This window comes from Pinus tabuliformis, chromosome 5_1 (assembly GCF_031772625.1).
Source record: "Pinus tabuliformis cultivar Carrire ecotype Pingquan chromosome 5_1, CPIR1, whole genome shotgun sequence".
Classification (NCBI taxonomy): domain Eukaryota; kingdom Viridiplantae; phylum Streptophyta; class Pinopsida; order Pinales; family Pinaceae; genus Pinus; species Pinus tabuliformis.
In genome coordinates this window covers 907,471,134-907,543,222 of record NC_142305.1, presented here as the reverse complement: position 1 = coordinate 907,543,222, position 72,089 = coordinate 907,471,134, and positions in this window count along the sequence as shown.

Here is a 72,089-nt window from a genome sequence, read left to right as displayed (position 1 = left end):
CGATGCGTCGCTTCTGGGTAGCCGCTGAAGGATCTGGGCAAAGCTGTCCATCATCACGTTCCGTTGTCGCTTGAGGGCTTCTTCGAGCAAGATTTTGATGGGATCTCCTGCCCCCTCGTCTTTCTTCTCATCCGCCATGGGAGGCCGTCGGGATTTGCGAGGCTGGTCTTGCAAAGGTTCAACCAGTTCAAGCCCTAACTCCTTATATCCCGACCTTGTTGGGGACATGCAAAGAAAAACAGAGAAAAAGCAGACCGCTCTGATACCACTGATCTGGATTTAAACAGGAACGCAACAAATTACAGAGATAACCATATACACAAATATGCAGCGGAAATAATACTTCATTTCATTAATGGAAAATACTGAAATATGCTTACAACCAGAAATGGAAATAAACCAGCTAGGGTGATGGTAGCTTATCTCTGAGAAGAGATGTGGTGGCTACATGCCTCTGAACTGTGTTACAATGAGGCTCGAAGGCCTATTTATTGTTGAGAAACAATGGAAAACCCTTCACATTCCAAAACCTAACCCTAGGAGATGAAACGCCAAACTGTGGGCCCCGTTTGGGTAAATTGGCACATCAACTTCCCGGGGTCGTAACTTTGGCATACGATCTCCGTTTGACACGTACAATAGCTCGTTAGAAAGATCTATCTAAGCACTACCACTTTGGGAAGGGCAACATGGGTCCCCAGATTTCCCAAAAAACGCCGTTTAGGGCCTCAAAACGGCTCCAGAAGTCCAGGACCTGAAAAACTACTAAAAATAGTAAGTTGTGCTATAATTAAGGAAACTGAAAATGCTGAGAGAAACAATGGTGTGGGTCCAGGTGGACTTGGCAGGTGGCCACCAATATCCACCTGGATCACACAATCACAAAGGTATTGTTATTGGCTTTGTATGAATGGAAGTGTGTCAAGATATGTAAGAGGATGTTCCATGTGTGTTACTAGTAAGCCTAACAATAGAAAGTTGGGTTTGTATACTCCACTTCATATTCCTTCTCAACCTTGGGAAAGTATTTATATGGATTTTGTAGGAGGAATACCAATGTCAAAGGAAGGTCATGATTATCTTTGTGTTCTTGTGGATAATTTCAGAAAAATGTGTGTGTTGATGCTATGTAAGAAACAAGTTACAGCTGGAAAAAACACAAATATGTTCTTCCAAAATGTATGGGTACACTTTGGGTTTCCCACTTCTATTATTTCTGATCAATATTCTCGATTTTTCAGGAAATTTTGGTCAAGTTTATGGGAACTCATGGACACCAAGTTAAATAAGAGCACAACATTTCATCCAAAAACTGATGGCCAGACTGAAGTGGTGAATAAAATAGTGGCACATATGCTTTGTGGATATTGCAACAAGCATCCTAAGCTTTGGGATGAACACTTACATTACATCCAACATGCCTACAACAGAGCCAAGCATTCATTAACTCATACATCTCCATTCGAAGCATGTTTGGGATATTTACCAAAATCTCCCTTAGATTTTATCTTTGGGAATGATGTTGCGGCGGATGGACACAATGCTATATATAAGGCTAAGAACTTCATTGAACATGTTTGGTTCATGCATCAAATGGTACAGTAACAGTTGGAGAAGAGTCAAGCCAAGTACAAGGCGAGACATGATACACATTGTGTTGACCACGACTTCCAGGTGGGAGATAAAGTTTGGATTTATATCAACAAGAAAAGGCTCCAAGATGAAGGTAAAAATTTAAAGACAATCAAATATGGTCCTTTTAAAATCTTAGAGAAGATTGGTAAAAATGCCTTCCCATTAGATTTACCACCATATATGAAAATTTATGTTGTTGTAAATGTGGAAAACTTAAGGTTATATGAGCCTCCTGTGATTGAATATCAAGGAGAGAATGTTTGGATTCCAACAATAGAAGATTTATCTCCTGAATACTTAGAAGAACTGCAACAAGATACCATTCTTGACAGGAGGATAAGGACTTCACACACATGCAATATGGAGTACCTTTGTGTGTGGCTCAAGGGAAATAATTCAAGTAAGTCCAGGTGCATTGAGATCAGAAGGGTGAGGGTGTTATACCCTCACCTACTTTCTAAATGAAAACAACCTTTTGGTGGTCCAAAAGTTTCCAGTAGGGAGGAATGATCTAGGGGGTCAAGTAAATGCTCAAAAATGCTTGAAACTAGTGCCAGATCATAGTGCTTATCATCCTGAATCCAATGCTACTTGAATCGCCTCAAACCAACATTGTATGCTCAATATATCACGTTCTAAAGTTTTGGCCAAACATCGAAAAGTTCAAACAACAGGGTTGACTGGGCATACTGTACAATTGACGTCATACTGGCTATGTGTACAACAGACAAGAGGACCAATCCGGACTCACCACATGTCAACACCTATAGGACCAACTGGCGTAGTTTTATTGGTTGAGGGTACAGGTGCAAGCTAATCCCAAGGATCCATGTGGCACTCCGGGAGAGGACAAAAATTTGTTATGGAGATTGTTTGACCCCTCAAGAGTCAAACCCATGATATGCTGAACAAAAATCAACCACATTACCTACAAACCACATATATGTTTTTAATATATTATGCGCCATTTATATTTAAAGAATAGTGGTTTGTATGGTGGCAGGGGGGACGGGGCACTAGGTGCCAACCCTTGGTTACACAACGCCATAAGATCGTAGGCATCGGTGGAGGGCGCGACGCTGTTAAGCCCTAGCCCCAGTTCTATCAATAACCATACGACCAACACCTGTGGTGGAGGGGGTGAACCAGGTGGCACCTAGCCCACACTGACCCTCGGTCCTGTTAGTGTCGGTCTTGAAAGCCCTCCATCAGTGATCAAAGCTCTTTGCATTTGCATTAGTAGGTGTCTCATCAGTGTCAAAGTTTGCATCCCGTTAGGCATGCCATAACCCTGATGGAGGAGTTGGTCTATTCATACCCCTCTTGGCTTTGCTGGATCAGGTCATATCAGTCATTGAGTTTTTCAAGCTTGTCTTGATGTGTCTTAATGTCAAAATTCTAGGTCTAGGGTTTTGGTCATTTGTCTCTGCAAGGTCATGTCTCTGAAAGTCCTTGAGTGATCAGCAAGCTAGAGGGAGGATGGTAAACTTGTTTCTTTGATATTTTCATCATGTACAGTTCATTTCTAACCTTGGATTTAAAAACTCTGTTTTTAAAGCCAAGGTCATGATAAATTTTGTAAAAAGAATAAATTTCCAAAAAGTCTTCAAAAGGCAGCAACAACCCTGGTCCCCTTGCCACAGTTCTTCACATGATCTACCTGCAAAAAGAATCAGGTCAAAGCACTCAAAAAGTCAACTTCAGGATAAAGGAAACCAAGAAAATCAGTGTTTTAAAAAGTGTCAAAATAGACTTTATAAAGTGGGTTTATGGATGAAATTTTTTCAAATGAAGATTATAAAAGGTAATATTCCCTCCTTTCACTCTCATTGTGCATTTCAAGCTTGCAAGAGAGATTGTGAGAGAGTGATAGGTGAAAGAGGCAAAAACACAGTGATTTCGGGCAGTTAGCAGGTGCGCGACCCATTCAAGCCTGTGCGCGACCTGTTGGGTGGTGCGCGACCCGTCCAGGGCACTCCAGCAGTGTAAATTTAATACGGGCGCGACCCGTTGGGCTGTGCGCGACCCGTTGGGGAGCCTGCGCGACCCGTTCAGCTGTCTGCAATCAAACTTCAACCAAATTCCTTCATCTCCCTTCAAATCTTCTCAAACGCTCGAGGTAGGGTCTTTACTCATTGTTTTGGAGATGGATGATGAAAATAAGCTTGTATGCTATGATTCTAACCTCACATCAAGCTAATGAAAAGACTTATATGGCTGCTTGTTAATGTTTGTAAAATGCTAGGGTTTTGTGACTGTTTCAAGTGATTTTGTCCCATTTGGTCCCTTCCCTCTTTTTCCCTTTCATTCACAGTCATGCTTTCATCTCTGTCCCATATTATTTGTACATAAAATGTATACTTTTTCCCCATCCCTAAACTATAAACCCTACCCCTCTCACAAGCACACAAAACCCTAATTCCCTCTACCATACACATGCAAAAATAGAACAAAAAGAAAAGATGCATTTGCAAATAAAGAAAAGAGTCATGTGAAAATAAATGTTGCTGTATATCTAGAGTCATGTACATAACCCCTACATACCCTTGACATCCCCTTGTACATGAAAACTTTCCCTCTATGTTAAAACAATGTACATGTACTCCTTTTAAAAACAAAATCTGCCTTATGACACACATGAACTCCTATAAGTAAATTTGGTGTATGGTGTCCCTATGTCTCTATTGATACATGTATGCCCCTTCCATGTTCACTATCATACATGTTTTTGTCCCATATGAGATGTTCTTTACAAATGATTTCCCAATGTTAAAATGTGTTCCTATATGCATGACAATTTGTAAAGTTTCCCTTGAAATTCCCTGTTATTTTCATATATTCCCATTCCTTGTTAAGAAGTTCCCTCCCCTAACATTCCCCTCATGTTTTTTCCCCTTGAAACAACATAGAATTCAGTACTTTTGCAGGCAGAGGCAACTGTTCAATTTGTCCTTCAGTTTGTCCACTTTGCTCCAAAACCATGTCAGATACCGAAACTTATGAGCAAAGTGATGACCATTCATCATCTACAGAGATTGAGGAACAGAGGAGGCCTCGTAGAGGGGGTAAGGGAGGACATCATAAGTGGGAAGAACCTACTTCTTTGGCAGAATTACAGGCTTGTCCTTTGGTAGTGAATTGCTTCCAGTACATGTCTTGCTATCAGTTTTGTGAGAGGATCTCTCAGATTCAGCATCATAGAGAGTTGGCCTGCTTGTTTGTCTTACACCTCCATGATGGACATGTCACTCTTGCAGGGGTGAATTTCATATTGACACCCGAGGTGATCTCAGAGGCTACAGGGATACCAAATGTGGGTGAGGTGTGGCCTAAGCGCAGATTACTTGATTTTGTTCACTTTGAGCCTTATGTCCGGCCATCATTTGTGAGACTATTGACGGGTGTTTTCCCATTCAGATTTCTTCGGAGCGAGTATGCTCCCCTCATGAGACTTATCATGCATTATTTTACATGTGAGGGCAGATTTTCGCAGGTGTATTCATATCACATTCGCCTGTTGATGCATTTCACCCGAGTGAGGATGATGAACCTCCCGGTCTTCCTGTTTCATAACATTCAGAGGATGGTGCCCATGTTGCAGAGGAAGACCCCGGCTCAGCAGTACAGGAGCCTTTGTCACTATGGTTTGATCCAGCTTATAGTCTCTCATCAGTTGACTCAGCAGGGCATCTCATGGGAGGAGTTCATCTCCCATGAGTTTTTCACAGTGCCACCTCAGCCACATCAGGAGGCCATTCATGAGGAGGGAGGACCATCTCAACAGCCTGATGTTCCCATCACCCGACATGTCAGCTCCACTCCTTTGGTCACCTATCAGAAAGGCCCAAGGGCCTTGTTTGCAGCAGCTAGGCGAGTACTATCTCCACAGCAGGTGGAAGGGGTCTCGCCTTCATCATCAGCTCAGCGAGTGTTATCTCCACATCAGGTGGAAGGGGCCTCGCTTTCTTCGCCAGCACAGGTACTGCAGAGGGGCAAAGAGCCCATGATTCATGAGGATCCAGTGATTGATCTCGAGGTCAGTTCTCCTAACCAAGAGGCAAAGGAGATCATTCAGCAGCTCAGGGCCGAGAATGATGTTTTGCAGCGAAGACTTAAGGGTGCCCAATGGACCATCACTTATCTAGAGCAGCGGAACACACAACTTGAAGAGGAGAAGGCGCTTGATGAGCTTTGGAGGATTCGTAGTGATCGAGTCCTAAACCGTAGGAGGCCCGGTGATCCATTGCCTGCTGACCGGGAGTCATTGCTCATTCAGGAGAATGCCCACTTGGAGAGGCTGTTGGCTAAGGCCAACCAAGAGAAAAGGCTGCTAAGGAACATGAAGAATCACTATTGGGCAAGGATGCATGTATGCAAGGCCAAAATGAAAATGTTCCAAAGGAGGTTGTCCGAGGCTCTTAGGCGGAGGAAGAAGACCAATCCACTCCGTATCTTGGCTGAGGCATCCCTCAAGGATCATGACACCCACTAGCCTCTTCACAGCACCAAGCACAATTTTTTTTGGAAGTTTTGGCTCATTTTTGGCATTTTTGGGAAATTTACAGGTTTTGGCTTCTCAATGGGTCTCACCCCCGGTCAGACCCTTTGTCATCGCAGCTCCGTTTCACAAAAACTCAACATTGCTAGATTTTTCATGCAAAGTTACACATGCCTATGTATGGACTTGAGTTTTCATGGAGTTTTGGGCCTCCAAAAGGTCAAAATACAGCCAAATTTTGACTTTCTGCCCCTTTTTTGAGCTGCAGAAGTAGTCTTGGGAGAATTGACTTTTGACTAGGAAAATGACATCAAAATCCAAAAATTCTAGTTTGGTTGGAAGGTAGACTCAGAGACCTTTCCAACGAGCTATCCTGTACCTCATTCTGACACCGGGAAGTCCTCCAAACAGAGCTCCAAAGTGCAGGACCCGTTGAGGAAATGTGCGCGACCCGTTGAGGAAATTGTGCTAGATTTGACCAGTTCAGCCCAGAAAACGCAGTTTGGCTCCAGTTTGACTTTTTGAGGTGGATGGTGGTCCTCTTGGATGTAATTGTGACACTCTTTGGATATTTTTACTCTTGTTTAACTCTTCTAGAAGATTCTTGCATGTAAAGGGTAAAAATTGAATGTATGAACTGGTTTCCAAGTTTATAGAGGCAAGTTGTTTTGACTGCCTATTTTGTAGTGCTTAGTTTAGAAGTGGTTCAAACAACTCCTAGAAGGATGAAATCGACCCCTAGAGGCAAGGGAAGAGGTTGGCTTGCCTATATCATGTATTTTCTTAGTCATTTTCAAGGGTTGGAAGGTTGGACTCTTGAGGGAGAAGCTATCATTGTATATTTTCACTGTATCTCTGCAATTTTTGGCTAAGGAAGACCAGGGTTTTGCAGTCATCTTTTGGATTCTTGTGGACTCATGTGTTGATGGTGTGTTTCTTCATGTTCTTGTAAGCTTTGTATGTGATTCATTTCCTTTCTTTACTACTGCACATTAAACAAATGAAGTGATAAAGTGTGAATTCATGCTAGCCATGCTCTGCTTTTAAATTTGTTTAATTTCAATGTTTTATTCTGTCTAAAGAGAATTCAAAGTGATTGTTTGCTCTCTTTAGATCCTCATCTTTCATTCCTGACCATTCATTTCAGTTAAAGGCATCAATACAGGCTCCTACCTCGCCCCAAAGACCCCCCTGCAGAAACTGTGTCCAATCCCCGCACCCAAAATTGCAGCTCCTCAATTTGCCACCAAAAAACCCCAAAAACCCCCAAATCAACCTTCATAACCAGTTTACTAGCCTAATATCAGTGTTACTTTGTTGGTCATCTCATCCTATTGAAAATCTACCGAGATTGGCCGGAGAGAGCCTTCTCCTGCCCCGTAGGGCTAGCTACGAGGCTGAATGGTTTGATGTAGCTTTGAGATTTGCCTTTTCAGCCTGAGGTGAAATTTCAAGTGCTAACATACTGGCGACCATACTGGGGAGAACAACCTAATCGTTTGCTCATTGACGTGTTATTTCATAAGTCTTAGACGCAGCCTGAAGTTACGCCAGGTAGCCTTCGAAACGCTTTTGCTTTGCATAAGCGGAAGTAGATAAACGCTGCTTCAGTCAATCTCCGTGAGCTTGTGAATACAACACTTCATTTGCATTTTACCCCAGTACATGTATCAAGTTTAGATCTGATTGTTGATGGTGAACAATGATCAGACACTTGCAAGGCTGAAATCATTCACTGGCGACTCCTTCACTGAAAACTCCAAAGATCAATGCTTCATGGTGACTTCACTGCAAAGAGATCAGTAGCTGTGAGATTTTCAAGATGGATCGGATTGCAAGAAGATATGCTCCCTTGAGTCGAGATCACATCCCTGGTTTTCCAAATAAAATTCCGAAGGTAGATTGGTCAAAGAATCTGCCTACATTTAAAGATGATGGTAGGAAGGACGCTGCTCTACATCTGGTTAGATTTCACATGCATATTCGCAAATTCAAGGTCGATTTTCCTGAAGATTGCTTGATGAAGATATTCTTGGCCACTCTGGAAGGTGAAGCCCAATCATGGTATGAAAGTTTGCCGCCTGCTTGTATTTATTGTTTAAAGGATTTTCATGCTATGTTCATTGAACAATATAAGGACTCTTATCCATCATTAAATCTAGTTCAAGACTGTTGCCAGCATGCATATAGTTTTATTGAAAGCCTTGAGACGTATTATGAAGATGATAATTTCATGGATGAAGAGATCATGGAAGCCCTGTATGAAAATTCGTTTCAGCAGCATAAAGAAAACTTAGAGGATACTTGTCCAGATGATCAGGATATTTTGCAGCAGAATCAAGATCAGCAGGTTGAAGATGGTCATATGGCTGTAATTGATGAAAGAGAAGAGCTTGTTTCAGATCTGCCCACAGAAGAAGACCAGATTGCAGAATGTGATAATGTTAGGACAGCTATTTCAGATCAAAATTTAGATCATGGTGACCAAGAATACCTTGTGCTGAAGCCCATGAAAGAGAGCTCTATTGTTGAGATCACAGACAGAGTCTTGGATTCAGATGTTCATGAACAGCAAGGTGAGATCTTTGTGCAAGTAAGTGATGAATCTCCTTTCAATAACTCAGTAATAAATGATAGTTTGAATGCCTTGTCATATGAAGATAATTATTGTTTAAGCAGAAGAAAACAAAAGGCATTGTCTCCTTTGTTTGAAGAGGAGATAGATCAGCTTTTGAAAGGTCTTGTTACATCCCAAGCTACAACGGATTTGCGATGCATACATAGTCAGGAAAGTGTTGGGGAAACTTCTTCCTCTGTTGAAGAAGATGATTGTCTTGTAGATCAGCAAATAGATAATGTTTTCCTTCACAAAGATGATAATCCGGCTGTCATATCATTTGAAGATGACCTACCATATTGTCAAACTACCGAAGATCATAGCATTCAGGATTCCATTTCAGATTCTTCCTCATATGTCTCATGTTTTGAAATGTTATTTCAAGAGGAGATCTGCTCATCTACTTGTTCAGAATTTTTTGAGGACCAGGAACATACTCTTTCTGAAGCACATGATGAAGGCAGATCAGAATTTGAAACAAAGGAAACCTTGTTCTTTCAGCAAGAGGTGGTAATGTCAAGTCTTCATGTTTTCCAGGATCCAATGGCAGATTTGTTACAGTCAGCAGTGATAGTGTTTATTGCAGTGTTCAGTGATGAAGGAGATCATGGTCAGCTATATTTTTGGATGCCCAGTTACCAGTATCTATTGTTGATCATGAGATCTGATTGGGAGAATCAGTCAAGAAGGCATCTGCTTGATTGGTTGCATTGGCATTTTGATATAGTTTGATGTATATTGTCTTGTAAGAAACACAGGTGGTTGTCATCATGATTTCAAATCTTGATGGACTGCTGCCCTTCAATAAGCTTTGTAAGTTCTTGTTTTAGTTAAGTCAGTCATGAGTCATTTGTGTTTGGTCTGTTGAGTGAGTTTTTCAAGTTCTTTCAGTTTGCCATCGAGTCGGTTTGAGTCAAGTTCCAGTTAAGTTTCAGTCAGTTTTCAGTCAAGTTTTCAGTCAATAAATGAGTCAAAGTCTTGTGTTGTTTGCCGAAATAATGACTCCATTGCCCAATGACTATAAGGCACTGGTCTGCTCTCCCAGAGGTCTGCGGTTCTTGGCACCTCCAAGGAGCTACCATCCCCATTAGAGCCAATGTTAGTGTCGGTCTTGAAAGCCCTCCATCAGTGATCAAAGCTCTTTGCATTTGCATTAGTAGGTGTCTCATCAGTGTCAAAGTTTGCATCCCGTTAGGCATGCCATAACCCTGATGGAGGAGCTGGTCTATTCATACCCCTCTTGGCTTTGCTGGATCAGGTCATATCAGTCATTGAGTTTTTCAAGCTTGTCTTGATGTGTCTTAATGTCAAAATTCTAGGTCTAGGGTTTTGGTCATTTGTCTCTGCAAGGTCATGTCTCTGAAAGTCCTTGAGTGACCAGCAAGCCAGAGGGAGGATGGTAAACATGTTTCTTTGATATTTTCATCATGTACAGTTCATTTCTAACCTTGGATTTAAAAACTCTGTTTTTAAAGCCAAGGTCATGATAAATTTTGTAAAAAGAATAAATTTCCAAAAAGTCTTCAAAAGGCAGCAACAACCCTGGTCCCCTTGCCATAGTTCTTCAGATGATCTACCTGCAAAAAGAATCAGGTCAAAGCACTCAAAAAGTCAACTTCATGATAAAGGAAACCAAGAAAATCAGTGTTTTAAAAAGTGTCAAAATAGACTTTATAAAGTGGGTTTATGGATGAAATTTTTTCAAATGAAGATTATAAAAGGTAATATTCCCTCCTTTCACTCTCATTGTGCATTTCAAGCTTGCAAGCGAGAGTGTGAGAGAGTGATAGGCGAAAGAGGCAAAAACACAGTGATTTCGGGCAGTTAGCAGGTGCGCGACCCGTTCAAGCCTGTGCGCGACCTGTTGGGCGGTGCGCGACCCGTCCAGGGCACTCCAGCAGTGTAAATTTAATACGGGCGCGACCCGTTGGGGAGCCTGCGCGACCCGTTCAGCTGTCTGCAATCAAACTTCAACCAAATTCCTTCATCTCCCTTCAAATCTTCTCAAACGCTCGAGGTAGGGTCTTTACTCATTGTTTTGGAGATGGATGATGAAAATAAGCTTGTATGCTATGATTCTAACCTCACATCAAGCTAATGAAAAGACTTATATGGCTTCTTGTTAATGTTTGTAAAATGCTAGGGTTTTGTGACTGTTTCAAGTGATTTTGTCCCATTTGGTCCCTTCCCTCTTTTCCCCTTTCATTCACAGTCATGATTTCATCTCTGTCCCATATTATTTGTACATAAAATGTATACTTTTTCCCCATCCCTAAACTATAAACCCTACCCCTCTCACAAGCACACAAAACCCTAATTCCCTCTACCATACACATGCAAAAATAGAACAAAAAGAAAAGATGCATTTGCAAATAAAGAAAAGAGTCATGTGAAAATAAATGTTGCTGTATATCTAGAGTCATGTACATAACCCCTACATACCCTTGGCATCCCCTTGTACATGAAAACTTTCCCTCTATGTTAAAAAAATTTACCTGTACTCCTTTTAAAAACAAAATCTGCCTTATGACACACATGAACTCCTATAAGTAAATTTGGTGTATGGTGTCCCTATGTCTCTATTGATACATGTATGCCCCTTCCATGTTCACTATCATACATGTTTTTGTCCCATATGAGATGTTCTTTGCAAATGATTTCCCAATGTTAAAATGTGTTCATATATGCATGACAATTTGTAAAGTTTCCCTTGAAATTCCTTGTTATTTTCATATATTCCCATTCCTTGTTAAGAAGTTCCCTCCCCTAACATTCTCCTCATGTTTTTTCCCCTTGAAACAACATAGAATTCAGTACTTTTGCAGGCAGAGGCAGCAGTTCAATTTGTCCTTCAGTTTGTCCACTTTGCTCCAAAACCATGTCAGATACCAAAACTTATGAGCAAAGTGATGACCATTCATCATCTACAGAGATTGAGGAACAGAGGAGGCCTCATAGAGGGGGTAAGGGAGGACATCATAAGCGGGAAGAACCTACTTCTTTGGCAGAATTACAGGCTTGTCCTTTGGCAGTGAATTGCTTCCAGTACATGTCTTGCTATCAGTTTTGTGAGAGGATCTCTCAGATTCAGCATCATAGAGAGTTGGCCTGCTTGTTTGTCTTACACCTCCATGATGGACATGTCACTCTTGCAGGGGTGAATTTCATATTGACACCCGAGGTGATCTCAAAGGCTACAGGGATACCAAATGTGGGTGAGGTGTGGCCTAAGCGCAGATTACTTGATTTTGTTCACTTTGAGCCTTATGTCCGGCCATCATTTGTGAGACTATTGACGGGTGTTTTCCCATTCAGATTTCTCCAGAGCGAGTATGCTCCCCTCATGAGACTTATCATGCATTATTTTACATGTGAGGGCTGATTTTCACAGGTGTATTCATATCACATTCGCCTATTGATGCATTTCACCCGAGTGAGGATGATGAACCTCCCGATCTTCCTGTTTCATAACGTTCAGAGGATGGTGCCCATGTTGCAGAGGAAGACCCCGGCTCAGCAGTACAGGAGCCTTTGTCACTATGGTTTGATCCAGCTTATAGTCTCTCATCAGTTGACTCAGTAGGGCATCTCATGGGAGGAGTTCATCTCCTGTGAGTTTTTCACAATGCCACCTTAGCCACATCAGGAGGCCATTCATGAGGAGGGAGGACCATCTCAGCAGCCTGATGTTCCCATCACCCGACATGTCAGCTCCACTCCTTTGGTCACCTATCAGAAAGGCCCAAGGGCCTTGTTTGCAACAGCTAGGCGAGTAATATCTCCACAGCAGGTGGAAGGGGTCTCGCCTTCATCATCAGCTCAGCCAGTGTTATCTCCACATCAGGTGGAAGGGGCCTCGCTTTCTTCGCCAGCACAAGTACTGCAGAGGGGCAAAGAGCCCATGATTCATGAGGATCCAGTGATTGATCTCGAGGTCAGTTCTCCTAGCCAAGAGGCAAAGGAGATCATTCAGCAGCTCAGGGCCGAGAATGATGTTTTGCAGCGGAGACTTGAGGGTGCCCAATGGACCATCACTTATCTAGAGCAGCGAAACACACAGCTTGAGGAGGAGAAGGCGCTTGATGAGCTTTGGAGGATTCGTAGTGATCGAGTCCTAAACCGTAGGAGGCCCGGTGATCCATTGCCTGCTGACTGGGAGTCATTGCTCATTTAGGAGAATGCCCACTTGGAGAGGCTGTTGGCTAAGGCCAACCAAGAGAAAAGGCTGCTAAGGAACATGAAGAATCACTATTGGGCAAGGATGCATGTATGCAAGGCCAAAATGAAAATGTTCCAAAGGATGTTGTCCGAGGCTCTTAGGCGGAGGAAGAAGACCAATCCACTCCGTATCTTGGATGAGGCATCCCTCAAGGATCATGACACCCACTAGCCTCTTCACAGCACCAAGCACAACATTTTTTGGAAGTTTTGGCTCATTTTTGGCATTTTTTGGGAAATTTACAGGTTTTGGCTTCTCAACGGGTCTCACCCCCGGTGAGACCCTTTGTCATCGCAGCTCCGTTTCATGAAAACTCAACATTGCTAGATTTTTCATGCAAAGTTACACATGCCTATGGATGGACTTGAGTTTTCATGGAGTTTTGGGCCTCCAAAAGGTCAAAATACAGCCAAATTTTGACTTTCTGCCCCTTTTTTGAGCTGCAGAAGTAGTCTTGGGAGAATTGACTTTTGACTAGGAAAATGACATCCAAATCAAAAAATTATAGTTGGGTTGGAAAGTAGACTCAGATACCTTTCCAACGAGCTATCCTTCACCTCATTTTGACACCGGGAAGGCCTCCAAACAGAGCTCCAAAGTGCGCGACCCGTTGAGGAAATGTGCGCGACCCGTTGAGGAAATTGTGCCAGATTTGACCAGTTCAGCCCAGAAAACGCAGTTTGGCTCCAGTTTGACTTTTTGAGGTGGATGGTGGTCCTCTTGGATGTAATTGTGACACTCTTTGGATATTTTTACTCTTGTTTAACTCTTCTAGAAGATTCTTACATGTAAAGGGTAAAAATTGAATGTATGAACTGGTTTCCAAGTTTATAGAGGCAAGTTGTTTTGACTGCCTATTTTGTAGTGCTTAGTTTAGAAGTGGTTCAAACAGCTCCTAGAAGGATGATCTCGACCCCTAGAGGCAAGGGAGGAGGTTGTCTTGCCTATATCATGTATTTTCTTAGTCATTTTCAAGGGTTGGAAGGTTGGACTCTTGAGGGAGAAGCTATCATTGTATATTTTCACTGTATCTCTGCAATTTTTGGCTAAGGAAGACCAGGGTTTTGCAGTCATCTTTGGGATTCTTGTGGACTCATGTGTTGATGGTGTGTTTCTTCATGTTCTTGTAAGTTTTGTATGTGATTCATTTCCTTTCTTTACTGCTGCACATTAAACAAATGAAGTGATAAAGTGTGAATTCATGCTAGCCATGCTCTGCTTTTAAATTTGTTTAATTTCAATGTTTTCTTCTGTCTAAAAAGAATTCAAAGTGATTGTTTGCTCTCTTTAGCTCCTCATCTTTCATTCCTGACCATTCATTTCAGTTAAAGGCATCAATACAGGCTCCTACCTCGCCCCAAAGACCCCCCTGCAGAAACTGTGTCCAATCCCCGCACCCTAAATTGCAGCTCCTCAATTTGCCACCAAAAAACCCCAAAAACCCCCAAATCAACCTTCATAACCAGTTTACTAGCCTAATATCAGTGTTACTTTGTTGTTCATCTCATCCTATTGAAAATCTACCGAGATTGGCCGGAGAGAGCCTTCTCCTGCCCCGTAGGGCTAGCTACGAGGCTGAATGGTTTGATGTAGCTTTGAGATTTGCCTTTTCAGCCTGAGGTGAAATTTCAAGTGCTAACAGGTCCCATGATACATAGTGTAGCCAATGGCCGAGACAGGAGGAGCTGGAGCAACGGGGGCAGGCAATTAGACTCGACCCCCGACCACATGACACTCAATGTGACCCTGACTCGACGCTTAAGGGTTATTGGCGAAATTAAAAAGGGGACAAATTGCAAAATTTTTGGCAAGAATCCCACTGACACTAAGAAAAATTGTCATTCGACAGTTGGAAAAAAGGCAAAATTTGTAGGATGATTAGCCAAAATTGCAGATTTGCAGAATAGTTAGCAGAATTTGTTCAAGGAGGCATATCTTGCTCATTTTTCAACCTTTTTTAGCTCAAGAAGAGCCTAGATAAGGGTTTTTGAGCATTCTGAATCCATTGGCAACACTTTTTTTGCAATTTGAGCATTGTAAACTAATGTAATTTCATATTTGAGCATATAATTGAAGAGGCCCAACATTGGAAGTTGGACCTAGAGACGTAGCCTAGGAGGGGTGAACTCCATTATCAAATTGTTGTTTTGTGTTGTTGTTTATGGTTCATTTTTCTCTATTTTATTTTTGCAAACTGAGTTTTAAAACACTAAGTTTATGTGCTTTTGCAACTTGATCCATTGCCCACAAGACATAAACTTGCTTGCAAATTTTTAAGAAACCTTCAAGTTTTTAATTTCAGATCAGCGCCTGTTTAGGAACATGGAGTGAATATTGAAGAAATTTAATGATCTGACAGAAGAAGATGATGATGCTAATAATATATTTGAATAAGAGGGGACAAATTTATTTATCCATGAGACATTTAATAATGTTGGAATGGAAGATGATGACGACCAAGTAGATGGTGTTTTTTATAAACATCTAATTGAGAAGGCAATATAAACTCTTTATGAAGGCTCCAAAACAACCATTCTCTCTATTATATTGCTATTAGTGAACATAAAAGTTATGAATGGTTTGTTAGACACTTGTGTCACACAACTCTTAAGATATGTAATATATTTTTTGACATTTAGTACTTCATGATAAAGGTTTTTGTTTTTCATCTATTTTTTTTGTTAGTTGATGATCTATAAAATTTGGATGCAATATGTATGATTAATATTCTTTATATTAAGTAGTACTATTTTTTAAATTATGTTGTAGAATGTTAGGTGAATTTCTGTTACCATCATCAAATGCTTTACTTTGCACATACCGAGATTTACTTGCCATTATGAAATATATTGGAATGGAGTATCAAGTTATTCATGCATGTCCCAATGATCATATTTTGTATTATGCAGAAAAATCGTTGAAAGAAAAATGCCAAAAATGTCAAATTTGTAGATATTAAATCGATCAAGCAACAAAAAATGTGCCTCGCAAGGTGGAATTATGCTTTAATGAATTGACCCTGGACAGAGGGGGTTGTGAATGGGGCCAACATTGAAATTTTTTGAATTGGTGCTTGTAAGTACTAAAATTTTACATGGTTATAGTAGATGCATGTGTTGATAGTATGGGAGGGTTCCAAGACTCAAATATGACTCACATAAAGAATTCGACAAAATTATAACATAAATGTTGAGGAGATGAAATTATGTGGGTAGCAAGATGTGATCATAGAAGCAACAATCCTAGAAAGTACTATCAGGAACAACATACCAATGATCATCACATGGATGCCTTGAATCCTAAATTTATCCATTCTCATAATAGCGAAACACCAACACAAGATTGAAGTGGAATTAAAGACTAGTGTGTATGACGAGATTTAACAACAAGAATTTTGTTATCCCTCTTATCCTAATCTTGTCTCCTCCTAATTGAAAATATGCCTTTGGTTTATGGCTTAATTGATCAACCTAAATTTTGGGGGATAATCCTTAAGTCTAATATCCACTCCCTCTTGTAATTTGTAATCCCTACTTCCCCTTGAATGCTTTAACCATATACTACATTTGTAACATATGGTCTCTAAAACTTAATAAATCCCCACGCCACTAACTCACGTAATCCATACAACCCTGATAACTCTTGAACCCATAAGCCCCAAACTCTTTATAGGCTAATATAAATCTACAACCCTTAATATTGAAATTTTAACCTTTGAAGTGCTTATCTCATAATACTATATTTAATGCACATAGTTATAATCACTCGCCACAATAACACCTAACCATTAAACCATATAACTTATGTCACATACAAAAATCACCTCCTAGTCCTTAAAATATAAGCGCAATACAAAACTTTAATCAATATTTAAACTCACATCCATATATCTCTTTATTAGTAATCAATAACGCTAATAATCTAGAAATTTTATTACCCTTATCCCTATATAAATCCAGAAATATAACAAAAAATATGTATATCGTATTATCATTATAATCCATACCACATATAATGCTTGAGATCGCTAACACTTATAATGAGTAATCCTATATTCCTTATAATCCTTTTAAAATATTTCAATTTTAATCCTTATACTTAAAACTTGAAACTAAACATTATATCCCTTAACATTTATATGTCTAATATAATCCCTAACTTGGACGACATAATCATAAGCATAAAACCTAACCAATATAAATCAAACCCTATCACCTAAAATATGAACAATTATCTAACAAGAAATATAAATCCTAATCCTTATAGCATATAACTTAGAATTTCCATAACCCATATAATCCCATCCTTACAATTTTTATAACCTTTAAACCTTATATACCATATCAATATAACCACTAGAAATAACCTCGAAGTCTAATAATAATTACCTTATAAACCTTGTAATCCATATAAGATCTATAACCCCTTAACACTATAGTCCCTACCCCCTCCCCCTTTCCCCCTCATTCCTAACCATTGTATCTCCTAATAATATCCATTTAAGGATAACTTATAATTATAAAAATAAAATGAGAAATTATTTAAAACAAAAATTATAGTATTTATTTAAATTTCAAATATATTTGGCATAACATGCGGGAGAGTTTCCAGGCATAACATAGAAACGAGCAGGGGAATTTGGTGTTTTTTAGGCACAACACAGGAAGGAAAAAATTGGTTTTTCCAGGTATGCATAGCATAGGAACGAAAAGTTATTAGGTAACCTTCTTAACAAGCACGAGCTATGAGCAATCAGACATTGCATGGGGACCTTAGGGAATGAATCTCCCTTACTAGCTGGAAACATGAGCAAAAGTAGCTTGAACCTTAGCTACTAAGCCTTCTCATTGATGAAGACCTTCAGGCACGTTGATTCCCTAAGTTATCCCTTGGGAATATGATGAAGGAAACAAAGGCATGGGAATTTGGGTCTTTTTCTCGACGAAGGTGTTAGCATTTGGGGTTTTGTTCACGATTAACGCATGAACATTGGGGTTTTTTCATTAATGAAGGCGTGAGCATTTGGGGTTTTGTTAAATGAAAAGGGCATGAACATTTGGGGTTTTTTTCTCAATGAAGGCATTAATACAGGCTTAAAAACCTTTGTGGCAAAGAGGCTATTTGGTAAATCAACCTAGTTGTGCATCTAGTGGTGAAAGTGTAAGCGATCATGGCGGTAATTTTTTCGATTTCTCCAACCTCAATTTAAGTAATTTTAGTAATGTTTGAGTAATAAGGTTCCTCCAGCTGCAATTTGACTAATTTGAGGATTCAAACCCTCGTAACTCCATAGCATTGATTGCATTCACCATTCAAAATTACCTTTCATATTTAATAATAAGAATATTCATAGTAATTCCACAAAGTCACAAACCATAGGTCCTAAGGACAGCATCGAGCCATGGTTTGTGAAATGAGTTGTAAGTGATAGGTGTGGTGTAGAATGTTGGACATGGCCACGATGCTATGAATCATCAAGCATAAGAATCATCAATGGTGGGAAGCCCATATAAGATGTAGAGATGCAAGTGGGTTAACAACGATTGAACGGTCATATGGGAGGGGTTGGCCCCATGCATGGTCCATGTGGCATCATGCTATTGGGTATCAGGCCCATAACAATGCCAAAAAAACCACCCCTCGATCGGTTGGATACTGCCTATCGAAATCGGGGTATATCTCGCTCATTTTTTGTTGACTTTTTGTATATGCATGTGGATTTTTTGAGTTTTATTTCTCCAAATCATGTGCAATTGTAACAATAAATTTGATATTCATCACATTCTGCGAATATATTTCAAGAAATCATCATATCACATACTCATTGATTCCTTATAACTAGAAGAAACAACTTGAATGTGCATTAAAAGAGGGCGTAAAAGAAAAAGGACAAAATAGGTGGAAAGGACAACGCACACAATTAAATCTTAGATATGATTTAATTTGGTGGCCATGGCTTGCTAATAAATAAGCATTAAATTAATTTAAGATCTCAGCGAGGAGAGTGGGAAGGAAGTCTTCCATTTGAACAAATCACAAATAAAAAAAGAACAACGAAGTTTGAGGGAAGCAAGAATAGTGGAGCACAAGAAACCTCGAAGCAGGAAGAGGTGGAAAAGATAGTTTTATAGGGTTGTTGGAACTCTAATTGCAATTGTTCTCAATAATAAATCCTGGGAAATATTTGAAATTTCAGGCCTGGTTCCACTCAACTTGAAAAATCATTATGTTGAATTGAAAGGTGTGCAGGTGAAGATTGTGTCCTTCTTAACATATTTATTGAGGAGCTTTGATTATTCTATCTGATCACATGATGAAGACAACAAGTTGATAGGAGGCTTTCAATCAAATGTTAAATTTGACCACTACCAATTATCAATTCATTTGCAATAGGTTTTAATAGTCGACAATAACTACTTAATATGTCTAGTATTAGTGCAAAATCCCCACCAGATTACAGGCAATTGGAACTCAAAAAAGTTACCCCTTGTTGATTTTTGTGTAGCAAAGAAAGCAGTTAGAGATGTCAAAGGGACAAAAGGTGTTGGTTGCATTACTATGTTGCATTGAAACATTGTTAATGCATAATGCTATATCTTGAAATTTCACCTAAACGACAAAGTGTAAACCAATTTCTAGTAGGAAATCTAAACGTTTCCAATAGCCATTAATTCGTTGTTTTATTAAATGCATTATTCGATCACCATTGATTTTTCAACATATAGAATCCAATCGGGTTTGATTGAGATGGGGCAATGATAGTAGGTTTTTCCCATTAAACAAAGAATTTGAGCACTATACACTAGAATTTAAACTTTTTGAGCTAATAGTAGGTTGTTTTTTTCCTACAAAAAGAAACCTATATTTTAATCTACATAAGTAAAGAAAAATACATTTTGTAGATACACATCACATGTGTGTATTCTTCAAGGATCTACCCTGATCATTGTATGGAAACAACTATCAAAAATATGAGTTATATGTATACATGATACTTACATTCTAAATCATCAGATCAAGTATCATACATGAAAGTTATGATCATATTTAAATAAAAAAATGTATGAGAAAGTTCATACAAAGTTTAGATATAATAAATACATACAAAAAAATGCAGTGCAACAATGATAAACACCATATAACAGATAAATTAGGAAATATCAGCTATAACATGTCCATCCATATACGTCTTGTGAGAAAACTAGAAGTGTTCATCTCCCAGATACTCATTTATCAACCATAGTCTCAGATCCAAGTGCAGACTTGCCTTAGAATGATTGTCAATGACCTTGATCCTCTTCCTGTATACATGGAAACATGTGAAAGAAGTGTATAATTTTTCTATTCTCTAAATATCCTCTACAATATGAACAAGCATGACATTCCTATAATGTTGATCCATATTAACCCAGTTGATAACTAACAAGGAGTCACCAAAGCACTACAAATGAGAACATCTTTTTTCAACAATAAAATAAATAAGATATTTTTAAGCATTGACTTCTGCCCAATTATTTGACTCCCTTCCCAAACCCATTTTTACATGAAAGAAATGATTTTCAGTTAAGTGAAGAAAAAAACACCCTCGTAATCAGGCACTTCCCCCTGAGAAGCACCGGCAAAATAGCCCCAAGGTTTGGAAACATCCACACTAATAATAGGTTGTTAGCTAGGTTGTTTTGAGTTGATATAGATTATCACCATGAGGGTATATTTATCTTAGCATTGTTTGACTATTTTGATTTTTTCTATGCACCTTGCATAAGATAATCAAGCTTCTTTTGTTGCATATCATTTTTTTCATTTTCTTTGCATATTGTTGTTAACGATTTAAGATTTCAAGTATGTTTCAAGAAATCGACTGGATTATGATTTTGTAATGGGTTAGAGAAGTTGGGAATTGTAACAACTATTTGTAAAAGAAAATACAATTTCTACAACTCATTTATTTCTTGTTTGAGGTTTTTGTTGTGAATTTCATCTTTGGGTATGAATTCAATGCATTAAATGAATATAATGTTGTAATACTAAAACATTGTAATGATTTGAAGGAGAATTTGGTTTATTCTCATGCTAGACAAAATGCCTTTAGGTAGGGCTCTTACTATAACACCCATGGAATTCCCCAAGGGAAAGAAACCTATAGAACAAATGAATCATTCACAATAGACACCTATTATGGTAGAAATATCTTCAAAAGAATAAATTTTTGATATCTAGACACCTCAATCAAAGGTGGAACAACCAAGACCTATTTTCAAAGACATTGAAGCCATCAAAAGGGCTCAAAACCCTTTTCCATGATGAGGGGAGGTGTATCAAAGATTTCACATATAAGAGTGTCTTGAAATAGTACCTCATATTCACCTTTTTTTTTTGTAATTAAAATATTTATATTATATATGATAAAAAATTACATTCATGAGAGCTCTATGTCTCTGGAAAATTTAGTTATGATCATGTTCTATATTCTGAAAACCAAAGAAAATGATAGAAGTAGGAGGAGGTCTTTACCCATTGAGGAGAAACTAAAGGTCCTCCTAAAGACTAAAAAACTGCAAAACCACATTACAGAGGGGAATGAGAGTGAGGTTACGAAAGGAAACATAAGAAAAAAGTAGAAAGAGGCAGAAGCATATGAGCATCATGTCCATGAGGAGGGCTACCTTGGAAGTTGCATGAGGCCTAATTAGCACCTGGGAGGAACTTACTTGACAATGAGATAGGGCCTGTAGTAATCAACGTCATTGGGAAGAGGGTGTGCCATTGGAGCCGACTGGCTAGAAGACATTGGCTATGCTGAGAGTTGATGGAGAGATGAGAACCCTGGACAGTACTCTAGTGACCACTTCTACTGCTAGAGGGACCCATTCCAACCTAAGCTACGTTAGGATCACTATGATTCTTGTGATGCTTCAGTGAGGGACTTCGTTTCTAGTCATGTGGTGTTTCTATATGAGTTGGGGAGGGCTAGGGAGAATCTGCAATTGTGTCTGTCGAGGGTGACAATAAGCCTTGAAGTTGCATTCCAAGAAGCCCAACAATATGTTGGTAGGTTTCCTTGGCATGGTGTAGGTGGAATTCCATGTCCAAGATGTTTCCTTCCAACATAACATTCATGTCCTCCCTGTCATTGAAGTGATGGCTAAGGATGTTTCTTAGATCCCAAATATTCTCTCTCGTCACCCTGAATTCTTGAGCCGCTGTGTCTACAACCATTTGAGGGAAATGGTGGGGGATGCTACAATAAAAATGTCCAACTCCCTTCCCATGCTTATTTTATATGGGAGATATCCTTTTGCCATTGAATCCTCTATGTGGGGGACCCGACTCATGCACCATGGTTGTTCTTGAACTGACCTTTGAACTTCTCACTAGAGCTTAGCTTCTAACTCCTTAACAAAATTTTGAACTCCCGCCTACTTTGGAAATTAATAATATACTATTGCAATGATGAATTGTGTATGTTTCGAGGGAATTTCAATATAATATGGAGGTTCTCTCACCAAGTGGATAGATGAGTGTACCAACTTTAATTGTGGTCCACCATAAATGTCGGGAGATGGTGGGTTTCTCACCGCCTTCATTTCCCAATCCTAGAGTGAACTAGAAGATGATCCCATGGCATCAACAAAGGCCTACTATGTGAGATTTGGGGAGAATATTCATGAAGTTAGTTAATGTTAATGATTTGATGTCCATACACCCATCACCTAGATATAGGAATGTTAAAAATATCCAACTACGGTAAAATTACACTTGGGATAGTTCATTTTATGGAGATGATGATGGCATTGAATTCTTGTTTTCAAGAGGACCAAAATCGTCCTAAATATCACTCAAATCGGATAAGGGAAAGTATACTTATGAAGGAAAGCCCACATATGCACATTTGAGCAAGGTCAGCCCTAAAGTAAATTGGACACCTATGGGAACCTATAAATACAAGTAAACTCAAGCTCATTTGGACATCACCAAGCATATTATTCTTCTCTTATTCATTGATCGACTCACACAGGTTTGAGGTAGGGACGACAAAATAAGTTTGCAAAGGTCCTAAATTACAGGGACCGAGACTCACATCTATTTTAGGGTTTTGGGTTACAACCATTGGCTTGCCATAGGGAAAATTTGACCACAGTCACAGGCATCATAGGCTCAAGGGATCAATTGGAAGCCTTTAATCACATGCACATCTCCTCATCCATGTGACCAGGAAGTTTGAATTAAATTTGACCGAGGATGGAAGTTGACTTTAGAAGGGAAAAGTTGTCTCTGCTATATTTTATTTCTGGAAACATATTTATGAATGTTTTTGGGTTGTTTTTCTGGATGATGTTGTATTGGGCTCATTGTACTCTCTACTGAACATTTTATGACAATCTAATAAAAGAATATTTTTCAAAGGGGTTTCCCCTTGTCTTTGACCAAATTTGGTGTCTCTTGTTGATGTGTTGATTGTCTCCTTTGTCATTGCATTTATTGTTCTACCTTCAATTACTGTTGATGAATGGAAAGACTAATTTTATTTTGAAAGACTGCTAATTAAAGTATTGAATTGGGCTAAAGTAATTGATACAACATGGAAAAATTTGAAAAATTAACATGGTATCGGAGCTAAGGTGAAGGAAAATCCCAAAAAGGAGACAAGAATTGAAGAAATCATCTTTGGAAAGTTGAAGGATCTAATCTAGCCAAGTAAAGGCATCTTCCTTCTTCAAGGAAAATGAAAAATTGGGTGACTCATCTAATTTGGCTACATGGAAAGTCAGGTTGGAGATCATATCTAATAGAAATGATGTTCTGGATTACATTTAAGGAAAAGTACCTAAGCCTCCAGAGAATTCTTTCGTTGCTGCCAAAAACAAGCACAAAAAAGGTGAGTTAAAATAAAAGCAAATTATAGCTAATGGTTTACAAGATAATCTACTTGCATATGTTGGAAATTTGAGAAGGTCTGAAGACATGTATGATAATATATTTGGCATTGTGAAGTCAAAAATTTGAATGAAATCATCTCCTTGAAAGATCAACTCAAAGACACAAAAATGAACAAGGGAGAGTATGTACAATCCTACATTACGAAGATATCTTGCCTTACAGATCAATTGCAAAGAGTTGGGGAAACTATGTTTGACAAGGAATTGGTGATTGTAACTCTAAGAGGTATCCCTCCTGTTTGGGAAACCTTCATCACTACCATAAGAAACAACAATGTCCTCCTGTCATTTGATGAAATTGTTGGAAAGCTTACTCAAGAAGAATCAAGGATGATATCAAGAGGAAGGATTCAAAAGCATGAAGAAGGAGAACCCGCTGCATTCATCACACAACATAAAAAGAAGAAAGGAAAAGGAGGTCCATCAAGAAAGCTTCCACCTCGAGACAAAAAAAGAAAGAATGATTCATCTCACATTGAATGCTACAATTTTCACAAGAAGGGTTATTATGCTTGAGATTTCCTTGAGAAGAACAATGTTCCATGCTACAACACTAGAAGCGACAACAAGTTTGATGATTGAAGAAGAAGACATGACCAAAGGAATGATCACAATGGAAGAGATGAAAGAAGAAGAAGAGATGCTCCAAGTGACCATGAAGAAGATCGTCATCCTCAAAATAAGTCAAGATATTCTAGGTATGAAAGTAATGTTGGAAAACAATTCAAATATATACTTATTTCTACTATTACTAGTTCCTATCCTCCAGATTCATGGGATAGTTGGTTGGTTGATATTGGGGCTACTCCTTACTTCTCTAGTTATAAGGAAGTTATCTCTAATTTGGTGGAGAGGGAGTCAAATTTGAAAATATTCTTGGAGACAACTCCACTCATCCTGTTAAAGTTTTTGGGTCCGTCAAATTTCATTTGAATTCAAGAGAATCTATTTTTCTCCATGATGTGATGTATGTGCCAGGGTTAAAGAATAATTTGGTATGAATATCCACTTTGGAAGACAAAGGGATGAAGGTTTCCTTCATCAGGGGAAATTTTCATACTTGGCCTATTAGATCACCTATGAGAGATGCATTCACATTTGGATCAAGATATGAAGGACTTTACAAGGTTACTGGAAGACCGCTTCTAACATTGGTCCATGATATTAATCATTTGAGTGAGCTATGGCACCAAAGATTGGACCATCTAAATTATGACCCTCTTCCGAAATTATAGAAATTGGTCTAGGGGATTCCCAAGGTTCAAGTCCAACATGATGGAGTATGTACAAGATGTGCCAGTGAGAAGAAGATAAGGGCACCATTCCCCTCCAATGAGAACAATACAAATGACATCCTCCATCTCATTCATTTCAACTTGGGTGGTCCAATTCCTATACACTATATTGGTGGCCATCTCTATTATATAACCTTAATTGATGACTTTTCAAGAAATACGTGGATATATTATTTGAAGCACAAGGGTGAATCCTTAGAAATGTTCAAAGGGTTCAAAGATTTGATCGAAAATCAGAAAGGAAAGAAAATCAATATATTCAGGATTGACAATGGAGGAGAGTACACTTATAATGAATCCATTGATTTTTGCAAGAAGGAAGGTATCAAGAAGGAAACGATTGTGCCCTATAATCCCAAACAAAATGGAGGAGCTAAAAGGAAGAACAAGTCTATTGTAGAAGTCGCTTGTGCCATGCTCCATGATCAAAAGTTGCCGAAGTTCCTTTGGTGAGAAGCAATAAATGATGTCGTATATGTTCAAAAAAGGGTGCCTCATAAAGTGTTGGACAACAAGAACCCCGAGAAGTGTTCACAGGTGTCAAGCCTGATGTTAGCCATCTCTATATTTTTTGTTTCCTTGTATACTTTCATGTGCTGAAGGACAAAAGAAACAAGTTGGAAGCCACAGGAAGAAAAGGTGTGTTTGTTGGATATTGTGAAAATTCTAAGGCATTCAGAATATTTATTCATGGTCAAAGGAAGGTTGAGATTAGCAGGGATGTAACATTCGATGAAGATGCTGCCCTTGGAAAAGTAAGGGACATTCCTACGCGTCCTCCTCCTGAGAAGAATGATGATATGGATATTTTGGATGGTCATGCTATGCCCGAAGCTGAGACAAATATTGTTGATGATCCCATGAAGCCCATGGATCCCTTAGACCCTCCTCCATATGATCCTTCCACTAGGAAGAGGCCACTGTGGCTTCAAGAAACTTTGCAGGATGATGAGAGACGAGCTCCCGTTTGAAGATCATTTAGAGAAAGAAAGAAGCCATGCAGGTATCATGGACATGTTGCAGCCATGAGCACTATGATCCAAGTAAGACCTCCCACCTTTGAAGAAGTCGTGAAAGAACAAGTATGGAAGGATTCTATGACCGAATAATATGAATCAATAATGAATAATGACTTATGGGATGCCTTGCTGAGACCGAAGGGGAAATCTGTCGTGACTTCAGAATGGCTATTCAAGATCAAGCATGGAGTTGATGGTAGCATTGAAAAATATAAAGAAAGGTTCGTGGCTCTAGGTTTCTCCTAGAAATAGGGAGAAGCTTATGATGATATATTTGCACCTATGGCTTGATATACAACCACTCGCTTGATAGTTTCCCTTGCTGTGAGTCATGAATGGACTCTTCATTAAATGGACGTAAAGACAATATTCCTACATGGTATGTTACATGAAGAAGTGTACACTGAGCAACCATAAGGATTTGAAGTAGAGGACCAAAGGACACATGTTTGTATATTGAAGAAGGAATTGTATGGTTTGAAGCAATCTCCCAGAGCATGGTACACCCATGTAGACAGTTAGTTTGTGAAGCTGGGATTCCTAAGAAGCTATGTCGATCCCAACCTCTACTTCAAGAAAGTCCAAGGCATGTTGTTGATGTTGGTTTTATATGTTGACAATATATTCTTGACAGGTAGTGAGCCCACGTAATAGGGAGCTAGCCTTTGAATTTGAGATGAAGGACCTTGGACTCATGCACTATTTTCTAGGCCTTGAGGTGTGGCAAAGGATCGTTGAGATTTTCCTTTCACAAGGAAAATATATTTTGAAGTTTTTGGAAATATTAGGAATGAAAAAATTCAAGTCACTACCCACACCAGTGGAAATGAGCTTCAAGAAGTTACGTGGAGAAGCTCCAGTACCCGATTTGGAAAATCCATCTGAGTATAGACAATTGGGGCTCTAATGTTCCTAGTGAACACTTGTTCGAACATATGCTATGCAATGAATAAATTGAGTCAATTCATAAATGGGCCTATCCATGCACACTAGGTCACTGCTAAACACATTTTGAGATATTTCCATGAGACTATCACACTTGGTCTGAGATATTATGACGAAGATGTTTGACTTCATTGTAATATTCCTAACTCGGAATATACCACAAACCCCAGAAAAAACTCCAACCAAATATGTGCAAATGATATAATAACCCAAAAGTGATAAAATGACAGTGAAACAACATATAATAATGTAAACTGGAAATATAAGCAGATACAAGAAATGCAGCGAGAAAGTGCTAAGCCATTTTATTATACTGAGCAATAAAATGAGTACAAGAGATGATTAGACAGATGGCATCTCGACTTGCATAAGGCAAGTGAAGAAATACTCTCAGAATGACAAGAATGGCTTCTCTGCGTGGATGCTACGGTTGTGCTGCTGCTGCTACTAGGAAACAAATGATGATTTGGGGCTGCTCCCCTCCTCAGAAAAAGTTGAGACTCTGGATTCGGGCTCTACTCAAGAAACCTAGAAAACCCAAAAAGCTTTCCTGGAATGGCCTCACACCGATCTGCATCCCAGTTGTTGGGAAACTGTCGTGCTATTGTTGCTGCTGGAAATCGAATGAGGATTTGGGGCTTCTCCCCTCCTTAGAAAAGGCTGAAACTCTGGAATCAGACTCTATTTAAAAAACCCAGAAAAACCCAGAAAGCTTTTCTGAAATGGCCGACCCCCAAAAATCATCCCCTTAGGGTTCTACGCAGTTCCTCAAAGACGCTGATGAAACTGCTGCTGAAATGCTGATGAAACTACTGCTGAAATGTTCATGAATCTACTGCTATAATGGCAATGGAAATACCTTGCCAAAGCAGGCACTCGAAGTCCCCCGGGGCTAAGGGTGAGATCTCCGAACGGAGACACTCAATGCACTAAACAGTGCTGTAGACTAGCTAAACAGCCAGCGTGCTCTAAGTCGAAATGAATATCACAAATGCTCATAAACAAAATGATAAAAATGAGGGGGCTCCTCTCTCCTTTATAGCTTTTACCTCTCTCAATCCCAAGGCTCACCTCCTCCTGCGTGATTCCTCTCTTGCCACGTGTTTCTTTCCTCCTGCGCAGTCCCTTCATGTGTCTGCATGGGCTCCATTTCTGCATCCCCTTTTGGCCCCCTTGGCTCCCCTCTAAGTCACAACATTGTGCTACTAGGGAGTGACTTTTTATTCTAAAAGTGAGTTATGTCCCCCGTCCTCACTTTTTTTATTTACAAATAACTATAGAAGGCAAAAAATGAACAAAATCGAATATTCCAATTAGCCATGGCTAATTAGGAATATTACAGTCTCCCCCGGCAAAATGTTGCTTGTCCTCAAGCAATTCAAGTGATGGGTGCTGCAAGATCTTCTCACTCTCCCAAGTGGCATCCTCATCCGGCAAATTCTTCCACCTCACCAAGAATTCCCGGATCGTCTTACTCTGCAGCTGCCTCTCCCTGGTATCAATGATAGCCTCCGGCTGCAATACCAAATGTCCCTCATCATCCATGGGTGGCAGCTCATCTGTTACTGTCACTTGCTACCCCAATGCCTTTTTCAGGCATGATACATGAAAAACGTTATGAATCTTGCTGCCTTGGGGCAGCTCCAACTCATATACAACCTGTCCAATCCTGCGTATCAACTTGTATGGCCCATAAAAGTGGGGCTTCAGCTTCTCAACCCCCTTCTGCTTTAGTGACTTGTCGGTATAGCTATAATCGTAGGTAGACCATGTCCCCTACCTCGAACTATCTCTCCACCCGACCCCTGTCAGCATACAACTTCTGCTAGTTCTGCACTAAGCCATGTTATCCTTGAGAGCTCGGAGGATATCCCGACTCTCTTGGATCCAATCTTGGCTCTAGGAGCCTTGCTATCACCAAACATCACGTCAGCAAAAGATAAAGGATGATACCGATATAAGGCATAGAATGGTGACATACCAATGGACATGTGATGTGAAGTATTGTAGCAGTACTCCCCCAGATGCAGCCACTTCAGCCATGCTCGCTGCTGCCCATTGACATAGTTATGCAAGTAGCCCTCCAGCCACTTGTTAACTATCTCTGTCTGCCCATCCATCTGTGTGTGAGAACTGGTACTCAGTGTCAACTCCGTCCCCACTAACCGGAAAAGCTCCTGCCAAAACCCACCCATGAAACGACTGTCCCTATCACTGACGATGGTCTTAGGAAGACCATGTAGCCTGAAAATCTCTCTAAAAAACAGTTCGGCCACCTGTGCTACTGTATAGTGTGCGGATATGGCAAGAAAATGTGCATATTTTGTTAGTCGATCAATGACGACAAAGATACAATCCTTGCCCTGTACCATGGGAAACCTTGTGATGAAGTCCATCGAGATACTCTCCCATTTCCCCTCCAAAATGGGAAGAGGCTGCAATAATCCCGTGATATGGCTCATCTCTCCCTTGTTCCTCTGGAAAAAAACACAATCCAGGATGTGCTGGAGTGCGTCCTCCTTGAGGCCCTTCCATGAGAACCTCTCCCTAATGGCCTTGTAGGTTTCAGTAAACCCCTGATGTCCTACCAACGGTGAATCATGTGATGACTGGAGTATCTTCTTCTTGAGCTAAGACCCCTCAGTCAAGAAGATCCGATCCCTGTAATAGATGATCTCATCGACCACCCTGTACTTTTCATCTGCCACCTGCCCATCCAGAACCTCACATGCAAACCTGTCCTTGGAGTACTCTACTAAGATTCGAGCCCTCCAGTCTGTATCCAAGCTCATAATAGACAACATGGTTGGTGTATGTGAAAGGGCATCTGCTACCACGTTGTTCTTACCCTTAACATACTCGATGTCAAAGTCATATGCTTGGATCTTGCTGATCCACTTCTACTACCTCTCCTGTAGCTGCTTCTGCTCCAAAAAGAACTTGAGGCTGTTGTGATCAGTCCTCACCCTGAACCTATTACCCACCAAATACTGTCGGTACTTAGCTAATGCATGCATGATGGCCAACATCTATGTTGGGTCCCTATAATACTAGTGATTACCCCATTACTATTATAGTTATACCCCTTATTAATATTGTTGTGCCCCTATTGCCCCCATATTGTTATTACTGTTGTGCCCCTATTGCCCCCATATTGTTATTACTGTGCCTCATAGAATCCCTCTATTGTTATTTTGTGGCTTTATATTATTATTGTTAGGTTGGCTAGATTATATTGTGACTCCTTAGACTCCTATATATAGAAAGGAGGTTTTGTCATTTGAATCATCCAAGAATTGTTAATTTATGTAATGTAAAGGAGGTTTCCCCCTCGAAGAGGCTGAATTCTAAGGCGTTGATCTATCTTTTCTATCTTTTCTTGAGCTGGTTTCATAACATTTGGTATCAGAGCTTTGGATTCTAGGGTTTCGCTGCTCCAAACAGGTCTTCGTGGAATTTTCGCTATAACTTTTTTTCTGCGATGTTTCAGAAGTTGCAAAAAAAACCCATTTGAGAAGAAATCACGCTGAACCTCGGGTCCGAATTTCAGAGCTTTTTGCGCTATATTTGTGGAGATATGATCTGAGGAAGTTGGTCTTTTTGCAGACTCCTGAATTACATTCCAAACAGGTGACCTGGGGAAAATCGTCATAACTTTCTCTCTGGGGATCAGATTGAAATTTTGTAAGAAGGTACAGAAAGAGGACGGACTTTAGTTTCTTTTATGAATTTTACAGATCCAAAGGTCTAAACAGTGACTCGTGGCACGTCGTACAAGTTCGCTCTACTGAACTAGTCTATAATCAAGTCACTGTGGGAGATTTCACATAACTCTTCCTTGGAGAATCCAATTTGGGTCAGACTTGTGGCATTGGAAAGAGGAAACAAAGGGCTACTAAAGGTCACAAATTTAGAACTAGATGATCGGAAAGTACAGAGATACATCAGAGGCAATATCGAGCTCCTACAAAGTGAAAAAAAGGTGTGTAGTTTTTTAAAATTTTGGCATAAGATTGGTTTGAAAAATTAGTTTGAAGGAATTCAAAGGGCATAGTAAAGCATTATTATTGGTAATTGATGCCCCGAGGAAAGAAAATGCAAACACCTAGTAGGCAACCTGAAAGCTCTAGCATGACCCATGAAGAAGAGGAAGAAATGCAACATGATATATCAAAATTACAAGACCAAGTGCAACAATTGTCACTTGCACAAAAAGGAACAGAATCTAAGATGTATGGTTTAAAGAAAGATGTAGAAGCTAATATGGATGGTTTAAAGAAAGGCGTAGAAGCTAAGATGGACGATTTGAAGATAGATCTGAAGACAAACATGGACGAATTGAAGATAAATATGAAAAAGTTGCTACAAGAAATGGTCACTAAGGGTGAAAGGGTACTAAAGGAAACTCATGATGAAAACAAAAGAAATGTTAATCATGATTCCATAGACTCTAATGTTGGATCGAAGACTCACCATATTCCAAAAATCGATATGAGGAAGTTTGATGGCAAGGATCCCGCCACATGGATATTACAGATGGAGCAATTCTTCGATCTCAATAATGTGCAAAACACACAAAAGGTACGTATGGCAACTTTATATTTGGAACCAAATCAGTTTGTATGGTATCAATGGCTTTGCTCTCGTAAACAATTTATCACTTGGGCAATTTTTACGGAAGAATTGATAGCACATTATGAGGATACAAAAAGCAACACTTTTTTTAGCCAATTGATAAGTCTCAAACAAAAGGGTTCAATAATGGAGCACATTGAGGAGTTCCAAAAATTGAACATAAGGGTAAAAGATATTCCAGAGGAGCATAGGATTGATGTGTTCATAGGGTCTTTAAAGGATAATATCCAACATGATGTTCGCCTTTGGGAACCTGATTCATTAGAGAAGGCATTCAGGTTAGCAAGAAAAATGGAAAGCAAAATTATGGCAACCAGGAAGCATACCACTCACAACTATAAAGACGGAAGTGTTTTTGCCCCTAGTCTTCCACAACCTATAAGGTTGACACCACAACAATTGGAAGAAAAAAGAGCAAAAGGGCTTTGTTACAGTTGTGATAGCAAATACACTAAAGGTCATAAGTGTGCTGAGAAGAAATTATTCTACATAGATTGTGAAGAGGAAGAAGAAAAGGAGCAAGAAAGGTCAAAAGAAGAGGATATACTCCAGGAACAAAGCCTAGATGAAGAACAAATAAATCCGACCATATCTTGTAATGCATTGGTGGGAATTACCACTCCTCAAACCATCAAGATAGAAGGACAAATCAAGAAAAAAAAGGTAATAGTGTTGATTGATTCAGGAAGCACCCACAATTTTATTCATTGTAAGGTAGCAAAAGAATTGAATTGCTTCCTATATCCAGCACCAGAGTGTCAAGTGATGATTGCAAATGGAGGAACAATAAATTGCTCTGGAAAGTGCCATAATATCAAGCTATCCATGGGAGAATATGTATTGACTAGCCCAATGCTTTCCATTCCAATGGGAGGTGCTGATGTTGTACTAGGAGTCCAATGGCTACAATCCTTGGGTACAATAGCTTTTAATTTTCAAGAACTTTTCATCAAATTTTCTATGGAAGGAAAGGAAGTTGAATTAAGGGGTATTGCAGGGAAACCAGGAAAGATAATCAGCTCTAATGGTATGACAAAGCTTCTAAAAAAGGAGCAAAGAGGTGTAATTGCACAATTATGTTCGCTAGATGTTTCCACATCGGAATCATCTATTTCTCCAGATCTCCAAAAAGTCCTGGACAATCATTCCAAGGTATTTGAGACTCCCAAAGGTCTCCCACCTATGTGTGATCATGATCATGCTATTCATCTGATTCCAGGAAGTGTTCCTCCAAACATCAGGCCGTACAGATATCCCTATGTCCAAAAGAGTGAAATTGAACGTATGGTTGCAGAAATGCTAGAGGCTGGTATAATTCAACCGAGTCAAAGTTCTTTCTCTGCTCCAGTAGTATTGGTGCACAAGAAGGATGGATCATGGCGCATGTGTCCAGATTATAGGGAGCTCAACAAGCTCACTATTAAAGATAAGTTCCCCATTCCTGTCATTGATGAATTACTGGATGAATTGCATGGATCAATTTACTTCACCAAGTTGGATCTTCGTTCAGGATATCATCAAATCAGAATGAAGACTGAAGACATTCCAAAAACAACATTTAGAACTCATGAGGGTCATTATGAATTTTTGGTCATGCCTTTTGGCCTTACCAATGCACCTTCAACATTTCAAGGTTTGATGAATTCAATTTTCAAACCATTCCTTAGAAAATTTGTGTTAGTATTTTTTGATGATATACTAATCTACAACAAGTCTTGGAAGGATCATGTTGAACATGTTGACAGGGTGCTACAACTATTGGAGGAGAAACAATTATATGCAAAAAGATCCAAATGTTTCTTTGGAGTCCAGGAGGTGGAATATCTGGGTCATATTGTATCTCATGAAGGAGTTAAGGTAGACCCTAGCAAAATTAAAGCCATTAAGGAATGGAAAATCCCCACATCCATAAAGCATCTGCGAGGATTTCTCGGGTTGACAGGGTATTATCGCAAGTTTGTTAAGAATTATGGGAGAATAGCAGCACCTCTAACAACATTATTGAAGAAAGATGCATTTTCATGGACTCCCGAAGCAACAAAGGCCTTTGAACATCTTAAAGAGGCAATGTGCCAAGCACCGGTCTTAGCTACACCGGACTTCACAAAAACCTTTATTGTGGAATGTGATGCTTCAGGAAATGGAATTGGTGCTGTTCTAATGCAAGATGAAAGACCCATTGCTTTTGAAAGTCGTCCAATCAAGGGAAAGTTTTTAAGCAAAGCTATTTATGAGAAGGAAATGTTGGCAATACTCCATGCACTTAAGAAATGGCGACCCTACCTAATGGGAAGACACTTCAAGGTAAAAACGGATCATGATAGCCTTAAATACTTTTTAGAACAAAGATTATCCTCTGAAGAGCAACAAAAGTGGGTCACAAAGATGTTGGGTTATGACTTTGAAATCATCTACAAAAAAGGGAAGCAAAATGTGGTGGCAGATGCACTCTCAAGAAAGGATGAGGATGTGGAAGCATTGTTGTGCGCCATTTCTATTATCCAACCAGATTGGATAAATGAAGCAAGGGAGGAATGGAAGAATGACGAAGAAGTGTGGGCACTTATTCGAAAGTTACAACAAGATTCCAGTACGTCTGATACATTTAGCTGGCAAAATGATTCGTTATGGTACAAAGATCGCTTATACCTCTGTAAGAATTCCCAGCTAAAACAAAAGATTCTTATGGAATTGCACACTTCTCCCTTAGGAGGGCACTCAGGATTTTTAAAAACTTACCACAGGGTTAAGAAGGAATTTTTTTGGGATGGCCTTAAATCAGATATTCAAAAGTTTGTGGCGGAATGTTTGGTTTGCCAACAAAATAAAGTTGAAACAATTAAGACACCGGGTCTATTACAACCTTTATCCATTCCAAGCCAACGTTGGGAGGAGGTTTCAATGGATTTTATCACAGGTTTACCCAAGTCTGAGGGAAAGAGTGTCATCATGGTGGTAGTTGACAGACTTACCAAGTATGCACACTTTTGTGCATTATCACATCCATTTAAAGCCAGTACAGTTTCTACTGCATTTATGGAAACAATTCAAAAGCTACATGGAAACCCAAAGATTATTGTAAGTGACAGAGATCCCATTTTCACTGGAAATTTTTGGACAAAATTATTTTCTTGTCTTGGTACTCAGTTAGCTCATAGCTCATCTTATCATCCTCAATCTGATGGGCAAACTGAGATAGTAAACAAATGTTTGGAAGGATATCTTCGTTGCTTTGTATCTGATAAACAGACACAATGGGTCAAATGGTTGCCTCTGGCTGAATGGTGGTATAACACTTCCTTCCATACAGCAACAAAAATGACCCCATTTATGGCACTTTATGGGTATCAACCACCATCCATCACATCATATTTAAGAGAAAATTCTAAGGTTCAGGCAGTGGAACATCACATCGAACATCAACAACAAGTCCTCCAACTCTTAAAGGATAACCTCGTGTTGGCACAAAATAGAATGAAACAACAGGCAGATCAACATCGCAGTGAAAGAAGTTTTGATGTAGGTGATTGGGTATTCCTACGGCTACAACCATATAAGCAAATGTCCCTCAAGCAAGCTAAGAAGGATAATAAATTATCACCAAAGTATTATGGTCCGTACAAGGTGTTGCAAAAGATTGGTACTATGGCATACAAATTGGAGCTTCCTGCAGCTTCTCGATTGCACCCAGTTTTCCATGTTTCATGTTTAAAGAAGGTTATAGGCGACAAGCTCCCAGTTCAAACAATATTGCCAGAACTTGACGAGGAAGGAAAAATTATATTGGAACCAGAAGCAGTCACAGAAACAAGAACTCGACAGCTACGAAATCGATCAATTTCAGAGTATCTTATCAAGTGGAAGAACTTATCCGCTGAAGATTCCACATGGGAGGATGAGAATTTTATGCAGAAGTATCCAGAACTACTCAAGCGTTGAGGACAACACTTTTTTGAAGGAGAGGGGCATGTTGGGTCCCTATAATACTAGTGATTACCCCATTACTATTATAGTTATACCCCTTATTAATATTGTTGTGCCCCTATTGCCCCAATATTGTTATTACTGTGCCTCATAGAATCCCTCTATTGTTATTTTGTGGCTTTATATTATTATTGTTAGGTCGGCTGGATTATATTGTGACTCCTTAGACTCCTATATAGAAAGGAGGTTTTGTCATTTGAATCATCCAAGAATTGTTCATTTATGTAATGTAAAGGAGGTTGCCCCCTCGAAGAGGCTGAATTCTAAGGCGATGATCTATCTTTTCTATATTTTCTTGAGCTAGTTTCATAACAATCTCCTGGATAGCCCGCTCAATCTCATCCCGATAGGCCTTGGGGTGCCTATAGGGGGTGGTGATCACTGCCTGGATGCCCTGCTCAAGCTCGATAGTGTGCTCAAACCCCTAATCCGATGGCTTTCCTGGTGGAATCTCTCCAAACACTATGGCATACCGATCAAGGATGGACTGGATCTCTGGATGTATCGTCTGCCCTGTAGTCCCTGCCTCTGATGCATGCAGCTCCACTGCCCACTCTATGTCTCCCTTTTGGAAGACTGCCTCCATCTGATGAGCTGACACAGTTTGAGGTGGATATGTGTGCTATCCCCGTATCTTCTCATGCCTCCTTGTCTTCTCATCATCCCACTCCATCTCTAGGGTCTTCCAATCCATCGTGACCTTCCCTAGAGTAATAAGCCACTGAACACCCAGTATCATGTTGGTGTCCGGAATATCGACCACGCAAAAGTGGTCAGTCAATGTGTAGGTGCCCATTGTCATTGATAGCTCTGGAACATAACGAGTGCACATCATAGTCTGATCTCCTGGGACCAAAACTGAAAACCCATCGAAGCTCTCTGTCTGTATACCTCTTCGCTCAGCCATCTGTGCATCGATGAAACTGTGGGTGGCCGCACTATCAACCAAAACTGATACGTGCTGGCCACATACTGTCCCTCGTTCGTGTAGCGTCAGATACTTGGGAACTCCTCGCAACACTGCGAGGGCCCCTCTGGTGGGTACAAAAGATGCACCACATGTTGCTGGTGGTGGAGGTGGCATAGGTCCCTGTATGGCATGGCTATCTCCTTCCTCCACATCCTCCTTGTCATCCTCTTCTCCACTACTCTCAGAGAAGACCTCAATAAAATGTGCTCTGCCAATAGTACATCTATGTCTTGGTGCCCATGGCTCTTGACAGGTGAAGCACAACCGCTTCTTCTTCAGCTCCCTCCTGGCATCATCGTCAAGCTGTACTAGTCCTGGATTCCCCTTTGGAGGAGGAATCCTCACATCCTTCCCCTTAGACTGAAAAGTCTGTCTCTGGGGGTAAGGTGTCCGGGTCCTGGGTAAGACATCCTGTAAGTCCCGGGTCTTGCTGATAGCATCCTAGAGTGTGGCTGGTTTAGTGGATCGGAATAAACCTCGAAGTGGCTCTACTAACCCCTCAACATACATATAGACCCTCCATGCCGTGGATAGGTCTGGAACCATCACAGAGACCCTCAAGAAATCTGCAATGTAGGTTTTTGAGCTCCCTGTCTGTTTGAGCCTTCTCATCTCAAAAAAATGCTGCTCTGGATCCCTCCGATCAAATTGCTCCACCAGTCTCCTGGTAAACTCGGCATATGTCTTCACTGTGGAGTGCCCTAGTGTAACCATCCCATGAAACTACCAATCCTGGGCCTCACCATCCAAATGCAATGTTTCCACCTTGACGGCCTTTGTCTCTGACATCTGGTTAAGCAGGAAATAAATGTCCAGCTTCTTCACCCAAGATTTTGCCGAATTGTTTGATGAACCATCAAGCGTAGGCAAGTGGAATCTACTCGCTGCACGGTGGGTGTCACCATCATGGTAATGCCGGTACCCTCTGTGATGGTTGCGGGGTCTACTATCCCGCTGGAGCTGAACAAAATCTTTGAATGAGAGGGCTTCCCTCAATTCCTGCCCATAGGCCTGGTAGTCTACAAAATAATCGCCCATATGTCCGGGCTCTGCTTCCTGCTGGGCTGCAGCCCCCGTGTCTGCTCCTAAGAAGGTGGGCATGGTAGAGCATGTAGGGGCATGTGAGGCCCCCTACTGCGCAGTATCACGCTGCTCTGGCAAGTGATGGGATGCACCTAATCCCTCACCGATCTGAAAAACTCGTGGGCTCTCTCACTTTCTGGCCTCTACTGCCATGAATCTCTGCCCCATCACCTCAATCTGCCTCAACAGATCCTGCACTGATTTGAGGAGCATATCCGCAAATCTCTTCCCGTCCTCGTCTGCCATTTGCTCTGCGTCCACTACTGGCTCTCTCTGTTCTGCATCTACCAAATGTTCCTCTTGTTCTGCGTCTACCACAAGAACACAATCTCCCTCTCCATAGGTATTCTCCAACCTACGCCCAGTGTCTCTGTATCTCTGACCTCCGTAACAGATATAGGGTTTTTCCCCTGGTGTCATAGATTGCTAGCTCCATAGGCTGAGCCAGATTTATGCTCTGATACCACTGTAATATTCCTAACCCGGAATATACCACAAACCCCAGCAAAAACTCCAACCAAATATGTGCAAATGATATAATAACCCAGAAGTGATAAAATCATAGTGAAACAGAATATAATAATGTAAACCGGAAATATAAACAGATACAAGAAATGCAACGAGAAAGTGCTAGGCCGTTTTATTATACTGAGCAATAAAGTGAGTACAAGAGGTGATAAGACAAATAGCACCTCGACTTGCACAAGGCAAGTTAAGAAATACTCTTAGAATGACAAGAATGGCCTCTCTGCGTGGATGTTGCGATTGTGCTGCTGCTGCTGCTAGGAAACAAATGATGATTTGGGGCTGATCCCCTCCTTAGAAAAAGCTGAGGCTTTGGATTCGGGCTCTACTCAAGAAACCCAGTAAAACCCAGAAATCTTTCTTGGAATGGCCTCACATTGATCTGCGTCCTAGCTGCTGGGAAACTGTTGTGCTGTTGTTGCTATTGGAAATCGAATGAGGATTTGGGGGTTGCTCCCCTCCTCAGAAAAGGCTAAAACTTTGGAATCAGACTCTACTCAAAAAACCCAGAAAGCTTTTCTGAAATGGCCGACCCCTGAAAATCACCCCCTTGGGGTTCTGCGTAGTTCCTCAAAGACGCTAATGAAACTGCTGCTGAAATGCTGATGAAATTGATACTGAAATGCTGATGAATCTACTACTGGAATTCCAATGGAAATACCTTGCCCGAGCAGGAACTTGAAGTCCCCCGGGGCTAAGGGTGAGATCTCCGAACGGAGACACTCAATGCATTAAACAACGCTGCAGACTAGCTAAACAACCCGCGTGCTCTAAGTAAAAATGACTATCACAAATGCTCATAAACAGAATGATCAAAATGAGGGGGCTCCTCTCTCCTTTATAGCTTTTTCCTCTCTCAATCCCAAGGCTCACCTCCTCCTGCGTGATTCCTCTCTTGCCACGTGTTTCTTCCCTCCTGCGCAGTCCCTTCATGTGTCTGCGTGGGCTCCATTTCTATGTCCCCCTTTGGCCCCCTTGGCTCCCCTCTAAGTCACAACGTTGTGCTACTAGGGAGTGACTTTTTATTCTAAAAGTTAGTTATGTCCCCCGTCCTCACTTTTTTTATTTACAAATAACTATAGAAGGCAAAAATTGAACAAAATCAAATATTCCAATTAGCCATGGCTAATTAGGAATATTACATTCATGGATACACCGATGTTGACTGGGTAGGAAACATTGTCGGTAGGAAGAATACGTATGAATGTTCTTTCAGCCTTGGATTTAACATGATATCATGGATGAGAAGGAAGCAGAAGTTTGTATCATTGAGTACCGTCGAGGCAGAGTATATTTCCGCTAGCATGGATAACTGCGAAGGAGTTTGGTTGAGGAAGCTCTTTGGATAGCTCTTTGAGCAGGTCCTAGATACTACTGTGATATATTGCAACAAGAAGAGTGGGATCCATCTGGTAGAGAATCTCGTCTTTCATGAAAATTCCAAGCATATAGAGATTCGATATCACTTCATCCGAGACATGGTGCAGAGAGAAGCCATTCGGATCCATCACATATCGACAGATGAGCATATTACAGATATTATCACCAAAGCTTTGCCAAAAGTGAAGTTATTGTTCTTAAGAGAGAATATTGGACTAATGGATGTGATTCTTCCTTACAAGGGGAATCACTTATTGAGAACACTAAGCTAGCTCTTCCCCCCCTATTTGAGCTCCTAGGGTGAGGAATTGAGATAAAGGGCTCATGGGGTTGAGGGATCTCTTGGAAATATGGTCATAGATGTTTCTCCCCTATCTGTTACCTATAGGGTTGGATATGTTTCTCCCCTATCTTGGTCTGTGTAGAGTATACCCAAGTTAGCATCATACCCACAAGCTTGGTTTGTTGGGATCACATCTCCCCGTCTCGCAAATGACTTGAGAGTGTACTTGGGGTTGTACAATCCAAGTTGATTATGATGCATTTTTCTACCACATGAATCTTGAGGGTCATCATTGGGAATATCAGTGAGAAATAGGATGGGTTGAGATGTGCTCCCCTATATCACCTATTGCTCTATATGGGGTTGTATATGTTTAGCTCCCCCATGAGATTCCGAGTTGAGATGTGCTCCCCGATATAGATTCAGGTTGAGATGTGCTCCCTGATATTTTTTTAGATTGAGATATGATCTCATATGTTATAGAGGGTGGAAGCTAATGCTCCTTGATTATTCTTCTTTAAATTCTAGAATGTTTTAGGAGATAGAGTTGAGCAGAGATTGGACACGTGATGGCATGATGACATGTTGATCAATGGACAAATATTGATAGGTGGAATTCTCCCTAGTTGAGAGGGGGTGTTAAAAGTATGAAACTACGGTAAAATTCCGAATTGTACAGATTATTTTATGAACAATATTATGGCATTTAATTCCTCTTTTTGAGAGGACCAAAATCGACCTAAAGATCACTCAAATCGGATAAGGGAAAGTGTACTTATGAAGGAAAGCCCACATATGCATATTTGAACAAGGTCAACCCCAAAGAAAATTGGACACCCATGGAAGCCTATAAATACAAGTGACCTCAAGATTGTTTGGACATCCACCAATCATATTACTGTTCTCTTCTTCATTTATTGGCTCGCACAGGTTTGAGGTAGGGACGACAAAAGAAGTTTGCAAAGGTATGAAATTAGTGGGTCTGGGGTTCGCATTTGTTTTAGGGTATTGGGATAGGGAATAATTGGCCACACTCTAAAGCATCATAGGCTCAAGGGAGAGATTGGAAGCCTTCATTCTCACGCACAACTCCTCATCCATGCGACCAAGAAGTTTGATTTAGATTTGACCAAGGATTGAAGTTGATCACAAATCAGAAAAGTTGTCTTTGATATATTTTGATGTTGGAAACATATTTTTGAATATTGTTGGGTTGTTTCACTGGAATATAATGTATTAGGCTCATTTTACTCTCTATTGAACATTTTATGACAATCTAATACAAGAATATTTTTTAAAGGGTTTTCCTCCTAGTGGGGTTTTTCCATGGCCTTTGACCAAATATGGTGTCTCTTGTTGATATGTTGATTGTCTCCTTTGTCATTGCATTTATTGTTATATCTTAAATTATTGTTGATGAATGGAAATACTAATTATATTTGGAAATATTTCTAATTGAAGTATTGAATTGGGCTAAAGTAATTGATACAACATAGAACAATCCGAAAAATTAACGAGGAATAATACCCAGTCATGGATATGTCTTCCTATCTCATGGATGTAATATACACTACAAATTTTTTTCTCTAGAGTAAACCTAAGTAGACATATCTCAAAGCCCCTCCTTCATGTATGTTATCAAGTTCTTAAGGAGAATAAGAGACATTATACAACAATTTGTGATCAATTCTCCCCTTAGTGAGTGGTAGCATTGTTGATATTTCATATGGTGGAAAAGAAGTTGACCCCAAAAGGAATATGGATCAGTTGCATAGGGGTCATATCCTAGTGATGAGGATGAACTTTGATGAGGTCTTAGGGGTTTTACTCTTGAAAATCACAACTCAAATACAAATTTTAAATGTCATATTTCTTTCCTACCTGAATTGAGGCACAAGCCTTTGAATAGATCTAAGATCCATCATGTAGAGCTCATATTCATATGATGAACTTATCACCAAATTCTTCCACAAAATGAAAATATTTACTAATTCACCTCATCCAATTATCAATAGAGTACACAAACAATTTCATCAATGTTAATCCACTGGGCCAACAAGCCAAACATTCAATCTTCATGAAGCACATTAGAGCAAGGAAACTTCCCTCACACACCCTCAGCCTATGAAAATTTGTATCTTCAGGCTCACCTAAACTAAGTGTAAGTCCACTAATCAAACGACCAATATATTTTTCCCGTAGAATATTAGAATGTTGACCCAAAATTCAAGTAATTCAACACAATTTGCATCAAGATTTAGGAATAAATCTTTGTGTTCAAAAAATAAGAAACATAAAAAAACAAAACAAAAACATCTTTTCCTTTTTATATATGTGTAGGGATGTCTGTTACATAGCATTGTAGTCTCTTTATATTCCCTTGATCTAGTGACCAGGTCAGTTAAAAATCAACCACCCATTTTCTGCATATGGATATTTGAATCTTAGGAACTAACTTATTTGGAATGTTTTCAATAGCTCACCTAGTTGATACAAGGTAATATCTAGGGAGTGTATAACGTGTATATAACCCTCCCCATGATGATCAAGGGACTAAGCTAACCCCCATACTATAATTGTGAGGAAAATGAATATACTGGGGAATATCTTACATCACATTGTTAGATGTTCTATGAAGACTATACCCCACATAGTCTTCTTATAAAACCTAAGATTCGAGTTGTGAATCCAATCACGAACCCAATATCTAGGATTCCAGTGGCATCTTTCAAAAACTCTCTTCTATAACCTAGTTTATTCAACCATGATATTAGAATCATTATCAAATAACCAAACACATGTAACATTATAATAGACAATATACAACATACATTTAAAACTAAAAAACAATAAATTAAAAACAACTCCGCTTGTCCCCGCTATTGAAGCAGGTAAAGAACACTTTAATTCTCTTTCTATTAATGAAATACTTGTAATAATAATAAACAAAATATCAATTCAACATTTCTTTCTTGTTGCAATTGATGATTTTCCCCTCTTGCAACAACCTCAATGATGTCGTGAGTACATGATCGGGTCATCAATGAGAGCTACAAAGGCCATAAGAACGAAGGGGAAGAAGAAACATTTGATGAAGTCATTTATGAATTCTATTCAAAAGTGAAGAAAAAGAAAAATAAATGATTTACTAGTTATATAATTAGAAACATCACGTACCATGTTATGAAAACATATTTTTGATGATAAAATTTATTGAGATAAGTGTTTTGTGTCTATGATTAATGAATGAATGAATTAATTAATGCTATATATTAATGAATGATTGCTATATGTTTATTTATGTGTGAAACCACATATGTTTCTTTATGATTTTTTTGTTTTTCTAGTGTCTATGCATGAATCCCACTTTGTTGATTTCAACTATTTTCTAGTAGATATATTGGGTACTAGGGAATTGAGAGTGATGTGAGGTGAGGGGGGGAACATTAGAGCTTCCACCTTCACGTGGTTGGCCCTATTTAGTAGAGAATAAATTAGGATTTGGATAATCTTAGAGAAAATCTCCCTCAATCCAATAGAGCAACAACAAAGTCAATGTTGAGTTCGTTGTTGCTCCGTCAAATCAAGTGGCATTTGCTCCAAGATTAGACTACATCAATAAATTATTCTCAAAACCAAGAGGATCTCACTCAGATATTCATGCAATAAAGTCTTTTTAAGCAATATTTAGTCGTAAGTTTTTTGGTTAATTTTTTTATTATTTTGATGATTTTTTATCTACCTTTAACTCAATTTATGTGAATTACAAGTATTTTTATTCTCAATTTATCTGTTTTCATCCCGAGTTTGGCATCAAATAAGTTGAGATGGAGCTTTACTGGTGCATTTTAGGTATGTTATACAAATCAAGTCATAAGTTTATAGTTTTTCATCTAACTTGTTCATATGAGTCTTGTACCTTGATTACTTTCTCTTGTTTGATATAGCTAGTATTTTTTTCTACATTGATATTTCTAGTCATGCTCCTTGTAAACGTGCATTTAGGAGACAAAACTCACATTGAGAGAAGCTTTTATTTTCTTGAATCTTGGTGTTTTTATTCTTAGCATGAAAAACTGATTTTTTGGATCTAGGACTTCTTCTAGAGCACTTGTTCTAGGTTCAACCCTAACAACTCTAGTTATGAATAGTTACATGTTCTAGAATCAACATGATGTTATTCCTTCTTCGCATAAGCTAGTTTTTTTTTTTGGATTTATGTCTATCTATAAGTTTTTGTCCACAAACCCTAGGGCTTTCTTATTAAGCCTTCTAGACTACTAGGGTTTACAAACCCTAGTCTTCCAATTTTTATCTAACCTTTGTCATATATGCAAGTTTTCTTTCCAAAATCAAAATTCTGAAAACCATAAAATCCATATTTGAATGAAAATAGTCAAGGACATATCAAGTTTAATAGTCCATTATAGATTTGGTAGGGTAGCATATCTCAACTAGCAGCATATGCATGGCATATTTCAAAATTCATGTCATCAATATAACATCCTACTTCTGAACACATTATGAATGTAATGCAACATTTCCAAAGAAACATACGTCCCCAAAAATTCAATCCAATGTACAACACTTTAGTTTTCCAAATAATTTTGGCACAAATATGAGAATTTCACATAGTTCATCCTTGACATTCTTTATTAGCTTTCTTGTGTAGTTACCCAAGATAAATTTTGAGAAAGAGGCTTCCTTCAAGCCTTATCGAGATATGGATTAGCTACTACAACAATCTATATTGGGTCAGGGAAAGGTCATTAATTCCAACGCACCTAACATTATGATATATCAAGGAAGCCATTGATATGCATCACTCACAATCATTGGATCATATCACTCAGTGGAAAGGCATGCGTTATAAAAGCATCATATTCTCACTTGATTGACACATCAACCATTGGATGGAATGAGTGTGGATTGTAAGATCACATTAGGAGTTAACAACGCATTGAAATGTGTGCAAGTTTGGGGAAATGCATGTTTTTAGAATTAGGATTGAGGGATTTACAACCAATTGATGATATCAATTACAAAGATACAAGTGGGTTAATGACAGTTGAACAATCGGATGGAGGGGATGGACCCACTGCTGGGTCGACGTGGTGTCATGCTATTAGGTATTAGGCATAGAATAACGCTTGAAAATCCACTCCTAATTGTTATGATACTACCTATCGAAACTAGGGATCCTAGTTCTATGAATATCATTTTTTTAATACTCCTTTAGCTATCATATTTCCGACATAAAACTTGTCGGATAATTAGATGGGATGTTGGATTCGCCCCTGTATTTTTCAGATATAAAGCTAGGTCATCAAATAAATTGCTGATTGTCCGACATAGCAAGGTCAGAAGGGGTTGTCAAATGTACAACGTGGCCATCATATGTGTTGTAGCTTGTTTTCATTTTCCTCATATGTTGAAAAATAAAAATATGTATATGTGTATTCCAAAAAAAGAAAAAGAAAAAAGAACAAAATAAAAATCAAGTCTTTAGCTTTAAGATTTTGATTAAGCACTAATGGTGGATTAACCATTTATTAGCACCAAATTGCAACATTAACATGTTAATATGGTGGGCCCGAGTGTATTAAAATTGAATGTAGATTAAATTTTGAATGACTTATCAGGCGATGTAAGATGAGGTTTTCGGGCCCATTCGATGGTGCAAATTTGACAACACAACTTGCGCACTATTTATGCCATCGGGTACCCCTGTAAACCCCCGTTAATGATTATGGATGACTATAGATAAACGGTTGATATCAATTACGGGAGCACCCCGATAGGATTTCTCCATATTGGTGCGTGCCCCCGTAGAGCTTCATCAAGTGAGCGTGTATCACTCCATCATCGACACTTCATTGCCCTGTTACCCCGTCACTTCATCGAGTCATTTCACCATGTCATACTTTGTACATGCCACCTGTTACTTCAACAGAAATTTTGAAACACATTTTTGTAAAATGATGTAATTTTGTTTTATTTTCTTCATGAATATAGTTTTCAAAGGACAAAGTAGTTTGTAGACAATTCAAGTAGTTAGCAGTTTTTGATAGTTGATAGTTTCATAACTGTCCTTATTGTAATTATGTTATAAAATATAATTTTGAAGGAGGAGGGAGGGTTCCAAGTTTTGGACCTCAGAAGAAAAATTTCCTTTGTAATTTTGATCTTCTTGGTGATTTTAATAAATATTTCAAAGTGATTCCAGACATATGTTGAGTGTGATATGTATTTCCTGTTATCTTTCAATTTAATGTTATTCTGCTATAAAAGGGAGTAATGAAGATGCTGGCATTTAGCATTACAATTTCACTGAAATTTTGATATTTGTAAGTTAAAGTTAAATACACTTAACATGTGTTCCTCTTTTATGTATTCCATTTCATCTTACTTCCATATTTCTGCTAAAGTTTAAGACAAGAGATTCTTCTTCAAGTAGCCTGTTGTTTAAATCTTTCTTCAAAAACTTTCACTCATTGTACTACAAATTAAAATCACATTCACCATTAGAAGGCCACTTTTAAAGAATGTTTTTCCCAAGGAATATTTAAAATAATTATCTGTAAAATAAACATTTATGGGGTTTTGAAAAATGGAACAAAAAATTGATAATTTCACGGTATTGGATAAATGTCTTGGGAACTGACCTCTTCTCGGCCATAGGTTTTCTTCTAAGGTACAACAAGATACACAGTGGTAGCGTTGGATTACTACATCGGATTTCCAATGCTAACACATTAGAAACCCCTACTTGGATGTGCATCTCAACCTTCGGTTCATCGTCATATTTCCCGTCAACTATCTGACACCCATTGTCAGATTATTATCGCCAAATTTGTGGACTATCGTCACTTCATTGTGTCATTTCACCATGTCAGATTTTGTACATGCCACCCGTTACTTCAACAGAAATTTTGAAAAACATTTTTGTAAAATGATGTAATTTTGTTTTATTTTCTTCATGAATATAGTTTTCGAAGGACAAAGTAGTTTGTAGACAGTTCAAGTAGTTAGCAGTTTTTGACAGTTGACAGTTACATAATTGTCCTTATTGTAATTATGTTATAAAAGATAATTTTGAAGGAGGAGGGAGGGTTCCAAGTTTTGGACCTCAGAAGAAAATTTTCCTTTGTAATTTTGATCTTCTTGGTGATTTTAATAAATATTTCAAAGTGATTCCAAACATATGTTGAGTGTGATATGTGTTTCCTGTTATCTTTCAGTTTAATGTTATTTTGCTATAGAAGGGAGTAATGAAGCTGCTGGCGTTTAACATTACAGTTTCACTGAAATTTTGATATTTGTAAGTTAAAGTTAAATAACCTTAACATGTGTTCCTCTTTTATGTATTCCATTTCATCTTATTTCCATATTTCTGCTAAAGTTTAAGACAAGAGATTCTTCTTCAAGTAGCTTGTTGTTTAAAGATTTCTTCAAAAGATTTCACTCACTATACTACAAATTAAAATCACATTCACCATTATAAGGCCACTTTGAAAGAATGTTTTTACCAAGGAAGATTTAAAATAATTATCTGTAAAATAAACATTTCTGGGGTTTTGAAAAATGGAACAAAAAATTGATAATTTCACGGTATTGGATAAATGTCTTGGGAATTAACCTCTTCTCAGCCATAGGTTGTCTTCTAAGGTATAACAAGATACATAGTGGTAGTGTTGTATTACTACATCGTATTTCCAATGCTAACACATTAGAAACCCCTATTTGGATGTGCAGCTCAACCTTCGGTTCATCGTCATATTTCCCGTCGACTATCTGACACCCATTGTCAGATTATTATCACCAAATTTGTGGACTGTCTGACAGAACTCTATCGGAAATCCCACATATTTTGTGTTAAATACTTGAAAAAATATTCATCCAATGTTTACCATTTATCCAACTAGAGGCTAGCGATTTCTCGCTGAGTCTCATTTGTTAGACTAGAGGTTGGTGTCTATTATAAATTAATTAACAAAGAAATGGAATACATAAAATATTGCAGAATCACAAATTCAAAAATGCATAAAACAAGAGAGACACAAATATACGTGGTTCACCCAATTTGGGCTATGTCCATGGAGAGACAGTCAATCCTTCCTTTTATATTATCCAACAAAATGAAGAGATACAACCTACAACAGATCCACTGTAATTTCCTCTTTGCTCTCACACAACCTCCTCTCTCTTTCACTCAGAATAATAATACATAACCACAATACAATTCCCTCATATAAATTGAGGGTTTCCTTCTAGGAGAAAAACCCCTAAATTAACATAGATCTACCTACCTAATGAATGACCTAGATTGACTACGAAATTACAATATTTTACAAGGAAAACTTTCATCTATTTTGAGCCTTGGGCGCGCTACCCCTGAACGTCTACCGGGGGGGGGGGGGGGGGCAACGACGATTAAATGGGTGGAAATTATACCCCATTAGGAAAATGGATCCAATGTGGTTGAAACAAGAAAAATCTCTGAACAATCAAGAAGATAATCAGGTTCCACACCCAACAATCTCTCACTTGGAGACTGATTATATAAAATCCATCGTTGCTTCACTTGCTGGACAATGACTCCACTTGGGCTTGGTTGTTTCTCATATTCACCATCATACTTGAAGACTAATTGAAAATGAGCAAAATCTTAGTTTCTCCCTAGTTCCATCTTTTGTTAACACATGTGTAGGGTTTTGGCTAGTGTGTATCTTTTCCATCGTCAACTATCCATCTTCCAACACTAATCGTATGAAATGGTACTTGAGTTGTATATGTTTAGTCTTGGAATGAAATTTTGAGTTCTTTGCAAGATGAATGACACTCTGGTTATCACTATATAACCTACCCATCTCCTACTTCTTGCCTAACTCATCCATAAACCTTTGTAACCAAATCATTTATTTACTAGCCTCTATACCAACAAAATAGTTTTCTTCCATTATTGAAAATGCAACAATGTTTTGCAATTTGAAATCTAACTAAAGGTTGTTCCACCTAAAGTAAACACATACCCTGTGGTGATCCTCCTGTTATCTCTATCACCTACCATATCTGCATCAACATATCCCTGTAGAGCAATGTTTGAACCACCAAAGCATAATGCTTGATTTGTGGTACCTCTTAAATACCTGAGAATCCACTTCACTTCCATCCAATGCTATTTTCCTAGATTCTTCATATACCTGCTTACAAATCCCACTCAATATCAAGCCTTGTGTAGACCATTGCATACATTAAGCTTCCAACCACTTATGCATATGGAACTTTATACATATGATCCATCTCTTTATGAGTCTTGGGACACATCTCCTTACTTAGTTTGAAATGACTAGCCAAAGGTGTACTAACTAGTTTTTCATTATGCATATTAAATATTTCCAACACCTTTTCTATGTACTCACTCTGAGACAATGTTAATTTACGATTTTTCCTGTCTCTAGTTATTCTCATACCAAGGATTTGTTTTGTAGCACCCAAATCATTCATTGCAAATGAATTTGCCAATTTTCCTTTGAGCACATTTATTTCCCACATGTTAGACCCTGCAACAAGCATGTGAACTACATATAATAATAATATGATGTAGATGCCATCATTTTTCTTTTTAATATAAACGAAATGGTCAAAGTGACATCTAGTATAACCTTGTTCAAACATAAACCTGTCGAATTTTAGATGCCATTTCCTTGGAGCTTTTTTTAAGCCATACAAGCTCTTCTTCAATTTGCACACTAACTTCTCCTTGCCTTTGACCTCATACCCTTGTGGTTGCTGCATCTATATTTATTCCTCCAAATCCCCATGGAGAAATATTGTGTTTACATCTAACTTCTCATGATGCAAGACTTCTGTTGCCACTAGACTTAAAATAGTTCTGATTGAAGTCATTTTAACAACAAGAGAAAAAATTTCATCAAAGTCTATACCTTTCTTTTGTGCAAACCCCTTCACCACAAGTATAGCCTTATACCTCTGTTTACCTCCATATTCTTCCTTCAACTTGTAAACCCATTTATTCGGCAATGTCTTTTTACCTGTGGGAAACTTGACTAAGTCCCAAGTTTGGTTATGCATCAAGGAGTCCATCTCTTCTTCCATGGCTTGCTCCCACTTCTTCCTAGTTTCTACCTGCATTGCTTCTTCATATCTTTCTGGTTCACCAGAATCAGTCAACAACACATAATATAATGAAGGAGAGTATCATTCAGGGGGTCTACTTATCCTAGTAGATCTTCTAACACCACTTTCAGGTGTTCGAGGTGCCTATTGTTGTTATTGTTGTTGTGGCTGCTGATAATTATGATTTCTAGGCACCTTTAATTTTTCTGTGATCTCATCAAGTAATGTGTATTCTTTTTTTTCTTTTTCTTGTTTCTTTCCCTGCATTTATCCTTATACAAGGCCTTTTCATTGATTATGACATCTCCGCTACTAATGATTTTTAGTTTTCATAATCATATAAGCGATAACCAAAATCATTAACATCATATCCAATAAAGGTACATTTCTTTGATTTTTCCTCACACTTTGTTCTATTTTCTTTATTAGTGTGAACGAAAGCTTCAAAACCAAAAGTATTTTAAAATGAATAGTTTACCTTTTTACCTGTCCATGCCTCCTTTGGACTACCACCATCCAAGGAACTTGAAGGCCCTCTGTTGATTAGATAAACAATAATATCTACAAAATCTGCCCAAAATTGTAAGGGAAATCCCACATGCAATATCTTGCACGTTGCATGCTCCATGATTATCATGTTCATCCTTTCTCACACATCATTTTCCTGTGGTGTTCTTGCAACTGTCTTCTCTCTACAAATCCCATGCTTTGAACAATAGTTATCAAACTCTTTGTTGCAGTATTCACCTCCATTGTCTGATCTGAGACACTTCAACTTCTTTCCTATCTCATTCTCAACCAAAGCTTTCCATTTCTTGAAAGTATCAAATATATCAAATTTATTTCGAATACAATAAATCCAGGTTTTCCTAGTTGCATCATCAATAAAAGTAACATAATAGTGAGAGCCACCAAGAGATGATATCTGAGTAGGTCCCCATACATCTGTATGCACAAGCTTTAATTTTTTTCTCTTATTTTCCTTCCCAACTCTGATATATATAACTCTCTTATGTTTTTCGTAAACACAATTTTCACAGAAATCCAAATCAACATGCTTCAAAATTGACAACAAATTTCTTGAGTGAAGAATCTGCATCCCCTTCTCACTCATGTACATGATCCTATGATGCCAGAGTGTCGTATCTTCTCCTGTGGAGGTTAAATCATTAACAAAATAAGAAATACCATTGCATAAATACAATGTACCAACCTTTTCTCCTTTTTCTATTACTAGGGCTCCTTTAGTGACCTTCCGAGTTTGTCTGTAAAAGTAGTTACACAACCTTCACCTCCTAATTTCCCCATTGAAATTAGATTTTATTCAGATCTGAAACATGCCTTACCTACTTCAGTATCCATTTGTTTCCATTATGTTTCTTTAGAAAAACCTTACCCATTCCAACAGTTTTACAAGGTTTATCATCACCTAGACGAACCTGTCCAAAATCTCCTTGAACATAGTCATGAAATTTTTCCCTATCAGGTGTGGAATGGGATGAGGCCCCTGAATCCACCACCCAGGCATCAATAATATTCCCTAATAAAATAATCAAAGCATGATTGTTTTCTTTTTGTCCATCTCCTTCTTTTCCCTTAATGAGATTTACAATCTTTGTTCAGGTGTCTTTTCTTCCAACATTTCCATCACACTATCCCTGATCTGGATTTGGATATGCCTTTGCTTGACTTATTGCAATTTCTTGTGATCCTCCCTCTTTCCATTTTTCTTCCCCTAGTACTTGTAGTCAAAGCATTACCTTATGTCTCATAGGAGATTTTCCATTGCATTTCCTCGCTAAGGATGGCACCAACAACATCATCAAACTTTAAAGTACTAGATCCAGAGACATAGTTACTAATAACCATAACCATGCCATTCAAACTTTCTGGAAATGAGCCCAAAAATAACAGAGCCCTAACTTCATCATCAAAATTTACCCTTACAAAACTTAACTAACTAGCAATTGTGTTAAATTAATTTAAATGACCAGCAACATATCCACCTTCTAACATATTCATATTAAATAAATGCTTCATAAGAAATACCTTATTTGAGGCCGATGGTTTTTCATATAGTTTGGCCAATGCAGTCATTAAACCTTTTGTTTCCTTTTCCTTTAAAATGTTGAATGCCACCAATGCTTCCAGACACAACTGTATTGTTCCCAGTGCCTTTCTGTCGAGAATATCACATTCTGCATCTATCATAATCTTCCATTTGCATCTTCCAAAGTTGGTAGTTTTGGCCGTTAAATTTCTTGACCCTAAACCTACCATCTTCCACCTTTTCTCCTACTCAAACCAAGAACCCTTCTCTCTTGCGAGTTTATCAACCAAATGAAGCTTTAGATCTTATACCAGTTGTTATAAAAATTAACGGAGCAATGAAATACATAAAATATTGTTGAAACACAAATACATAAACACATAAAACAAGAGAGACACAGATATACATGGTTCACCTAATTTGGTCTACATCCACGAAGAACAACTAGTCCTTCCTTTTATATTATCCATCAAAATGAAGAGATACAACGTATAGCAGATCCATTGTAATTTCCTCTTCGCTCTCACACAACCTCCTCTCTCTCTCACTCAGAATAATAATGCACAACCATAATACAATTCCCTGATATAAACCGAGGGTTTCCTTCTAGGGAAAAACACTAAATTAACATAACTTCTATCGTCAGATCATCCGCCTAATGAACAACCCATATTGACTACAAAATTACAATATTTTACAAGGTAAATTTTTTTCTATTTTTAGCTTTAGGGGTGTTGCCTCGAACCCCTGTCGGGGGGTTCATAAAAGTCATAGTCGACCCCTTATACCTCCATAATGACGATTAAATGGGAAACGTTGCTACCCTGTTAGGAAGAAGGATCCAACGTGGCTGAAACAAGAAAACCCCTAAACAATCAGGAATATAACTAGGCTCCACACCCAACAACACCACATATCTGACAACAATTTGTCCTGTCAATTATTTGACTAAGTTGCAATGACGAGCTAGAAAATGAGGCCCATTGAAGTGACGAAATTTTTTTCCCGAACATCCGTCACTAGGCCATTGGATTTTAGTGCACTATGTAGTAGTGGAATATCCCATGATGTGGATTTTGGAAAGTCAATATGTATATTTGGATGGGGCCAAAGAGACCCAAGAATGACCAAATGATCCAACAAGAAAGAGACCAAGTTAAGAGGAATAAAGCCCCATTGAGGAAGCCTCTAAATCATTGAAGGGTTTAAGAGATAGTACATCCATGCAAGAAACGTGCATGAGAAATGGAAATGAGAGACAACTTAGGTCACGATTTGATGGAAATTTGAAAACTAGAAATGTGGAAGTGAAAACAGTTAGGAACACATTAAAATCCTAACAAAGGGTTATGGAGTGACTTAAATATTTTGGAATTTTGTGAGGTCATGGCCGAATCTTAGGCTGGGAATTTTACAATCAAATTTATTTATTTATTTATTATTATTATTTCTTTTAATTTTAATTTTAATTTAATTTTTTTTTTAATTTTTAATTTTTAATTTTTATTTTTAATTTTATTTTTAATTTTTAATTTTAATTTTAATTATTTAATTATTTATTTATTTTTATTATGTATGTTGCATACCATGGATTTTGAATAGTGTACCATAGGTAAATATGGAACAAGTTATCTATGGTCTATGAGTTATGGGACATAAGTTTAGTGAGATACATAAAATTCATAATACGTTCTCTATTCCTAGACCAAGATAGGTAATGATAAATTCAAAACCAAGTAACCCCCCTAAAAAAGTTTACTCAAATGGATTTGGGATATTGGGTAATTGAAATGAAGCATTCTCAACTAGGTAGAACCAAATCAAGGGAAAAAAGATTGAGGCTTGATAAATTAACTTTGATATTGCCCAAGCTAAGAATCCAAATGAATTAGAAAGGTAAAAAATGCAAACATGGGCTAAAGGAGAGTACGAAAGAAGAAGGGGACCTGTTCTAAACACTATATATTTAGCGGATGGACCATGGTCATGCAAAAAATCATAGAAAAGTTGAATTAAAGGAGTTAAACCAATAGAAATAGATTATTGAAAGCATAAGTGGAATTTCCTTGCTATCATTTTGTTGACAGTGCTAGACCTACCAACATTTAGGGGATCTCCTCGATATGAAGTCCCAACTAGACCTCAAACCGTTTAGAGTAGGAATATTGGTAGTGGGTGGCAGTGTAATGGCTTGATTGCAGTAGCACACAAGGTAAGTATGATAACCTTGGGTGAGAGAAAGTGTGTGACCCTGTGGAGAGTCAAGTGTGATGCAGGAAGGTTCTAAAACATAGAGGGGAAAAGGAAGTGCGCCCCTTAGAAGCCTGTAATAGTATGCAACTTTAAAGGAACACATGAGTATAATGACATCACAAGGTAAAATGTAGAATAGTCTTCAAATTAAAGTGATGAGTTAATCCAACAACACACATTCAACATGATTCGTACAATTGCATACAAAGTAGTTCATAAGCAAATGCATAAGTTAAACAACATACATTGCTAAAGAAACCAAAATAGTCCAACTACATTAACAACATATGCATGGAAGCGTGCCGACTCTGATATTATTATTACAAGTGAAATTCCATCCATGCATACACCCTTGACGACCACTAGCCCAAATAGTGGAACATTACAGTCAAGAACACCTGCTCCTCCTTAGAAGTATGCTCGATATACTCTATGGAGAATCCAAGGCTCTTCAAAATACTCCCAAGCCTTCTCTAAGCCTAAGCCTAGCCAAAAGCTTGGATCCCAAAATCATGTTCTATGCGTTATGAGGTTCTATTTATAACAAAGGGTGGGGTGATGTTGGGTTACTTAGCTTTTCTTTAAAAACACCACCAGACCTTTAAACATTAAATTGTTAACTCGAAACTCGTCTAGTTATTTAAAGGTTGTCCACACTGTATGCGCAAAGAATAGTGTTTATGTAACCTAGTCTGTCTAGTCCTATTGAAAGGTAAATGCATGAAAACACAAGAAACAACTAGGATTTCCTAAAAGGACAACTTTACTCACAACTTCATGAATTCAAAAAATCAAAAGCTTAGTTAAGATAATCAAAGCATTAAACCTTCTAAAAACAAGTATGCTAAGTACAAGTTGTTTCCTAGGAAACTACAAATATAAGAAAGAAATAACACACTTTAATAGAAAGAAATCTACTAAAAGAAATATCACACCTTGCTCTTAACTTTTCTTTATCAATCATAGGAAGTGATAAAATAAATAATTCTTCAGAAAATCAACTATCAAAGATCTAATTCTAATGATATTTACTCAAACTGTTGTAGCAACTATCGCTATAATGAATAATTCAGTAACAATGATCAATTACGGAAGGAAATCGAATAATTGCAGAACACGAATGAAAATGCTGAAGCATAAATTTAATAATACAAAGAGGGTAGTAGTCACTCCAAGATTGGGCCCCCGATCACTAGAATTTCAACGCCTTAGAGCGAAATTAGTGTAAGAATTAAAGCTAAACCGTATAAGTCTCCATTATATTAATCAACAACAATATTAAAATGTCTCCAAAAACTCAGAGGATAAGCATGACAATAACAATACAAAGTTTATTTTTTCATCGAGGTTTTATTCCTCTTTTTTATAATTACAACCAAGTCTATAATTAAAAATAAAGGAGTGATCCTGAGAATCTAAAGATTCTCAGGATGCTCAGTTCAAGTTACAAAATCTCTTAAGTTCCCTCGGAATAGATGGAAAAAATCTCGTTCACAGCTTCCCTTTCCATGATGATTGTTAATCTCACTTATCTAGGTCACAACTAACTTCAGTAACTCTGTGTAACTCTCTCTTGTCCAACTATCCAAGGAACAACATCTTCTTATTGGAATCCATGTCAGTTATCATTTCAAATTGTAAGCCTAACTCATATTTTCATGGTTAAATCAATTCGTTTAGAGAATAAATGGATGAAACACTTTATTAACTGCTTTCTAAAGTTCACAACACAAAAATTACCATATTATATACATAAAGGACTCAGAAAAATAATGAAAGAATAAGGAAATAGAGTAAGAAAACGTGTCAATTCAAGAGCCCAACATCCCCCCCTGCTTACCTATTTGCATGACCTCATGCAAACAAATTATTGGCATGGAGAGTAGTTAAAGAGTAAGTTGGGTAAGAATCCTCTCCATAATGTCAGAAACCATTCCTTCTTCGGATTTCTTGGAGAGCGACATACTTACTTGCTTAAGTTAATTCATACATGACCTTATAATCAATTTGAGGGCACATAATCATTGGGTACCTATATCTACATCTTATCCATTTAGGGCCCTCTTTTAATACCATGTGGGAGTAATCCTCTGCTTGATCCATTGTAGCTTGAAAATTTTGATGATTGAAGGGCTCCTTGTTTTTTATTTCCACAGTTGATGCCTTCCACCTTTATTTGGCTCCCTACAAAGCCTAAAACTTAATATCCAATAGATATTCTAACCCTGACTTCAATATGTCATTATGATTCGACAACTCCAAATTGCTCCATGAATCTCTTATGGTGGATGAGCGTGCGTAAAGGACTTTGTGGTTCCTCTCTGACCTAGAGGTTGAGGCTCAGTTCTCATCTTTGGAACACATTATAAATTTTTTCCCATATAATATGGCTTTAAGAAAAGAATATGAAACTTGAAATTGTAAATCTCCTATGAAAGGGGTAGGGTTCTCATCTCTTTGATCTTACATAAAGAAATTATGCATGTATAGCTCATAGAGGAAATACTATGTGTTATCATCTTGTGTATGAAATGAGTCAATAAATTCTGAAACGTTACTAAATTCATAAGGTTTCCCAAACCGAACAACCTTGACCTTGAGTAATAAGTATCGCTCCAACAAAAATAAAGCGTAGTTCCTAGATGGGGACCTGCATGCCAAGGCATATGAATATAAAGAACAAACTTCTTTTATTTTTTTCTATATCTTTTTCAAGCCATTTTTCGAGAGTTTTAATCTTCCCTTTTCTTCTCACAACTTGGCATACATTTCATCTTCTGTGACCATTAATGCCTTCAATTTTTGCAATAACTCATGATGTTCTTTCTAGGGAACTACCTCCCTTTGATATTGTGATATGGTTTCTCACTGTTCTTCCATTTTCCTATTCAAGACTTGGATTGTAGCTTCCAGAATCAGAGGAGTATATGGAGGGATAGGTTCACTTTGTATTCCTCTTGTAGTAGAAGTCAAAATTTCTGTCGAAGTTCCAACTTCAATAGTATACATTTTTTACTCAGTCTAATTCCCTATAGTAGAAGAAACAACAATATTTCCACTCTCAGTTTGGGTTCCATTTTCTTGAACTTCATGCTTTCCTTTTCTCATACTGCCTCTGGATTTTACTATTTTGTAGCCGTATTTTGAGCTGTCATGTTGTTAGGAAACCAACACACAAAAAGTAAGAAAAGAAATATCAACGCCTTAGAATTCAGCCTCTTCGAGGGGGAAACCTCCTTTACATTACAAAAATGAACAATTCTTCGATGATACAAATGACAAGATCTCCTTTCTATATATAGGAGTCTAAGGGGTCATAATATAATCAGAGCCGACATAACAATAATAATGTAAGGGCACAATAATAACAATAGTGGGCTTCTATGGGGCACAATAATAACAATATGGGGACTAAATGGGCACAACAATATAATAAGGGGGTTGTACTAATAACAATAAGGGTTTACACTAGTAGTATAGGGACCTAACATGCCCCTCTCCTTCAAAAAGTGTTGTCCTCAACACTTGAGTAGTTCTTAATGCTTATGTATAAAATTCTTGTGCTCCCATGTGGAATCTTCAGCGGGTAAGTTCTTCCACTTGATGAGATACTCTGAGATTGATCAATTTTGGAGCTGTCAGGTTCTTGTTTCTGTGACTGCTCCAGGCTCCAATATGATTTTTCCTTCCTCGTCAAGTTCTGGTAATATTGTTTGAACTGGGATCTTTTGTAGCTTTTGAATGAGTGGCCACACTTCTACGTCCTTCTTCCATTCATCCCTTTCTTCATTTATCCAATCTGGTTGGATAATAGAAATAGCATAAAGCAATGCTTCCACATCCTCATCCTTTCTTGAGATTGCATCTGCAACAACATTTTGCTTTCCTTTTTTGTAGATGATTTCAAAGTCATAACCCAACATATTTGTGACCCATTTTTTCTATTCTTCTAAAGATAATCTTTGTTCTAAAAAGTATTTAAGACTATCATGATCCATTTTTACCTTGAAGTGTCTTTCCATTAGGTAAGGTCGCCATTTCTTAAGTGCATGTAGTATTGCCAACATTTCCTTTTCATAAATAACTTGCTTGAGATGTAGCCGTAAAAATACCCAATCACCAACATTAAAAATTCTTTCACTGCAATGTTGATATGCCCATTGTTTCATTTGATTCTGCACCAAAGTGGTGTTATCCTTTAAAATTTGGAGAAATTGTTGTTGATGCTTGATGTGATCTTTCACTGCTTGAATATTTTTCTTCTTGATATTTCCTTCTATCTTGAGAGTTTGAGGCGTGGTAATTTCTTCCAATGCATTACAAGATATGGTTGGATTCATTTCTTGATGCTCGATGTGATCGTTCACTTCTTGATCATATTTCTTCTTGATATGTCCTTCTATCTTGATAGTTTGAGGAGTGGTAATTCCAGCCAATGCATTACAAGATATGGTCAGATTCATTTCTTCTTTCTCAATGTGATCTTTCACTTCTTGAACTTTTTTCTTCTTGATATATCCTTCTATCTTGAGAGTTTGAGGAGTGGTAATTCTTGCCAATTCTTTACAAGGTATGGTTGGATTCATTTCTTCTTTCTTCGGGGTTGGTTCCTGGTGTATATCCTATTCTTTTGATGTTTCTTGATCCTTTTCTTCGTCCTCTTCATAATCTATGAAAAATAATTTCTTCTCAGCACACTTATGAACTTTAGTGTATTTGCTATCACAATTGTAACAAAGCCCTTTTTCTCTTTTTTCTTCCAATTGTTGTCATGTAAACCTTGTAGGTTGTGGAAGGCTAGGAGAAAAAACACTTCCATAATTATAGTTGTGAGTGGTGGGATTCCTTGTTTCCATAATTTCACTTTCAATTTTTCTTTCCAACCTGAATGCCTTCTCCAATGAATTAGGTTCCCAAAGATGAACTTCATGTTGAATGTTATCCATTAAAGTCCCTATGAAGACATCAATCCTTTGCTTCTCTGGAATATAACTTACCTTTATATTCAATTTTTGAAAGTCCTCAATGTGCTCTACCATTGAACCCTTTTGTTCGAGATTTGTCAATTGGCTAAAGAAGGTGTTACTCTTTGTATCCTCATAATGTGCTATCATTTCTTCCATGAAAATTGACCAGGTGACAAGTGCTTTACGAGAACAAATCCATTTATACCATAAAAATTGATCCGGTTCTAAATATGAAGATGCAATACGTACCTTTTGTAATAGTTGCACCTCATGTAGATCAAAATATTGCTCCATCTGTAGTATCCAATTTACCGGATCCTTGCCATCAAACTTCCTCATATCGCCTTTTCTTGATTTTAGGAGCTCAATCTTGAAATGACTATAACTCTAGAATTTCGGATCTTCCAGTTCTAAAATCGTGACCTACAGTAGCCCTCTGCATCCTCTTTCCAATGCCACTAGTCTGATAAAAATTGGATTCTCTAAGAAAGAGTTATGCACAATCTCCTAAGATGACCTGCTTATATACCATTTCAGAAGAGCGAACTTGTATGAAGTGCCGCTTGTCACTGTTTTAATCTTCAGATCTGAAAAATATACACAGAAAACTACAGTCCATCCTCTTTCTATAACTTCTTACGAAATTTCAATATTATGCTTAGAGAGACAGTTATGACGATTTTCTCTAGGTCACCTGTTTGGGATGTAATTCGGGAGCCTGCAGAAACCATAAATGTCTTGGATTGTATCTCCACAAATATAGTGAAACAAGATCTGAAATTCGGGCCTGAGCTTCCCCACGATTTCAGCTCAAATGGGTTTTAATTTCAGATTCTGAACCTTCGTGGAAAAAAAATTATAGCGACAATTCCATGATGACCTGTTTGAGATGAAATTCTAGAGCTTGCAAAAACCCTAAATTCCTCAGATCATATCTCCGAAAATATAGTGATACAAGATCTAAAATTCGGACCCAAGGTGCAGATAAAATTCGTCTAAAATGGATTTTTTTTTTAGCTTCTGAAACTTCGTAGCGAAAAATTTATAGTGAAAATGCCACAAAGACCTGTTTGGAGCAGCGAAACCCTAGAATCCAAAGCTTTGAAACCAAATGTTAGGAAACCAATTCACAAAAATATAGAAAAGAAAGATCAATGCCTTAGAATTCAACCTCTTCGAGGGGTCAACCTCCTTTACATTACACAAATGAACAATTATTCGATGATACAAATGACAAGACCTCCTTTCTATATATAGGAGTCTAAGGGGTCATAATATAATCAGAGTCGACATAACAATAATAATGTAAGGGCACAATAATAACAATAGTGGGCTTCTATGGGGCACAATAATAACAATATGGGGACTACATGGGCACAACAATATAATAAGGGGGTTTTACTAATAATAATAAGGGTTTACACTAGTAGTATAGGGACATATAACGGGCCCTTCTCTGTAATTTCTTATTTTTTTTCTTTAACCACTCCATCTCTTTACTATTCTTATCTTCTCATTTGTTTCTTAATCCACTATTAATATTTTGTGTAAAATTTATGGCTAAGGTAACTAGAGGAGAGGGAACAACAATAATGGTTATTAGATTTTCAGTCACCAGTTCCTCAGTAGGCTCAATCATATCCTTAGTTATGGATTCAACGAGGTTTCTACCATCCTGGGGTCCCTTGGGAGAATCGTCATTGGATTTTTTCTCCATATTTTCCCAAGGAGTCTGTACCTATTCAAAAGGGGATGGTTCTCGGATGTTTGCGACAGAGTTAACAAAGAGTTCTTTAATATTTTCAGGCTCTTCTAAAGGATCCAAAATAACAATAGCAATGTAATCGGGAGGAGATCCTGGAGATATGGGTGATCTCATTTTTTCAGGAGGATCCTTTGAACAACTTACAATAACTTCAAGGTCCATTGAATTCAAAAAAATTTCCAACCCCTCTAAAACTTGGGCTGCCTTCATTTCATGTTCTTGAGGAGGGTCCTCATGAGTTTGAGGTTCACTACCTTCCAATAACTGTTCTGCAAGGTTTATGGCGTCCTAGTGTTAGCACTTCGTAAATTTCCCTAGGCTAAGGATAGAAATCCCAGAGGTAACCACAAACCTATTTTAGGCTACGATCCATCCCCCCTAAGACAAAATATATGCCATGAAGACTAAGAACTCATACACAGTGAAACAAGGTATTTTGCACTGTAGTTGCACAACACTATGCAATGAGCAGTTTGGGTAGCGTTTGCACAATGAATTTCTATAGTGAAGAAGAACTCAGTTTCTCATCAATGTGCCTGATGGGAATCGATTTGTGGTCTCTTGTAGTGATGTTGTGTCCTGTGCATAAGCGTAATTTTCTTGAATTTATAGTGGAATGAGGTAAGGACGGTATAAAATTTGAATTTTGCCTTGAACTTTATCTTGTAGCACAATCAATAAACAACCAACTTGTCACTTGAGTTGATTTAACTTTGGCTCTTGCTTGAATTTGTCATGAATGTAGGGCTTATGGGAAATGATTAAGTTTAGGGGTGTGATGGATAAATAATGATTAGGCACGAGGGTGCGTAGTGATGTTTAGAGAATAGGTTTGGAATGAAAGGGGGGAGGGGTATGTAAATGTATATGGGATGGGAATGAAGGGGTGTATGTATGAAGGGAAGGGAAATAGGGTATGGGATGGGGAAGTAAGGGGGTAAATAAAATAAGAATAAAAATATAGATCATAATTGGTGGAATATTTTAATGACCAAACCTCATAACTAATAGAACCTTAGATTGACACAAATTCCCCTTTAACCTTGATTGACTTTATAAACATGTGACCTCATAACTCCCACTGACTGAGACTTTTCACAACTCCAGTGATGTCAGACAATGAATTTGAGGTTATGACAACAACAACAGTCATAGGCCAAACTATTGCTAACTGAAAATGAATGAATAAGGAGAATACATTTGACATAAAAAATATTAGGACCCTAACACCTGGGATTTAGCCAACCTGGATGACCTTCTTCTTTTTCTGGGTAAGGATGTCAAGAGAGAAGCCATCCTCTTTTTTGTCCTCATGAATTGTTGAAAAGCAAGGGTCTTTGGAGTCCCTTCCACCGTGATATTCTCAATTTCTTTAACTTCTCTCAGTTTCTTATCATGAACTAGAATCTATTCAGGTTCTTCGCTGGGTGCTTTCTCTCTTGGTAAATTCTCTGGAATTCCCAAGAATTCCTCCCAATTTAACTGTGATTGTTTTAGGTTTTTGAAAATTATTAATTTTATCAGTCCATGGTGGCTCACCACCGAAGGTTGATCCTTGGACCTTTTAAGTCTCACAGCAGTTTCATGTAGAAGTGAACTCAGAAAATAGGGTAGGTTTAGAGTTACCTTTCGTCTTAGTGTTGCCAACAGCTTTAGGTGTCGTCCTCTTACCACATCGCAACGTCCATCACATGTGATATATCGTTGGACCACTCCTGCTAGTTCCTTCCATGGTTACGACAATGAAGTAGGGTTGTACCCATTCCCTTTCCTTACCAATTCTTCCCCATAATTTACAAACAAAGATGTTACACTATGTAATGGAGTGTGAATCTCGAGCCATTTCTCACCTTATGAAGGTAGGCCTATTACTTCAAAAAATACTTTTTCATTCACCTAAATTTGTCTACCTTTGACTATTGTCATCCCATCGTTCAGATTTCTTATCAATTCTAAGGCCACTTCACTTTCAAAACCTTGCAACTGGAGGAAATATTTTGACCATCCCACTTGGTCCAAAATGCTTCATGTCTATTCTGAAACCTACAGTTGTACAAGTTCACTGCATATTGAGTGACCGCCCATTTTCTTTGTTTCTGTAAGGAGCAATCTTGGAAACAAACTAGAAACAACAAGCTTAGAAAATCCAGGGTCATAAATACTGTGCAGTAGTAAAAACTTCAAAAAACCATAACATACAATGATTTTTTTGTATAGTTTATAACTATACGTTATATTTTTAATGTTTTCAACACCCCCCCCCCAATTAAAGGCCGGCCTCAACCATTTATTAAACGTAATTTGGAAGATAATTGACGTGACTTATGTATATAGAAATGCATTAATTTAACATGATGGATTGATCGCTAGGGAAAGGGAAATATTGGCGAGGCGTGCAACTCATTTATTGGAGGGATTGATGATGGATTGTGCTAATGAAATGAGATATTTGTGACACCCAAGGTATTAAAAAATATCACAAAAATACATGTGGAAAATACCTTTAGGCTCTGATCATGGGTAAAATGGATTTTCATTGAAAGATTGCCTTTAGAGGAAAAGGTAAAAGAAATTTAAAGTAGATTTAATAATTCCCCAAGAGTTACATTCCTGACATGTAGAATAAGAAGTAATTATTGATACACATTCATCGTTACCACCTTCCAAGGGAAAGAAATAAGCCCCTATAGTAATTCAGTGATTTTCCTTTGTTATTGTTAAGGGAAAGCAAAATGGCTATTTTTTAATGGCAATTTCAAATGTACTTCAATACCATAGGCATGTCCTCTGCTACTAGTAGGTGTCTATAGCCTCGACAGGGTTGCCTTTTAACCCCTTGATATGCCACTATCCCATTTCACTTTTAAAAAGATTCACAACTTTTTAGTATTTCTTAATTATTGACAAAAGGCCATTGTTTTGGTGTGGTGACCAGCTGATAACAATGCCATTCACTAGAGATAATGAGATGAACAAGATGGCTCATGATGAGACCTCTTGTCCAACGATCTAATGATCGGAGGCCATTACCCTGGACTGGTGACCAGAGCAGTAATGCTGCCACATTAAATATTATGATCATGGTAGGTCGGCTCGTGATGATACCTCCTATCCTTTGTCCATTCTCTTATTTTATTGTCTTGTTATGATAAAATATCAGTGAATGGGGTGGCTTATCAACTCCTTAAGAGTTAGGGATGGTGTAAAAAGCTTCACAATGATTACCTTTTTAGTTCACCATTTTGCTACCCAAAATTGATTTTTAATGAGATCAAAGAATTACAGGAAACTTTTGAGCAAAAATAAAATCTCTTCTAGTGGTATTTTGAAGAAGTGTAGGATAAATATCTTTATAAACTTACAATATCAGGATTGTTTGAGAGGTTTGGGATTTTTTCGAAGTCTAATTTAAATTTTTCTTATAATATATTTTCTAATGGAAATTATTCAAGAAAGTTATTAATTTTACCATGATTCCAAGGAAGGATTCATAATAAAAATGAATTCTGAAAATAACAAATTAATGTCAGAAAAACATTTAAAACTAAAGGAAACAACAATCGTGACCAAGGAAAAAAAGATTGTAGCCAAAGGAATAGTAACTGTGACTGGGGAAACAATGGTTGTGACCAAGGATACAACAACTATGACAAGGGAACAACGACTGTGACCAAGGGACCAACAATTGAGACTGAGGGAACAACGACTGTGACTAAGGGAACAACAATTGCAACCTAGGGGAACAATTGTGACCTAAGGGAACAACATTCCCCCATGTTTTATTATTGTATTATGAAGTTTATTTATTTATATATATATATATATATATATATATATATATATATATATATATATATATATATATTAAAATGATTTCCTCAATAAATATATACATTATGTACAAAATTGAAATAATTTCGAAAAAGGATGCTTTAGCAGGTTGTAGTTGTGGGGTTACCTCCCCGATCAGCTAAAACTTACAAATTCAAATCATTGTTTACCTCATGAATAAAAGACTCCCATGTAAGCGACTGGTGATATAGGTGTAATTAGTGTCCATTGGCAAGGAGAGATATGCCAGACCCATCAATGGTAGTAAGTCTCACCGTACCATTGTCATGAACTTCGGTGACCTCATATGGTCCCAACCATCTAGTTTGAATCTTCCTCGGGAAATCCTGGAATCTAGAATCATACATTAGTGCCCAATCGCCTTTTGGAAATATTTCTTCTTGATAAGGCGATCATGCCATTTGTCCCTTTTTTGTTGAACAATAGTTGTGTGTTGTAAGGCTGCCAAGTGTATTTCATCCAATTCATTAAGTTGTTGCAGGTAGTGTTTTTGTGCTTCTGTCAAATCCAGTTTGACTTCCCTTATGGTTTTGATAGTCTTAATTTCAAATTCTACCAGGAAAGTGTGTTCCTTCCCAAAAATAAGATGGAATGATGAATAAACAGTAGTGTTGTGCCAAGTTTTCGGGTAGGCCCATCGCGCCTCAGGAATCTTGGCGGCCCAGTTCCGACGGTTGGTGGATACAGTTTTGGTTAGAATCACCTCCAAAACTTTATTGGTACTTTCCACCTATCCATTCACTTGAGGATGGTAAGGGGAAGTAACCCTATGTTTGATGTGATACTTTTGCATTGTAGCAGAAATCTTGTGGGTAGTGAATTGTGAACCTCCATATGTTATTATCTCTCTGGGCAATCCATATCGCATGAATAGTTCAAACATGAAGTTAATAACTGCCTCTTCTATAGCTTTTGAGAGAGCTACTACTTCCACCCATTTATTTACATAATATATGTAGACCAAAATATATATCTTTTGGTTCAAAGGTGGATTAAAGGGGCCCACAAAATCTAATACTTGTATTTCAAAGGGTTCAAATGAAATTTGAGGCTGTAGGGGCATTTCATCAGCTTGAATGGGGCAACCCATCCTCTGACAACTATCACAACTATGGACATATTTTTTTGCGTCCTTAAATATCGTGGGCCAATAGTACTTCATCTGTAATTCTTTATGCCCAGTTCTCTGATCAGAAAAATTCCCACCACATGGTTTGTCATGGAAAGCCTTAAGGATATCATAAATATTTTCTTCCCTTATGGATCTGTGGATTTGAAGATCAGACCCAGTGTGAAAGAGATATTTGTCAATCCAGGAAAATTGTGCATTATGTTGAACAATGAGCTTCCTTTTCCGAGACAGTAAATGTGCTGGTAGTTTCCCTGCTTCTAGATAGTTTTCCACACTTGCATAAAAAGGTGTTTTTACCATTACAACAAATAAGTGTTCATCCGGAAACTAGTCTTCCACAGGTGAAGGGTTGGCTACTACAATAATTCTGGATAAAAAGTATGTGACCATGTTCCCTTTCCCTTGCCGATCTTTTATGGTAATGTCAAATTCCTATAATAACAACAACTAGCGTGTTATGTGACCATTAGCAATAGGTTTATTGGCTAAATATCTCATGGCCAAATGATTGGTGTATAAAAAAAGGGATATCTTATTATATAGTGACGAAATTTATTGATAGAGTAAACAACAACTAAAAACTATTTTTCTGTCATTGTGTACTTTAGCTCTATTGGTGTAAGATTCTTGCTAGTATAATAGACATAATATGGTTTTTTGTCTTATTCTTTCCCAAGTACAACTCCTATTGCTGTATCAGATGCATCTACTGGAATATGGAATGACAAGTTCCAATTTGGCCCTCGTAATACAAGGGCTGTTGAGACCAACTTCTTAAGATCTGGAAAGGAAACATCACATTTTCCATTCCATTCGAATTCCACATTTCTTGTTAACACATATAGAGGTGTTGCTATTTTTGAAAAATGTGCTTTAAAGCGATCATAATAACCAACATAACCAATGAAACTGCATACCTTTGTCTGTGTACGCGAAGTAGGAAACATAGGAATTATGTCATTTTTTGTTGGATCGACTTGAATACATGTAGTAGAGATATAATACCCTATAACTACACCTTTTGTCATCATCATGTGGCATTTTTCATTGCTAAGGAATAATCTGGTGGAATTACACTGTTCAACAACTTTCTCCAGATTCTGTAAAGCTTGCTCAAATTCATTACCATAGGGGGTAAAATCATCCATGTAGAGTTCAAGTCCTTCATTGATTAAATCAGAAAAAATACTCAGGATTTCTCTCTGGAAGGTGGCTGGTGCATTACACAACCCAAATGGTAAAACCCTGTATGCAAAGGTTCTCCATGGACAGGTAAATGTGGTTTTGTCCTGATCTTCAAGAGAAATTTGGATTTGATTGTATCCACTGAAACCATCAAGGAAACAAAAAAAATTCTTCCCAACAAGAGTATCAAGGACCTGATCTACAAAAGGAAGAGGGAAATGATCTTTTTGTGTAGCTTTATTCAATTCCCTGTAATCCACACAAATTCTCCATTTTCCATTTTTCTTGGGACCACAACCAGAGGTGAAACTCACTGACTATCAGAAATAGGATATATAAAATTAACATCAAGAAACTTTTGCAGTTCCTGTTTTAATATGTCCTTAAGGTGTGGATTTAATCTTCTTTGTGGTTGGCGAATGACACAAGCATATTTCTCAATGTAAATATGATGTGTACATAATTTAGGGTTTATGCCTTTCATATTGGAATACTCCCAAGCGAAGGTCTATTTATATTTCTGGAGGACCAGAATGAATTTTTCATGTTGTAGTTCATCTAGATTAGCGTTTATGTTCAAAGTCTTTCCTGGTTCAATTTCAATGGGAGTACTGTTGTGAACCGTAGTTGTGAGTATATGATCATTATTTGGAACATTCAATGGATCTCCTTGGGCCTCATTACTAAACATTTCTTTTAACATTTGGCACGCTGGATTCCTAATAGTATATGGCTGGTTAATAAAACCACTAATCACATCATCCTTAATCTGCCTTTTAAAAGTAAGAGCTTCATCTAAAGTAAGAGGAGGACGCAAATTTTCTTCTTGATATTTTGGAGGAGACAGTTGATAATTATTAATTGATAGGCTAGGTTTGGCGGGTGGATATAGGATGAGGTTTTTAACAACAATCCCTTTTGAAATTGTCATGTTTCCTGTTTGGCACCCGATATACGCATCCACAGTTTCCATCCATGGCCTTCCTAGTATCAGAGGGTGTCCATCCAACCAATTTCTGGGGTTGATAACCAGGAAGTCTACTAGGTATTCCCAGGAATCCATAGAGACAATAATGTCTTCCAAAGTGCCTTCTGGTCTGACTATCGATATGTCAGCCAATTCCAACATAATGGTGGTTGGTTTAAATGTTGTAATCCCAAGGATCCCACAAGTTTCTACAATCAAGATATTTATTGCAACTCCTAAGTCCACAAGGGTGTTTGGGAAGTTATGCCCCTGGATTTAAATGGTAAGTAATGGGTTTCCAAGATCATCATACTTAACAAATAATTTCTTGCCTAGAATAAGGCCAGAAAGTGTTCCTAAGACATGGATTGTAGGAGGGTATTTTAGTTTTCTTCCAAGATTCTTAACACAATTTCTTAATAGTTTTGGCATAAATTGGAACATCTCGAATAGCCTGGAGAAGAGGAATTTTAATACATAAATTTCTCAATTCACCTACGAGATCAAAACCAGAATAAACCAGTGGTTTAAATACAATAAGTCTCTCGGGGTATGGTGGAGCAACATCCATAGTTGTAGCGAACTCTTGTTGTTTCACTAATTTATTAGGTGTTTTTGTTTTAGTGACAACTACGGGTGATAAAGAGTGTTATGTTAAAGGATTCTCTTCGGTAAAGTTTTCATTGTATACCTCCCCTGTTTCCTTATATCATCTTCTAGTAAAATTGTTCATCTAAATCTTAACCGCAACTCATTAAATTCGAAGGAGGTGGAGTCATACTGTGGATTTTCGGCAATTTCCAGTTACTTAACGGGTCTATTATTAGGATTAGGATTTGGCTTGGGAAGGTAGTTGAGGACACAATGGAGCTGGAACATTTGGGGGTAATTAGAGAGGACTTTGTAATGGTGCTTGTGATTGAGGCAATTACTTGATAGATGGGTTGACTAGTCCGCAGGGCATTGCCAATTCTAAGACCATGTTCGTACCTGTGTGGAGAAATTTTCCCAATGGGACCAGTATAGGTTATTTGAAGAATTTTTCCAACGAGGTGTAGAATATTGTTGATTAGGCCATGAGGGCCCAACAAATTACTGATGTGCCCATGGTGGTGCAGAGTATGATTGGGATTGCCATGTGGTATTAAAAGGTTGTTGCCATTTTGATCCAGGAATATGTTGTTTGGTATACTGTCTAGAATAAAACAAATCAGGATCTTGGATCATACCTTGAGGGCGTGTTTTCCACTATTGTCATTGCGCCATAAGGTATGCAGGCTTAGGATATTCCTATGCCTCCTTCAACACAACTTTCAGTCCTAGGAGCAAGGGACAAAGTTTTGTGCAGTTATCTTTGGCACATATGGCACATATTTCGACTGCATCCAGTCGGCACTCTTTGCGACTATGCTTCTTTCGACAATGAGGGCAAAAAATGGTTAAATCCTATTTTGCCTCTGCTTGTTATTTTTTACCTGCAAGATATCCAGTTGTGTAGTTAACGTAGTCAAAATATTTGTTTTCAAGTACTCCAGATATTACCAATCTCTTTGCAAGTCACCCCTCCTCATGTAGTTCTACTAGTTCTATTGAGGGGGTCCCAAACTCCAGATTTGGTTCATGTACTTCCTTGCGAGCACCTGATACATAGATTTACAATGTTATCATATTCTTCCTTAGAAATATCACCTTTTCCCATTAAATTAAGCGTCTCTATATATTCATCTTTAATTCCTCTAATCAAAAGGGTTTTTAGGATTTCTCTAGGTAGATTGGCATAAGGTGATCTTTGCAGGTTGTATTGGAAAATTTCAACATATTCTTATAAAGTCTCATCTTCTTTGGACATCATTTTAAATATTTCTTCTTTCATATCCCTAAATCGACAATAGTCCTAGTATTTACTGAGGAAATCATTTTTCAGTTGATCCCACGAAGTTATGGTGCTTCCCCCTAATCCCATAAACCAACGTAGAGATACTCCCTTTAAAGTTGAAGGAAACAATTTCTATTTTTGATGATTAGTGGTATAGTAATAACCTTGGCATAATATGTTAAATTCAAACATAAATAAGTTAGGATCCTCAAAAGCCATTCCATGAAAATTTGGAAGATTCTATAATGGGATAAATTTCATTGGTGCACTAGCCTGCGGATCGACAATAGGGTATTATATGGTCTAAGTTTGGGTTCCTGGTGCTACATTTTCCATTTGGTCAATTTTTTTCCAATAATCCTCAGGTATTTCATGGTAAGGGGATATTATCTGAAGAACAATGTGTTGGCTAAGTTTTGGGTTCTGAGTAGGTCTTACAATGCTACTTAGATAAGGAATTTCAAGTTCTCCCTTTGCAACAAGTGTTGCTGGAAATTTAGAAGATTGTAGTTGTGGCTCACTTGTTTCACCTCCTCCCTCTCTTAGGTTATAAGAGTGCCCCTCTATTTTACTGGAAGGAATTGGGTTATTAATAAATGTATTTTGGAAACTCTGCTCATACCTCACAGCCTTATCGTGAATCTTAGTGTGAGCTGTAGATGATGATCCTATCGCTTGAGAGGCAAAAGTATAACCCTTCCTAGATGTTGTTCGAAGACCTACCAATGCTTGAGATTCTGAATAGTGAATGATTTTTTCTATAAATATCTTTATTCCAAGGCCATATTGACCTTGATTTTTGGTGATTTTTGAAATATGTTTTGAATCTATAACTTCTCCTTACTCACTTGAGGTTGGTTCTGACACCGGAGGTGGCAGAGACTGAGAGATGACCTGTGGTGCTCTCGGTATCAAGTCAATATCTTCATTCTATGGCTCGTTCTCCAACACCATGTCTATTACTTCGATCAGTTGCTCAATCTGTTGAGAAAGCTCTCGATCCTACATCTGTTCACCTTCTTCCTCAACTGTTGGTTGTTCCGACTCATCAACTTGTATCGACGATGTTTTCTCTGTTATCGCACCTTACCTTTGTTCCTCTTCCTGCTTCTACTTCTCTTCTCTTTCTCTCCTCGTCAAATCCTGTTCTTCCTTCAAGTTCTTCTCCATATCCTGCAACTTCAGTTCTACTTCCTATAGTCTCGAGTTTTCTCTCTTCCTTCTCTCAACTCTCTTTATATGCTACTCCCTCTTTTCTTCCATTGCCAAAGCTGATTTCTCCATGATAGGATCCGTCATCATATTTCAGTTTTGCTCTACCTCTGGGTTCTCTGCAATCTTCCTCTTTCCCTTCTCTTGCACTGTATTGTTGCCTATTTCTATTGTTGTTGTTGCTTCCAAGGTTGTTGTTGTCTGGTTCCTGTTAAGTTGAACAGGTCATTGAGTCTAGAGGCATTATAACAATACCTCCAAGGGTCCTCCTTGGGCCAGTGAAATGTCCCGTGGATCCATGGAAAATACACCCTCGCACAGTGGTCCTTGTAAATACTGTGGGGATCATACGAATTAAAGTCTTTGGTGTGAACTCAAATTTCACTATCTCCTTAGCCTCGACATCTGCATCCTTCAAGCTCTTAATCTTGTATAATTTGATCCACAAAGGAGCAACCCATGGCACTTTCTTCTTCCTATGCAGTCCTCCTGACAACCTTGTGGAGAGGTGATATGAGACCTCTTGCATGATCATCTTGTCAGTGGCATACCTTGGTAGAACATGCAGAGGCTTCTCTCCACCAAACACTCTGATGAAGGTGCCACTTGGTGAGGTATACCAATATGCAATGTTTACTATTACCTCCATTGTTTATCGGGAC